A 72,089-nucleotide genomic window follows, 5' to 3' on the forward strand; every position below is an offset into this window, starting at 1 on the left:
AAGTCTAATTCTCTGTCTTTTTTACTCAATGGCTTTTTCTTACATACCTCACCAATTTGCCTTCTACCATTGAAACTCAGAAAGACCAAACTGAGAAAATGAGATACTCAATGAAAACTATGAAGAAGAAGAATAAACAGCTCAATGAGCTAGAAAAACCCAAACATTGTGCTCTCACTCCTTGCCCCAATCCTTGGCCGTTCACCCCTTTAATAGAGGAGTGAAACTTCCAGGGCTTGAAACCTTGCTTCAGCACCTGTTGGTCTTCTTCTCCCAAAATCAGAATCAACAGTAGCGTGACAAAGGAGAGAGATGGTAGAAGCAGTAACAAAATCAAACATGCAACCATACCTTAAATCTTCTCTTTCAACCTTTTCATCTTGCTTGTTGAATCTGAATCCTTTATTCTTGCTTTGGCTTCAAGTCAGATTCTTGAACGTTGATTCACAGCAGAACTCCATAGCCTCCATTTTCTTCATCTTACCAGAAATGTGTATGGAGAGAAAGGAAGTTTCAGCAAGTTACTTTGGGGTACCAAAAATGAAAAGATCTTTTTGATTTGCTTAAGATATGATTTTGCCTTAGCTTTTTATTTCTTCTTCTTTCTTCTTTGTAGCTAATCCCTTTTTCTTGTTTGATGTGAGTCTTAGACAGAACTTTCTTTTTTTTTTTCTTTCTTTTGCTTTAGAGAAATCACATGGGTGATGGAAAAAAAAAAGAGAGAAAAGAGAGAGTTTTAGTTCGATGGTAATGTGATGTGGTTCAGAAGCAAATGGAACTTGAAATACTTACTTAGTAACTAAGTTGAATGAATGGATTTGGATGTGGACCACCAATTTAGACTTGGCTATTCTTGGGCCTATTTTCTTTTCCCCCTTGTTTTGGTCATATTGCTTGCTTTTATTTCCGATGGAGATTAACCACTCATTCTTTGAATTGAACATATGATATGAGTGCTTTGTTTGAATCAATGTTGGACTTTATTAGTTTGTTGGGTCTGTTTTCATGCTTCTTGGGCCTGTGCTAATTTGTTTAACTTTCTGCACACTAAACAAACTAGTTACACATATAAATGACTTTTAACACAATAATAATATTTAGTCATCATCTATAAAATGCTGTTAGTTCTTCAAACTCAATAATTTCCCACTTGATGACAAATATTATGGAATTAATTAAAAGAAAATGAGAGGAGTTTTAGAAACTTTCTTTTGATGTTTTCTTTTTATTTGAATCTCCCCCCTTTTTTTAATCATTGTGCACCCCCTAAATGTTTGCATTCCTCAACCTAATATGAACAAGCTTTACATAAAAATAATGCCAAACATCCACAAATTATCAAATAGTTTTATATCTTAGTGATCCTATTGGATCACTAGCCAATATATACAAGGCAATTTCTCCATTCAAAAAATATCATTAAAATAGCTTTAAAACCAACATTTATCAGAGCTAAACCAACCATTTAATCAGAGCTACTTAGTTCACAAAATTCAGCTACCAATCAAAGATACCAATCAGAGTTATGATTAATAAGCAAGTGTAACCAATATTCAATATCAGAGCAATATGTCTAAACATAAATTCAAATATCTAACAAAAGCTATGATCAATAAATTTAAACAATATTCACAATCAGAACAATATTTATAAGCTACAAATAATAATTTGAATCACAATTTTAAAACAGAAATAGCAGCCTACCTCAAATATCAAGCATCATAATATCATATTTTTAAGATAATTGTTTCAATTCATTCACAACACTTACTCCTCTTTTTGTTATCAAGGAGGGTAACTTGCACAAAAAATAGTTCAACATGCAATCCATAAGTGCAAAACAGGTAATAGTGTTGTGTGAAAGTTAAGTTCCTATGACTATTACAGTCAACCAACAGTAAATAGTATTCAAACAGTAAAATTCAAAAATCAGAAATTGTATAATCAGATTCTTAGAAAAACGGCAGTATCAAACAGGGCTAAACATCAGATTCCTTATTCTTAGTTCCAAGAAGGTCTTCTTCTTGCTCGACATTACTTGTTCGTCATCCAAAGAGTCTATGTATTTGAGCAATACTTCAACTCGGCTTTGAGACTTTCTAAAGGAATTCTCATTTTGAATTGCTAGTTTTCGAGTTGATCATATGTTTAGTGAGATTTATAAACTCTTGTAAGATGCCCTTAACAATGTTATTCATTAGGTGCTTATGAGAGGAAGATGTTCCTGCAACAAATGGAGGAGGAATACTTTCTTTTTCTTCTTCTTCTAAAACCGTGTCCTTGACTGCCTTTGTGCCCTTTTTCTTAGATTGCTTTACTGCACCACCACCCTTGAGATATGAAATTCTGTCTTTTAAGATCTCATTGCTCAGATCAACAACAGAATACTCAAAGATGCAGGTTAAAAATATTTCATATGAAAGAGAGTCATTTTTGTCGCTTTTGATATAGTTAAACATATGGCGCATTATCAAGTAAGAAAAAGAAATTTCAGTTTTGTTGAGTATTGCATAGAGGACCAAGGTATCACTGAGGGTGACTGAAAGAGCTGAGGATTGATGGTTTAGAAGTTATAGTAAACTCTCGTTGTAAGTATAGTTACTAAACCAAGCAATCAACCTTTCTTAGAAAAGTTTTGGTTGTCACAAGTAACAAACCCCTTAAATAAATTGATAACCGAAGTATTCAAACCTCGAGTCGTCTTCTCAAGGAACTGCAGGGAAGTATGTTCTCATTATTGGTTATGGAGATTGTAGATTTGGGGTTTCAAGAATGAGGAACGAATATAACAAATAATTTAAATGGCAATTAAAATAAATAAATACTGTAAAGCAAACTTTTGGCAAGGTATGAGAAACTGGAAGTCCAGACTTAGTTATCCTTATCAAAAACAATGAAAGTTAAATCTTAATTCCACTTAGTTAACCTTTACTAAAGTAAAGGAAAGTCAAGGGGTTAATTAGTTTGATCTTCGAATCCTATTTATTTCCTAAGAAAAGGTTGGAATTATTGAAGTTCAGTTCAATTAGCAAAGATAACAGTTATCAATTATATTGAGCTAAGATAACTCCTGAGTTACTGATTTCTTAACCAAGACCAAAAGGGGAAAAGTAAATCTATTGGAATAAAGATGTCTTCAGATCGAAAGCAATGGTGACATAAATAAAAGAAAGCAATATTAAACTGAAATACCTCAAATAGCATTAATTCAAAAGAGTAATCTGTAACATGGAAGAATTCATAAATCAAATTGCAAGAGTAAATAAATAAAAAGGAATGTTGAACCTGATAAACAGAGATAATCCTGAAAGTGAATAAAATCCTAAATCTAAATCCTAATCCTAAAGAGAGAGGAGAGAACCTCTCTCCAAACTAGATCTAATTCATGAGAAGTAACTAAATTGGCGAGCTCTCTTTGAATGGATGCATTCCCATACTTTATAACCTCTGGTCTATGCCTTCTGGACTTGGATTTGGGCCAAAAAGGGCTTCAGAAATCGCTGGGAGCATTTTCTGTAATTTCTGGTGTGTGGCCTCTGTCACGCGTCCGCGTGGGTCATGCGGTCGCGTCATTCGGAGCTTTTCAGGTCACGCGGTCGCGTCAGTCATGCGGCCGCGTCGCCGTTGATTCGCGCTTGGCATGCGTCCGCGTCGCCCATGCGATCGCGTGGATGCCAGTTTCTTTAGAAACTCCATTTTGTGCTTTCCTTCCATTTTTTGTATGTTTTCTTTTTCATCCTTTAAGTCATTCCTGCCTTAGAAGATCTGAAACTACTCAACACACTAATCACGGCATCGAATGGAAATAAAGGTAATTAAAATAATTAATTTTAAAGCATAGGAAACATGTTTTTCACATACATCACATAATAAGGAAGGGAAAGTAAAACCATGCAATTAATATGAATAAGTGGGTGAAGGATTGAATAAATCACTCAAATTAAGCACAAAATATATCATAAAATATGGGTTTATCAACCTCTCCACACTTAAACAATAGCATGTCCTCATGCTAAATCTAAAGTAAAAAGTAAGGTTAAAGTGGTGAAATGTCATGCAATGCAATCTAATCTAAATGCAACTACCTAGATGAATGATGCATCATGTAATTCTAATTTTTTTATTCACTTGTATATAAAGCTTGCATGTAGTTAAATTAATTCACATTCTTAAGGAGTCATGTATATATATAGCCAAACCTTAGATAGTGATAAAGTGCCTTTACAATTGAGATGGGAGAGAAAAATATTTTAAAAACTTGCAAGACAATTAACAATTTAAACAGAGATAAATGTTAATGAGCTATTGAACCCTCACTGGATTTTGTGTTTACTCTCTAATCACTCAGTGTTTATTGGATTAATCACTCTATTCTTCTTTTTATTCTTACTTTCTATAACTTTGTTCTTCATCTAACCAATCAACAATTATAGAATATAGTCATACCAAAAATCATGAGGTCTTTAATTAAGGTTGTAATGGGGCCAAGGTAAAGGTAAGGGTATATGTATAAGGCTAAGTGAGCTAATAAGTGAATCCTTAATTAGACTAAGATCTCACCTAACATACATATGTTGTAAAGCAAAGCTGCTTTACCTATTTTCCCATATTTTCTCACTTTTGATGTTACATGCTCATATCTCAATATTTATTTTTATCCCATGTGCATTGCTTTATTTGCATTTGGGGAATCCTTTATTCATAACATTTTTTTTAATGCACATGGTAATTTAATTATTTTGATTTTACATGAGCATGCTTCCCAAAACTTTTTATTTTGAGCTATTGTAATTCTTTTCTACCCTTTTATTTTTATCATCCATGTTCCCAATAGGTTTTTCCATATTTAAACTATACATAATTTTCTATCTTAAGCTAACCAAGGATTCATCTTAGGATTTTATTTTATTTTTCTGCTTAAGGCTAGTAATGTGGCTAATAGAATAAAAGGGGATTTAAAGGCTCAAGGGGGCTAACAAGGGTGATGTGAAGGGTATGCTATTTTGGGATAAGTGAGCTAAAATCAAATAATGGCATCAATCACTCTCTTGGTATGTATCTACATTCTATAATCGGACATATAGATTAAAATAAAGTAAAGAACACCAGAATATAAAAGAAGGGCGGAACACACAGGAATAAAAATTATGGTTAGAATGTAACCATACAATTAAGCTCAAAACTCACAGGCTATGTGTTCTCTAGCTCAAAAATCATTTATCACTTATGTATGTCATGCAGGTTTAGTTAAAAATTTCCATTATTCTCAATGTAAAACTTATATTGAATGGCTTTAAAGTTCTAGTGTTTCTCCTTAATGAAATGTTGTTAACTAACATGTAATGCTATATATACAAGGTGTGGGTTGTTTTGATTCTGTTAAAGTCTCTAGTTTACTTCCTTTTTCTTTTCAATCTATTCTGAGTTATCTTATGCTAAAAAGGGTAAACTATACTAATCAATCCACAATTTCTATAACTAATAAGTTAGAATTACAACTAAACTAAGTGGCTAAAATATGAACTAAAAATGCAAAATGCAGAAATAGAGTAAAAATACATGAAAGCAGCAATGTATAAGTACTCAGAAAATAAAAATAAAAATAAGGAAAAAAATACAGAAAAATATAAAAAAAAAAAGAGTCTGTAGTGGTTCACCAAAATAATACGCCAGAGATGGCGACCTCCCCACACTTAAAATGTAGCATCGTCCCCGATGCTCACTCAAGCAGGGTGTGAAGGAGTGTCATCACTGGAAGGGTGGGTAGCTAGGGTCTCTGAGGTGGTGATCTGAGGGTCTGACTGCTGTGCAGGAGGTGCTGACTGAAGAGGGATTTCAGGGTCTACAGCCTGAATCTGGGGTGGAGCCTTCTGATGGTGTGCTGCCTGCTGGGTGCCTGCCTTCTCTGCCTCCTGCTGTGGGTGGGTCTCTACCTCGGGCGCATTCGCCTCCTACTCGGATGGTGTGTCAGGCTCGGAGGGGATGTCGCCAGATCGTATCATCAGTTTCAGGTGCTCATAGCGTCGCAAAGCCGTCGAAACAGGCAGTGCACTAGATGATAGATGGGCTCTGGGGCAGGTGGAGGTGCAGTGTAAGACCCAGAACTTTTGAAAAGTCTTATTATGATCAAGTCTCAAATCATATAGTTATTTATAGCCTTAATTTCGGAAATCATTTTATTAAAGATAATTAAGGCAAGTTTTGATTTATTGAATTTGAGACGAGTTATGATTTTTATCCAATTTTATAATTATTGGGTTATTTTCTATATTCAGATTATGAATTTGGCAGTTATGAAATAAGAGGGGTTTTACATGATTTGGATTAAATAATTAATATTTTAAATATTAATACTGCTATTTTGGAAAATAGAGGAATTAATTATATTATTTCTAATTTTTAGATTTGGACCTTTTATCGAAAATAATTTGTGAAAATGATGAACAAATGGTATTTTATATATATAATTAGTGTTGGATTTACATTGGGTTTCAATTACTATATTTTTCCTAATTTCATTTGAATTTACCAAATTGCCCCTAACCATAAGTTTCAAAAATGAAACCCTTACCCTGAAAAACCTAACCCGACCCGGTTTCCCCACAACTGCAGTAGCCCCTCCCTTCTAACAGCAGCGGCAACACACGCAGTTTCCTTTGATTTTTCTGAAAGAAAGAAACAAAGAAAGGAGAGATTTGAGAAGGGGAGGGGGAGATCTGGAAGAAAGAAGGCAGGGGAGGCCTTGTCACCGTCGATCCACTACCTTGGAGCTCGCCGTCGAGCTGCTTTGCGGCGCCGTTCATGGAGTCACTAGTTCGCATCACCACCGATCATCGTCGAGCCACCGTCAGGAGCCGAACAGCGAAGGAGAAGGACGCAAGGCAGGGGCCGACGAGACAGAGGAAGGGCGCGCGTGTAGGAGCTCAGCCGCGGGAGAGGAGAGGCGCGTCCGAACCTTCACCGCCGTTGGAGTCGTGCAGAGAGAGACGCGAAGAGGGAGAGCAGTCGCAAATCCAGATGCGTCCTCACCACCGCGGGAGGAATCGTCGCCGTCGCCCTGGGGTGTAGTCCGCCGCTGTCGCCAGTGGAGGTCCTTGCTGTGGAACGGAGGTGAGAGAGAGAAGCAAGATGAATTTCCTCCGCTTCTGGTGCTCTGGTCCGCCGCTGCCGCCGCCAGAACCCTTGGGCGCCGCCGTCGTTCTTGTTGCCATTAAAGGAAGGTAGCTGCCGCTGCCATTCAGATCCGCTACGGTCTCTGTCGGAAGCCACCATGGGAGCCGTGGAATGAGGGGTTTCTGCCACCTTTGAAACTCCATTGCTGTTGTTGTCATGGCTGCCACGCCGTTGGCTGCCGGGATCGGTATTGTGGCCGCCAGAAACCGTCTTTTCTTGGTAAGCGTTTGGTTTTCGAAACCCCTTAAAGTTAGTGCCCTGTTATACTTCGTTAGAGATTCTGAGATGTTGGTTACACAGGGTTGAGTTCCGATAAATGTACGTCGAAACTAAGGTTGTTGTTGAGCCGCCGGAGCTTTTTGCTGCTACGGGGCTGTTGTCGGGTCGGTTCGGAATCGCAACTGTCCCTTTGTGTTATTTTGGTAAGTAAGTATATTTCGAAGAGCCTCGCGTTAGTATTTTGTTGTGTATGGTTAATGAATATGAGTTTTAATAACATGGGGTCGAGTCCTGATTAGTGTATGTTGCGATTAGTGTTGCTATGGTTATTGCGAACGTGGCTGGGAGCTGAGGTCTTGGTTGCCGTCAGTTCGAGTTGAGGCGGAAAGGACTCTGTGAGGCGTTTGAGTTATGGAATTGCGTTTTGAGGTAGGGGCGCTTTCCAAAAACTATGTTTTGTGTATTGGAATTATTACATATGGATACTGGTGTGAGATATTGTGTATTTGGTGATTGTATCGGCCTTATGTATAATTTGATTGTATCGAATGATTATGAATGTTTGTTTGGCTGAATTGTTGTGCGGCTTTGTGAAATGTAATGTTTTGAAGCTGATTCTTTAAATATTTGAAATCTGAGTTTAATCCGTTGAGGATTGGTTTGAATTGAGTCAATTGTTTTGATGATGTGAAAGATAGAATACTCTTTGAAATTCAGCCTGGTTTGCTTTCACTGATTTGGTTTTGATAAATGATTTGTCGCTGAACCGATTCTTTAAAGCTTTGGAAATGAGTTAAATTGATTGATATTGAGTTGATTTCTGAAATAGTTTCCTTGAGATATGCCACTGAGGCGACTGTTGGATTTAGCTTGCTTTTGAATTGATTTCTGGTTTTGGGCTGTTAAAAAGGAATGAGAATCGGTTTAGTTGGGACCCGAACCGGGTGGCAAAAGTCCAAGTTTTAGGGGAGGTGCTGCCGAAATTTCTACAAAATCCTACTCTTGTTTGTAAAGTTATTTAAAAAGGGTTGGATTTGAGAAATTGTATTAATTGATTTATTAAGAGAATATTTATGTTTTCAAGCTTAATCTATTTAATGAACTTTATGCGTTGAATTTAGCTTATTTAGAAACGAACTATTTGTACAGTTTGAATCACTGAAGGAAAGAATGATGCTCTAATATTGATTTCAATATAAAAAGGAGCTTTTAGTGATTTTAAAGGAATTTAGACTTTTGATTGAGTAATCAAGTTTGAGGCATTTTGGAAGAGTTGGAAAAATGGGTTCCAAAAAGAAATCTGAAAGCGGTATGATTCAAATGAACCGGTTCCGTTTCAAATGAGTTGATTTTTAGACCGGGTTGAAACTTGTGATTTTGTATGGTTCGGTTTCATAATAAATTCAATTTTATTTACTTGAACCGAGAATCTATGATTTTAAGAGTTTCAATGAATTTTAAGGAATTGATGTAAGTTGACCTTCCCCTAAAGACTTTGGACTCTGGCAAGAAACTTTTGTTATAAAATCCCATTGTTGGATGGGTGATTTTGAATGTTCCCAAAAAGAATCTTTAACTTTCCATGGTTTTGGAAGTTTTGGAAAGAGAATGCCGAGAGTGGCTTTGCTTTAAAAAGGAAACTCACTTTGAGTAAATTTGGCTTTTGAGCCTAAGATGATTTGAAAATGAGATCTTCAAAGTCAAGGCTAAAAAGAGTTGAAACTCTATTTCAAGTGAAATGATTTGGGAAAAAGTGATTTATGGCTTAAATGCCGATTTTATGAATTTATGATGTTGAATGTGGAAGTGCTGTTTTGTTGTGAGCCGGAATGGCTATGTATGATTATAAATATTGGTTGGTTCTGGATTGAACCGTGAGCCGGAATGGCTGTGTATGATATGAATATTGGCTGGTTCTGGACTGAACCGTGAGCCGGATGGCTGAGATGGATGTTGATCCATGGATGAGATTGAATGCATGTTTATGCTGAATCATTGATAAATGTGAATGTTGCACTTCCACTATCTGAGATACGAGTTTCCCTGGGTAGTAGCAGTGGCTAGCCACCACGTGCTCCAGGTTGAGACTTGATACTCTGTTGACCCTATGTCGTAAGTGTGGCCGGGCACTGTGAAAGTTTCGGATGAGCTCGCCCCCGTAAATATTCACCAGTGAAGGTGATGGATATGGATCATGATTATGATCAAGTTTATGATGAGTATAACTCGAGTTGGGGATGCGCGACAGAGGGACAGTCCAATGGTTAGCTACCAGGACTTGTCGGGTTGGCTCTATAACCGACAGATGATATCATCAGCCATTAGGGACAGGCATGCATCATATGCATCTATGTGACATTGTTTGGGTGTGCATATCATACTTGGTTTGCCTATGTGATTAATTGCTAATTGTTCTACTTGCAATAACTATTTGTTTGTGCTTGCATCTTCCTTTTTGTGTTTGCTACTGGGACTTTGTTGGATTGTGGTGATTGGTTGATGGTTGGATTGTTTGGGCCTAGGGCCGTGGTTGGAATGATATGAACCGATGGTTGATTTTGGTTTCGTGTTTCTGGTTTGGAATAAAATATGAAAAGCTATTTTGGTACAGTATAGATAAACCTTTTTGAAAGGCTTTGATGTTTTGAGAATAGAATGGTTCCTCTTTCAGAAAAGATTTCCGACTTTTATTACCGTTGTTTTTGAAAAGAGGCATAAGACGGTTATAAATTACTGGCACGGTTTATCTTCATGTATCCTATTACAGTAATTCCCAAAAACCCTCTACTGAGAACCCTTTCGAGGATGATGTTCTCACCCCCCTACATTTTTCCCCTTTCAGGATATGGGCGCAGAAGTTATGAAGAGCTTATTTAATTGTTGTTGTGATGCTCTGTATTGTTTTAGTTATGGTTTATTGTACCCTCGCCTTTATCTTGATATATATTCTGTAAGAGGGATAGGAATTGTATTGGTTAATGTTTGTAATATTATTTATATATATTTATGTATATATATGGATGTACTCTTTTTGAGTTGTTGTAAGTTGAATGGTATTTATGGATGTACGTTATCGAACGAAAGTATTTTTGGGAGCGGTGTTGTGGTTTAAAGTTTTAAACAGGCTCATATTTTAGTATTAAATAGTATAAGTGTCGTCGTAATGTCCGACCTATCAGAGTCGCGCAGCCGGAAGCGTGAGCTTTGGTAGTTAGGGTATTACATGCAGTGGTGGTGGCAGGTGTAGCTGTAGAGGAAGAGGGGCCGGCAGATGGTGTGGCAGTGTCACCAGGAGCAGTGAGGACTGGGGGTCTGTAGCTCAAGGCCAGAAAGTTCCTGCTGTGTGGGATGATCTTCTTGCATTCCGCAGCAGGTGGCCTCTCATTAGCATCCTCCCAAGGCACGTCAGCTCGACGGCCCAGCTGTGTAACCAAATAGGGAAAGGGAAGAGTGCCTCGGACTTGGACTCTAGCCATGTAGAACCGGATAAAGCGTGGCAGGTACAGGTCCTTACCCTCCATCACACACCATAGGAGGGTGATCATAGCGGCTGGTATCTCAGTCTCGTGAGTACTCGGCATAATGTAGTACTAGAATATCTAACAAAAATGCACGGTTGTGATCGTAGTTCTAATTTATGTTGATTATAAGGTCTCAAGTTTGGAAAACACAAGCAACCAAATACTCGAAGAAAACTATAGTCTGGAACATGATGAAAAAGAATTTCAAATAGAGATTTATATGAGGTGACATAAGAATGCATTCTGTTTATTAAGTACATAGTAGTAGAAAAAGCTTCACTCCAAAGACATAATAGTAAAGAAGCAGTAGCTAAGAGAGTTAGGCTAGTTTCCACAATGTGTCTATGCTTTCGTTCAGCAAGACTATTTTGTTGTGGGGTATATGGACATGATAATCTGTGTTCGATACCTTCCTCTCTTAGATACTGTGAAAAAGCATTGGATAAATATTCCTTACCATTGTCAGTTTGAAGAGCTTTTAAAAAATAACCAAGTTGCTTTTCCATGAAAGACTTGTATTGTTTAAAAACTGAAAACACTTTATTTTACTTGTTAAGAGATAAATGTTGGTATGTCTAGAAAAAACATCTACAAATAAAATATAGTACCTAAAGCCATGCAAAGATGAAATGGGGGCTGGACCCAAACATTCAAAACAACTAGAGATAGTGGCGAATTATAAATGCGATTAGACAAAGAATAAGGTAAAGAATGAGCCTTAGCCATGCAACAGAATTCACAATTAAGCTTACAATTTGAATTTTTATTCTCATGTGCAATAGGTAACTCACATTTAGTAATTATATTCTTTACAATTGGAAGAGTAGGATGGTTAAATCTCCTATGATAAGTATCTAAGGAAGCATGTTTAGCTAAAAAAACAGAAGGTGATGTCATATTCTTTTTGAAATTTTAACTTTCTCAAACTTATACATTCCATTTTCAGCCTTGCCTCAGAGAAGAACCTCCTTGGTAGCCTGTGCTTTTATCAAACAAAATTCAGGCCAAAAAGAGAAGTATACATGATTATCTTTAGCAAATCTAGATACACTGATTAGATTCTGAGTTATAGATGAAACTAGCAATAAACCGTATAATTTATAATATTTTCTTGTTGCACAACATTGTAAAAAGGACTGTCCAACTTTAGAGATATTCATACCTGATCTGTTGCCAAAATATACCTATTCTTGACCTTAGTAGTCTTGAGAGTATTGCAGATTTTGTGATTCATGTGTGTAGTGATGTGTTGCCCCTGTGTCACCATACCATGAAGAATTTGCTACAGATGCAGGAGTTGCAATCATTGCACGTGGATTATGAAATGATGGAGGGGGTGGCAATGCATTGTGCATGGAGGTGGAGGGGTTATTTTGTTGAACATAATTAAAATTTTGATCAAAACGAAAGAAGCAATAGCTGACTGCCTGGCTATATGACCCAACTTGCCACAAATTTGGCATTGTGGTCGATTTTGATTATTGAAGGAGTCTCTTCCACCTCTACCAAATCTCTTCCACATCCACGCCTTCCTCCAAGTCCACGTCCCAAAATTTTGTTGTTGTTGTCTCTGCTAGTTCTATAAGAGGGAGTTGTCTCTGGTGATTTATATGGTGAAGATGTTGTTTGAGAAACATGAACCAGCACCATTGTTGAATCAGGCTTCTTGAACTTTTCTACGATTTTTTTCTGCCATAAGTAATGCTTCAAGATCAGGAATTTCATAAGATGAATCTTTTGCTGAAATCAGTGTAATGAAGGAGTGATAATCTTCATTAAGGCCATCTAGTATAACATTTGTGTATTCTGAGTCTGAAATTAGTATCTTACAACAGCTAAAGTGTCAGACAGTTTCTTGATCTTGAGTAAGTAATCGGATGCAGAACTATCTTTCTTTACAGATCTCAATTTTAGCTGCAATTGTCGAACTCTAGCCTTGGTTTTTGATGCAAAGTATGTATGAATTCATGCCCAGACTTTATGAGCAGATTTATATCCTATATATCATCTGGTGCTTGAAAGATGCATCCATTGATGCAAAAAGCTAAGATGTGACATTATAATCATCAACGTGCCATTTTTTGTGTTGTTTTGATTCAATTCCATTATGCACATCTTCGGTGGAAGCATACCTGTGCGGGACCTTTTCTTTGTCAAGGTGATCTTCCATTTCTTGTCCACAGATGGTGAGCATGACCAAGTGACGTCATGTCAAGAAGTTGTCTTCTGAGAGTTTTTCTAAGAGAGTGACTATAAATGGTTTATTTTGATTTTGTGTTGTTGCATTCATAATTGGAGGTGTAGGATCTAATGATGGTGTAGGGTTATCCTCCAAAGATTCAACGTCATCAGCCATGAACCGATTGGGCTTTTGATACCATATGAGACTTGTTGAAGAAAGTGAGTAAAAAGGCTTGTGGTGAGAAACCGAGAAGCAAAAAAACAAAGGCAAAATAGAAAAAAGAGAAAAAGATGAGAAAGAATTTGATGTAACTTAAAAAACGTGTTATTAAAAGAAATTTTTTTTCTACATAATTATACATTGAACCTTACTATTTTATAACCAAGGATAACTAACTCCAAGCTAGGGGTGGCAATAGATAGGGTAGGATAGGGTTTGGAGTCAACTTTAACCCTACCCGCGGGTTGAGATTTTTATATAAACTCAACCCTACCCTACCCGTGGGTTGAAAATATCTCAATCCTAATCCTACCCACTCTTAACCCGCGGGTACCCAACCTTACCCGCGTGTTACAAAAAAAGATGCAACATTATTATATAATTTGATGATAATTTAAAATAGAACTGCCTTTTATGTAAAAAAAAAATATTAAATTATCAATTAATGATATTTTTTAATGACTAAGAATCTTTTGCATTTAGTGAGAGGTCTTTGGTTCAACATCCACTTAAAACATATTTTTATATAAGTATATAACATATACATATATAGGGTGCGGGTTGGTCGAGTAGGGTTGAGACACAACCCGCACCCGACCCATACCCGTACCCTACCCTACCCGCTGCGAATCGAGTTGGCAATCCTATCCGACCGAGTGAAATCAAATTGGGTATCCGCAGATAAGATACATGTTGCCACCCCTACTCCTAGCTAATTCTAAATGTTGCTATTTTATAGCAAAAAATAACTAATTTTAGCAAATATATCTCACATACGCTCTTCTTTAACTAGTACCCATAAGAAAAATAACAAATAGTCTTATTAATAGGCAGGTTATCAATGACATATAATTAAAAATTAATTTTAATTGATTTATATTTACCAACGGCCTAACCATCGTTATGTTATATGAATTGATAATATTTTACACGTCGAATAGTGTGAAAATGATGCTAATGTATAATTCTATAGATATCGCCGTCTGTAGTAGTGTTTTTAAATTAATTCTATAAATATTTTATTCTTTTTAAAATCACATTCAAATATTCATTTAGAATATAATTAAATAATTTTAAACATAAAGAGATATTTTATTCTTTTAATTAATACTAATCTTAAAATACTATTTTTAAAAATATTAAAAAATTCTTTAACCCTTTTTCAAAAATTAATTAAAAAAATATTTTAGTCTTGTGTGATGATTAATTTGAAGTGAATTTTAATATTAAAGAACATATTATGTATTTTTAAAATAAAAATAAAAAATATATATTTTGATATGAATTATATAATTCACATGTCAGTTTCTCATTAAGTCATATATTTATTATACCAATACATTTTTATTTTTGCCTACGGAAACACCTATTATATCTATCTTATGAAAACAGTAATTTACTTGAACAAAAATATATAATAAAGTTGCACGAAGATTCATCTACTTGAAACGTATGAAAAATGCTGCACCATTTATTAAATCCACAATCTCACTAGTTCTTCAACGAACAAAGAGTACAAGGACACTTTCCACAGTTACAAGCTGCAAACAAAAAATATGAAAACGATAAATCTCATAACTCTAGTCTTCATAAGCATAATAGTTTTATCCATACAGTCGTTTAATTGAGAAAGAATTGGAATAAATTAAGTCAAGAAACAAATCCAAAGTTTCGAAAATCAGATCAGTATAAAAGTTAAAAAATTTAAAAATTTAACCGAAATTCAGCTAGGGTAGTTGAATTGAAATAACAAAATAATATATATAGTAGTTAAAATATAAGAAGTTAATTTTAAAATTAGCTTTTGGTTTTATTGGATCAAACACAAACGATCTTTAATTTTTTTAACATGGAAAAAAATGGAGCCACTCCATTTACATAATCAACTTATTGTACAAAATTCAATAACAAGCAAAATGCATTCGCCTATAAAATAATACCTCATACTGTTTTATATATTAAGAGCTTGTTTAGAAATTATTTAATATAAAATAAAAAAAATAATTTATTTTTATTTAAAATTTAATTTCATAATTTAAAATTATTATAATATATTAATAGAATAGAATTTAAGTTTAAAAAATGTGTGAATAGATTTAAAAATCAGATTTTTTATTTAATTTACAAATAAAAAAATTAAAATTAAAATTCTCAAAAAAATTCAAATATTCATTTTTAATTATTTCAAAAAAAAAAAAAACAACTCTTGAGAATTCTAATTTTTAGCATTTCAAACAAACTCTAAATAAATTTATTACTTACCTTAAACATAAACATATGAAAGGACTGCAACGAATCTTTGCTTGATAAATCTACCGAATTAACAGCATAATTCCAAACGTATAAAACCATGATGACATGTGTCAAAACCTAATAAATTAAAAATTACAACAAATTTAAGATATTAATAAATTGAATAAAAGAATTAGAGTAAAATGCCTTATTTTCTATAAAAATGGTCTAAACCCCAAAATAGTTTATTCGAAATAATATCACTATCATTGAAACTTTTGGAATAGATTAATATACATTGTGAATTTTCATTAGTTTTTCTATGTAAAAATTTGCGAAGAGAGAGGCGAACTATAAACTGAGGCACATTTTTTATTACTACACACTAATAATTAATTATAATAATCTATATATGCAAATATCACGTTATTACCGTAACAATTTTGCTCCATAAAACAGGAGATAATGCTCCCATTGTGATAGCAATTCCATAAGCCATTTGAATAAGTGATATACATAGCCAGAATACCTAGAAAAAGATAAATAATGAATACATCTGGTAAGGAAAATGTTTGGTAACAAAAAAATATTAGCAAAAAACAGCCATAACTTTTCTTATTTAGCTTTTATTAATTGTCGCGACAATTAATGAATGCTAAATAAAAAAAGTTTCGGCTGTTTTTTTTGTCTACCTAGCATTGCCCGATATATAATATGCCAAAACCTCATATTTAGAAAATACAGGAAAGAAAAATAATTACCTGCTTAACACCCAACCGTATTGCCAAAGTTTTTAAGCCTGCTGCCTTATCTCCTTCAACATCCCCTAAATCCTATTTCTCACCAAAGTGTTAAATCTTGTGTATAAATACATCTAATAAAAAAGTATTAAAGTTAATGTTTTTTAAGATTATTGTTACATATACAAATATTTTTTATAATGATTAAGTCCAAGTCTAACCAAGTTAACTTAGTTATTGACTAACTAAATAAAAATTACTCACACAAAATATATGTGAATCGAACACTTTTTTTTTCTTTTTTTTTCAGTTTTTTTTATTTTGACTTTTTTTTTTTGAGATATAAAAGAAGAAAGAAGAGAGGAAAAAGAGGAGGAAGAATAAGAAAAAAGAATTTTTGTATTATTATTTATAAAGTTATGTATTTTTTTTTAAATTTATGTTTTTATTTTTAAATATAAAAAGTAGAAAAATTTTATAAACAAATAAAAAATCAAATAAATATATAAAATTAGACACAAAAATTTGTGAAGTTGAATACAAAATAACTACATAGACAAAATATAAGAGAAGAAACAAAAATATTAAACAAAAAATTGCAAAATTCTATAAAAAAAAAAATGAAAAACGCATACGTTATTGTGAAGCAAAACACAAAATAATTATATGGACAAAAAAAAAGAAAGAAGAATGAAGAGGAGAAAAAAGAGCAGCAAGAGAAAAAAAAAATGCAGAATTTATGTGCTAGTTTTTGTTTTATTTTTTATAAAAATTATAAACTTTTATAAAAAATAAAACAACAACACAAAAAATTTTAATTGTGAGATAAAGAATTTTTACTATAAAAATATTAAATTTTTTTTCTACTGTTGCAATTTTTTCTTCTTTATTGTTCTTGTTTTTTTCTCTTTGTTTTTCATTTATTTTATTTTTTCTTTTCTTATTTTTGATTTTTTTGAGAAAGAGAAAAAAAGAGAAACATATCAATAAAAGAAGAGGAGAAAAGAAGAACAGAAGAAGATGCAGAAAAAAAATAAAGAGAAGGGAGAAGAAGAAAACGCAGACAAAAAAAAAGAGAAAAGAAAGGTAGACGAAAGGTGCGTACAAAAAAGAAAAAAAAAAAAAGTAGTAGAAGAACAAGAATGTATATGTAGAGTGTAGACATACGTATAATCTGACTTTGTTGGAGTATAAAAATGCTTATCGGTCTTACTGTGTAGTATTTCTATTGTAAAAAATTTTACCTTTGATATAGATATTACTGTGTAGAGACAACCTATGACGAAACAACCAACAAGCATAGATCTTGAAAAGGTAGCTGCCTTTTTGAGCACAAAGGTCTGGTCATCGCACGTATTTGAAACAAAAAATTGCATTAGACTTCATGAAATTTGCATTAATCAAAACTAAATAAAAGTAGTCTTTTAGAACCCATATTAAAAGTCACTAAAGTTTATGTCATGAACTTTATTAAGACAGCCTAGAATTTTGGTTAACGATGTTGTCTATTTAATAATTATACATTCCAATATTTAATATGTGATAACAACTTCGATGTATGAATTCATATTTTAAGAAGCAATTGAATAATGTATTAAAGATTTTATTTTTATGTATTATTAATTAGTATAATTACATAAAATATCGAATAATATTATTACACCAATAAAAATAACAAAATATTATTTGCACACTAAATATTAACTACTAAATTAATCACTATATATTTGTGTATAAATAATTTAAATATATATGTAGTTTAATTCATTTTTAATGCGTATTTTATATTTTAACGTGTATTTTATAATAGTGGTTGATTTTAGTAGTTAAGTTTAATGTATATCTTATAAAAATAATTATTGTTTAAACATGCATACTACTTAATTTATTTAAACACATTAACTCAACTGCATAATAGTATAAATTTTTTTACATTATTGGATCAAAATTGAACTAATTTATTAATGTATTTGTAAACACATCCATTTTTTTTTTTTTTGGTCTTGAAATTTGTTTTGTTTATATTTCATAGATACGAACCCTTGTATGTTTTTTGTCTTGGAACCTCTGTTTTTTTATGTCCGGAGGAACGTTTTTCTGTTATTTCATTTTAGCTGGATTTGAGGATGCAGTTTGAGGCCCAAATGATAGACAATAGATAGATATTATCATATTACTATCAAATCCAACTTGCGTTATGGCTAAACTATCAAATGATACTTGAAAATTCATATTATTTACAAAAATAACTTCGAAAATATAAATAATAAATAAAATTTTAAATAATTAAAAATATGATAAAAATATCATTGTTTTTCTAAGTTTCAAATAAATTTTATATTTAGCAAATTATTCGGCCATGTTTGATTTGAATTTTTATAGAAATATTTGAATAATTGTTTAATGTCTATATAAAAAATCAAAATATATCTCTAAACTTTTTTATTATTTTAAAAAATAAACTTTTTGTCATTGAGAAAAAAAAATTAGTTGCAATAAAATCACAAATTTTAAGATGAAAATTCTCATTTGTTTAATGATATTTGTAAAAAAATTGAAACAAAATTTACTTTCTAAAATATTTTTGATAATATATATATTTATTTGTTATTTTTTTAAATTTTTTTAAAAACTTATGTGTTATTTGTATTTTTTGAAATTATTTTTTATAATGATATAAACTTACGAATATCATTTTAATAGTTTATGCTTGAGTAATAAATAAACTTGTGGCAGCAGACTTCTCCTAAGCTTATTAATTAGTGTTTTGCTATCAATTATTTTGGTAATTTTTTTTGTATATCTATTAAGTAAATATTATTTTTTCTTATTTACCAAAATTCTTTTTTGCATAACATTGATTGTTATTTTTATGTATATAAAGGCTAATACGTGACCATACAAAATAATATATCTCAAAAAAATTTTAGTTTAGTGGGACAATACCTTCATGTGTAGAAAAGGTCCTATATGAAAGGATGCCAACGGAGACATTGCATTCGATAGTACTGCGAGAAATGTAGATCTCTTCCATCTTAATAAAGGCAACTGAAAAGTATATATAGATATAAAAAAGTTACAATTTACAAACATAAATCAACACACAAAATGTCGGTGTAGACCATTATAGTCAACGGAGGGAGGGAGGGAGGGGAAGAGAGAGACAGAGAAAGAACAACTTTTTTTTTTTTTTTTGGGTGTGTTGACAGAGAACAACTTAACATACATATATAAGATTCTTTTTAGAAAAAGAAATATATAAAATTATGATAAAAAAATATATATTATAATATCATATGAAAGAAATTTGTCATTGACTCTAGTAGAATTCATGGTAATAACTTAAGAATAAACTAGATATTAAAATATTATTTGTGTTACGTGATAGTTTTTTTATGTAAATCAAGGTATATATTACTTATTTATAAAAATAGTTAAATAATAAATACTTAATATTTCTATCATTAAAAAAATATCAATTAATATTCATTTAATTAATAGACAAATATTTTAGTATATATTCTCTAACACAATTCGAAAAAAATTAACATTAATTCTCAATTATGGGTTGGATATAACTTCGACTTAAACATGAAAGGAGATCATTAGATCAATAACATAATGAAAAAGCATATTTTCAAGGGCATCAAAATAATTTGACCTAGCTTAGTTGCATCTAAATGCCTCAAATGGGTATTTCTGGTGTTTCTATCTATTGTCAAGGAAATTTCCTTAATCAGGATCACACCATGGCCCATGTTAAAAATTATTATCTTTAATTTTATTTTTGTTTTAATCCATTTTGGATTTGACCACTGAGGAAGCTTGAGAAAATTTTTTTTTGGGAGGCCAAAGATTTTCTTGTAACATAAAATATATCATGATAACAAAATTAAATTAAAATTTGGTTAAAAATTTTTTTTATTCAATAAATATATTAAAAATTCAATTTTTAATTTCCTTAGAAATCTTTATAAGCATAATATTTATTAATTAAATTCATTAAATTATAGAATATCTATCTCAATATTATTTTAAAAAGAATTTATATTAATAAATTGGGACAACAAGCTAAGTATTTTAAAAATTGATTTTTTAATTTTTTTTAAAAGAGGAATGTTAGGGGCCAGCAATTTTAGTGTTTTGTAACCATCAATTGACCATCAATAGTGTTTTTAATAGTGTGAGATTACATCTAATGATAAAAGATCACTCACTTTTGTTTTGGGATAATGCTAGGTAGACAAAAAAAACAGCCAGAACTTGCCTTATTTAACATTAATTAATTATCGCAACAATTAATGAATGCTAAATAAGGTAAATTATGGCTGTTTTTGGCCGATTTTCTTTGGTTACCAAATATTTCCGTTGTTTTGATAGTTAAATATTGGACAAAAAAATACATAAGTTACTGACCCTAAACTTCTCCTTTATTAAATACTTGGGAGTCATAGTCCTTCCTCCTTAATCCGTTACTTATATTTATAAGCAGAACATAAAATTTAAAGAAACTCACATTAATTGAATATGCAGCCATTAGGCCTGCAGCAACAATAATACTCCAAATTAATGGCTTTGATCCTACCATCCATGCAAGTCCAAGACTCTGCACAAAAGCATTAAGAATAAGCCTTTTCTCCCTAATAATATCTTTTTGAAAGATTATTTTATTCAATCTTTGAATATTTTTTAATGTACTAACAACGAATATATATATGATTTATGATAAATAACAAGAAGTTGTTGAAAGTGATGATCTATATTTAAGATACCGTAAGCAGAGACGATGCCACAAGTATAACTCCAAATGTGAAGGAATATTCTCCGGTTGCTAAAGGAAGATCTGGTTTATTAATCTACACAAAATTTATAACAAAGGTAAAAATAAATAAATAATAAAAAAACAAAATATGCAACTTAACAAGCAATAAGGTTAAAATAATACTTTATTTATGACTATACGTTCGGGGGTACTCAAAAATACTGAATTTATCTAAAGTGAACCAAAATAGAACCAAGCCATTTTAAAGAAATAGGTTTTTTAAAGTAAAAAACTGAATTGAAACCACGTTTTTTCATAAAAACAAAATTATAAAAACCAGTGTTGTGATTTGATTTTGGTTTCAAATAAAACAAAACTGATTTTATAAAATAGTGTCTTTTTCTTTTTGAAAAATCGTGAATCGTTCTACAGTTTGATCATACTAATCGCATCAGTCAATTCAATTGTTTGAATCGATTTTGGCCTAATATCTCGGTCGACTGCGTCGGACAATTAGATCAACCAAGACGATTGAATAACTTACGCTGATTGTTTCGATTGGTCGATCACTCATGAGTTAAATCAGTTATTTATATATAAACCCACTAAAACTAATTTTTATGTGTTGAAAACTATTTTTATATATATAAATCACTTTAAACTGGTTTTTAAATTTAAAACTGATTTTATTTATATAAATTATTGTGAATTAGTGCACCATATATATATACTATAAACGGATTTAAAATCAATTTACTATATATATGAAAAAGTAATTTAATATAATTTTTAAATTATTTAAAATAGTTTGGTGCAGATGAGTTTATAAACATCACTACAAACACCTCTACTATATGTTAACCAAGACAATTAATGAATGTAACTTTATATGTATATATATTGAACAAATGCTTATTAGAGATGATAAAAAAAAAAAAAAAAAAAACACACAACTAATTAGCTCAAAATGTGTACGCAAAAGTAGTATATTTGTGTTCACCTAGTCTATTCAAGCAATGAAAATTGAACTTATGGTTGACTTTTAGTAATAAGTACATACCTTGTCTATTTCAACGTCAGATACTTGATTCACTCCCATGATAAATTGAAACGTGAAGAAGAAAGGTACCATATACTGAAACATGAGGGAAAATTTGACATTATTAAACTATTTAAAAAAAAAATACAGAAACCACCTTTTGGTCAGTTAATATTAGTTAACAAAAATTATTATTTTAGTTTTATTTTTAAAAAGTTTAAAATTTAGAATTAGAATTTAAAATTTTTTAAAGTTAAGGATTTAAAATTGGAGTTTATTATTTAGAATAAAAAATATAATTTTAAAAAGTTGACTGATATTTTACTGAAAAAATTTGACTTTCTAATTAAACTTTTTCAGAAAAGTAAAACTACACATTATAAAATAGAAAAAAAAAAACCAATTTTTAGGCAGGATATGGAAAACAAATAGGGATTAGGAATTACTTCAAAGTTCAAACAAAATATCATACAAGACCAAATGTTGTTACAGATGTTGATAGAAGGATGTGATGCAAATAAAATCTCTTTAAACATTAAGAATAAAAATAAAATATTAGGAACAAAATAAAAAACAATGGTAAACACTTGCAACAAGACCAAACGTCATCTCAAAGCTTAACACATAATAATACATTTTCTACCACGGAGAAATAGATACATAATGCCTAGAAATCATTGTGATTTTTAAATTATACAAAGGGTAAGTAATTTGAAATAAATCAATTTATACAAGACTAACAAATAAATTAATTTTAAAATAATTAATTTGAAGTTTCTAATAATCCTAAAAGCAAGAAATACAAACATACTTGAAATTTGTTACTACCATATAAATTCAAATTTATGTTATTTATTGGGCAGAATATTCATCTCTCTTAACTTTAAATATGTTTTGAAATTTTTATAAACCTATTATTTTTATATTAATAACAGAAAATTAGCACTTTTCTATAATAAAAAGATGCATGTAATGTACTATTAAATTTATTTCTTTTGTTCTTTCTCTACTCATTGAATAATATCTATTATGAAATTAGTTAAAATACAATTATAATTATAAAATTCATATTAAATAAATTGTCTAAGTTGTTAATTAGAGCCCACCTGCAAGATTCCTTTTACAAGTAATATTGGAGATATCTCTGAAAAATTATCCACAGCAAGAAATGATGAAGAAAGTCCTGCTGGTATCTGTTCAAAACAAATAAAATTGACAATTGATAATAATGACAAATTTTTATTTAGGGTGTGTTTGATTGAAAGGTAAAAGTAAAATAAATAATTCAATATATATAAATATTACACAATGCTACCTCAACCAGACACACCATTAAATATTAATAATATAGAAAAGAATAAAATGAAATGATTTAGTTCTTAATGTTTAACTCAAGTTTTAACTTTGCCCTTAATATTTGAAACGTTTTATTTTTATTCTCAAATATTTTATTTTTTTTATTTTAATTTTTTGGTTGAAAATAAAATTTTTTTACTAAAAATATTATTTTTTATTATAATTTTTTTAAATAACAATAAAAATATAATTATATGTAATAATTATAGTGACTATTGTAGTAATTTGAGAACAAAAATGACAGAATAATAATAAAAAAAAGATAACAATAGAAAAAAAATTTTGAAATAAAATATTTAGAATAAAATAGAACGTTTTAAATATCAGAAATAAAATTAAAATTTAAATTAAATGTTAAACATTAAAACAATATAAATTAAGAATGAGACTAACCATCATGCCAAAGAATGCATAAAATCTGCTAAACTTGAGAAAAACAAGCAGTGCCCTTTTAATAGACTCTAGAGAGTCGTTTTGTGATTTTTCATGAGCTTGTGGTTCAGATTCATGTGATTGTGCAGAAGATGTTGCATTTATTAAGGATCTTTTGTCAATTTTATGATGAGTTGTAGATCCTCCTTCAGTGCCTTTATAATGGAGCTTTGAAATGTTGTGCTGCAAACATGTCTTCATACTCTGCTCTTTTGTGACATTCCTGTTACTCTGCCATAAAGCTCTTGTTTCATAAGAACCTGGCAAGTCAAATTAATTTTCGTATTAGCACTGGCCTTAAGAATTGAGACCCTAATTAACTATTCATCTACTGAGACAATTAATAATAGATAGTTGTTTCAACTGTAGTGCACTAGTCACATATATATGACATCTTGTGCAACTTCCATTGTAATAATGATATTATCATTTTAACTTTCTATGACAAAACAATTGTTAAAAGGTTAAAATTGTAAGCATATTTTTATCCCATATCATATTGCAAGCAGTGACCTACTTACATTAATAGCCGGATTTTGTTTTAATAAAAAATAAAATTCCATGTTTACACTTAGGTTTGGATAAGAGGTGGGGGTGTTGGTGGTGCAGTTAGGTAGCAGTGACACTCATGAAGGAGACACAGAGAGAGAATGATGACTAACGATAATGATAATGATATGTATATATGCTAAGAGTAAAATTGGAAAAACCAGTTAATCAAACAAAAAATTAAGAATAGAGATAGAATTAAAATAATTATTTTTTTTAAATATTAAAAAAAGTCAATTTTATTCTAATTTTTAAAATATATATCAATATAAATATAAGATTTAATTTATTTATTTAAAAAATTCCATTAATTATTTAAAGATGCATATCTGATATTTGAAAGTTACGCAAGACTATAAGTTGAAAAATCAAAATTCATACTAATTTGACTAATTTTACATTCATTTTAGTTATATTAGTCTTTAAAAGATAAAATACAAGTTAAATTGGTCTTTCCATTAGTTAGATGATGACGTATCACGTTAAGTACCACGTGTCACTAAATGATTGGTTGACGTGTCAGGTCAGTGTTACCTAGCATGCCACGTGTCACTTGACATGTAAGAAAGATATTTATAATCAAAATAGTCCATGAAAATCCAAACGTAAATCATTTTTATCCCTAAAATTTTAAAAATTAATCAAATTAGTTCTTATATAATTTTTTTATTTTTTTCATAATATTAAATTTAAAATATTTTTTTATAATACTAATTTTAATATTATTTTTAAACCTTAATAAACAAAATTCTCTTTACATAAAATAATAAAAATAATTAAATTATTATAAAATTATTTTGTCATTTGTATTTTAAAATTTTACATTTTTAAATTGTAAGTTTTTTCTACAGTGAAATTTTTTATTTAAATGAGATTATCAAATTATTGTTGATTATATATTTAAAAATTTAATATTTTAAATTTCACTAAATAATATTTTAAATTTCACTAAATAATATAATTTCACTAAAAATAATTTAATTTTTTGTCACCCGCTAGCACGATATTGTCCGCTTTGGCACACAAGGTCTCACGATTTTGCCTTTACGATAGGGATGATAGCCGAAGCCCCCACACTCACTCGTCAAAACGCGTCATGCTAGGGAGAGGTATCCACACCCTTATAAGACATGTTTTGTTCCCCTCCCCAACAATATCGTGCTAGCGGGTGGTTTGGGCTGTTACAGATGGTATTAGAGCCGAAGCCCGGATCGATATGCCAGTGAGGGCGCTGGGCTTCCTTAGTGGGTGGATTATAAGGTCCCACATCGGTTGGGGAGGGGAACGAAGCATGCCTTATAAGGGTGTGGATACCTCTCCCTAGCATGACGCGTTTTAACGAGTGAGTGTGGGGGGTTTCGGCTATCATCCCTATCGTAAAGGCAAAATCGTGAAACCTTGTGTGCCAAAGCGGACAATATCGTGCTAGCGGGTGACAAAAAATTAAAGATTTCCATTTCACTACTATATACCTCAGAATGGCTTACAGGAAATACAAAATATGTTTTAAACATATTGAGTTTTATTATATAAATTGGTTTTTAAATTATTGAATTCTATCATATAAATTAAACAATAATATAAATTAAAATTTTTAAAAATTTAAATTTTAAAATAACTACTATATTATTTAATGAAATTTAAAATATTAAATTTTTAAATATATAATTAACAATAATTTGATAAACTCATTTAAATAAAAAAATTTTACTATAAAAAAATTTACAATTTAAAAATATAAAATTTTAAATTACAAATAAAAAAATAATTTTATAATAATTTTATTATTTTATGTAAAGAAAATTTTATTTATTAAAGTCTAAAAATAATATTAAAATTAGTACTATCAAAAAATATTTTAAATTTAATATTATGAAAAAATAAAAAAATTATATAAGGACTAATTTGATTAATTTTTAAAATTTTAGGAATGAAAATGACTTAGATTTGGACTTTCAGAAACTATTATGATTATAAAATATATTTCTTACATGTCAAGCGACACGTGGCGTGCCAGGTGTCACTGACCTGACACGTCAACCAATTATCTGGTGATATGTGACACTTAACGTGACACGTAATCATCTAACTGACGAAAGGATCAATTTGAATTATGTTTTATCTTTTAAGGACTAATATGACTAAAAAAATCATTTGAGAACTAATTTAAAAAATTAGTAATCTTTCAGGATGAATTTGACTATTAACTCAATAACTAATATATGGATAGATACACATGTATGTCTGGATGATCTTTTTTAGAGTCTAATTTTTATTTTATTAAAATATTTAATGTTAGGTTTATATTAAAATTAATTATAAATATTTTATTAACTAGTATCAGTAATACACAGAATAGGAAGAGAGAGAGCCATACTTGCATAGTAATATGTGGCGAATTTCTTACTCTTCCAGCAACTTCCACCTGACAATTTCACTATTGTTAACAAGCAAATACGAAGAGAGAAAAATTTACTAATAGTTATAATTTCAAGATTGCATCAATAATAAAAATTCCGCAGCCATGATTTGTTATTTATCTGAAACTCTTTCTTTCCTTCATTTATAATTTGAGATTGTAGTTTTATTTGAGTAAATATCCCACTCGTCCCTGACAATTACTTCAAAAAGACAACGAAGTATTCAAGAAAAAAAACATCTAATTCAATTTTTGATCTTTTTTTTTGGAAATTGATTAGTTCTTATACCAAAAAAATAATATTAACTTTTTTTTTTGACACAGGAACTTCGTTGTCTTTTCGAAATAATTGTCAGGACTATTTTGAATTTTTCTCGTTTTATTTTGTCTGTTTCAATTATTACTATATTTTATTGAGTAATACTGAGAAATTAAAATAATAATTTAATTAAAATATTATATTTAATTTAATATAATTTTATATATGTAATATTTATAGTTATATATTTATTATGTATTTATTATAACAATAATTAATAAATACAAAAAAAAAAACAAAAAAAGATAAATTATGATTATTTTTTACACTAAAATATTAAAACTAAGTTTTCAATTTTTCATGTCTCCAATGTTATTTTTTTATTTTCATCATTAGTAAAATCCCTGAATATTTATGAAATTAAAATGCAGATTTGATGGGTTATGTAAATTAAAAAAAAAGAAATATTAAGAGGCCAATAAATATTTTTTTTTTATCAATATTAGCTAACATTTTGAATCAATGCCGTAATTTTATACTATTAAAATTTAAAATTTATAATTTAGAATTAAATCTTTAATGTTTATCATTAGTCAAATATTAGTAAAGATAATAAATTTTATTAGTGATATAACTTTATTTGATATACAAAAAAAGGGTCCATTATTGGTCGCGTCATATATAAGTGTTGCTCTACGTGAAACTTAGTTGAAAACTTGAAATCTTATCAAATTGGTAGAAGCCTTTTAACAATTTTTGTTTTTCATAATCAAAATCCAAAGCTAAAATGATTGGTTACGGACTAAGGTAATTATTATCATCTCCCAAACATTCTTGGATGCATGATGTATTATATTGCTTTGTGACCATTCTTGTGTACAAAAGAAGACAATTCACTCATTAAATGGAAAATAATAGCATTATTATCATAATTAATTCAAAAGAGAAGAAGTAGAAGAAGGAAGAAGATGTGTACCAACAGTGTTGATGGAAGAAGTTGATCTGGGAATTGAGACCAAATGCCCGAAAGCCATTAGAAATGAAATCAGCTAATTAGTGTTATTTGAAATTGAAGTTGCAATTAGAGCATCAAATCATTAAGTAATAACTAATTTTCTAACAAGTTGCTATCCACCGGAGTTTTATTTCTAAAAGTTTTCTTTCTTCCAACGGCGTATATACTATATATATGCTTGTACTAAATTATTGTTTTTTTTCTTCAACTTTTACTAACTCAACGACGACTATAGCACGCAGCTATACTAGTGTTTTTTTTTTTTTAAAAAAAAGAGAAAACACAAAGAACCACGCTTTTTTTTAACAAACCTAAATAATATGATAAAAAAACAAGTTAATTTTAATTTTAAAAATTAAATTTTGAATTAATTAAATATAATTTTTATTAGTGAACCTGAAATACAATTCGTTGTTCACGTTCGTATCTCTCGTTGTCATCTAGTAAGATTATTTTTTAAATACTAATTATACATTAAAATAAGTTATAATTATTTAATTTATTTTTAATACATGTTTTGAATTTTAATATGTATTTTATATTAATGATTGATATAATTTTTTTTCTCTTTTCTAAATTTAGTAGTCTTCGACAATAAATTTTTCTTTTTTTTTTTTCGGTCACCAACACTTGTCTTACAAGAAATCCTATTTTGTCCATGGGGATGTTGAATTTCCTTTCTCATTATTTCCTGTTCTCTAGCAAAATTTAATCTTTGTTCTTTATTTGAGCATTTGTATTGTACCATTTAAAAAATAATTTCGCTACGTTACCAACAGCATTTTTGTCAACTTTTGCCAACTCTTATTTATAACTGTGTTTAATGAAAGTGTCTTTGTGGATGTGTCTAATAAAAATATTTTTTTAATTGCTGTGTTTAATAGAAGTGTCTTTATAAATATATTTTCTGGATGTGTCTCTTTATATATGTGTTTAAAATATAATAATTAATTATTGTTAACAATAAGTTAGCAGATAATATATTGGTATCCTATACTTTTCCTTTAAAAAAATAGATATATAAATGATTAGTCTCATTTTTTAAATTGTAATGCAAGATTCATAGTCTGAATTCTAATGCATGAACTACGTACTTATGCGAGAATTGACTCAATGCGGTTTACTAAATATTATCCATAAATAATTAATAAATTTATCCCTGGATTGACTTATTATTTACATTTTTTTTTTATCGAAGATATGGAGACTCGAACCAGCAACCTCTTAATTGAGTATGGGGAAACTATGCCATTTGAGCTATTGCTTTTTGGCGACTTATTATTTACATTAAAAATTAAGAAGCACACTTATTTATTATTGTATATATCTTTTCACTACACCACATCCGGCAGATAGCAGCGGTTATGTATAGGATTAGCAGCGGTTTTTAACCGCTGCCAAATGGATAGCAGCGGTTGATAAATCCGCTGAAAGATAGTGTGCGGCTAAACCCTTAGCAGCGGTTATTAGTAACCGCTGGAACAACCGCTACTAAATGGTATTTTGCAGCGAAATTATTTTGCAGCGGTTTCATCCGCTGCTAAATCGTCAAAATATGATTTAAGGGAGATTGAAGCGGTTGTCAACCGCTGCAAAATACCATACGTTTACTAATCCTGTTATGAATATAGCAGCGGAATTAAAACCGCTGCCAAATGTTGAGTAACACTTTTTTTTAAAAAAAATACCAGAATTTATAATAGAAAATGACAACTCTTTTATTTTTTATATGTTCATCCACTTAACTGCATTAATTTATTCAAATAACCAACAATCAATCCAAAAACAACACACGAAACAAAACATAATTAATAAATGCAAAGGTGAATCATTATAACGATAATTTGCATCCATTATTGTAAACTACAAATAAAGTCAACAAAATAAAAAACTACAAATAAATATCTCAAAAGTCATTACGAAAGTAAATAATAAAAGAGTATAAAGATTCCAACACTGATAAGTCAAATCATTAGTGTCCACACATCATCTTGCATGGGATGAGGTTGGTGCACTTCTCAAAGAATCCAAATCCGCAGCTATTTCAGGTGGCAAATGACCTCCTTGTTGCTGGATTACGTATGTCAACAAATCTCCCATTGTCTGTATTTTTGCCTTCCCTTCAGCTGCCTCTGTCTCCATTATCTGTCTCTTTGCCTTTTCCTCTGCTGCCTCTGCCTCCATTCTCTGTCTCTTTGTCTTTTCCTCTGCTGCTGCTGCCTTGAGTTCTGCTGCCTCCGCCTTGAGTTCTGCTGCTTCTGCCTTGAGTTTCACAATCTCCATTTGATACTCCTCAATCTGTACACCGTAGTCCGACTGCTCTGGAATATTACGAAAACACCGACTCGGACATGTACCAATACCAAGTCCACGAACTCTTCCTGGGTGCTCCTTTCCAAGCACTTGTGCAAGGGAATCATTCTGTGAAAATTCCTTGCTAGAGGGGTCTTGGCTCTCAACAAATTCAATTGCTTCCTGCAAACATGTGAGGTCCGGACTTACACTAATCTAAATTCAATAATAGTAATTGCAAAAGGAAATTTGAAAAAGTAATGAACATGATTTACCCCAACCAAACGCGCTTCTTCATTCATATACTTTCCATTCTTTTTTTTATGACTCATGGTCCATCCCTCTCCTCTCCCAATAGGCCTTCCCAGTCGTTGCTCCTATAACAATCATCAACACACATTTGTATTAAACACAACACTGTATTACCAGAAACACGTCAATATTGTTGAACTGAAATTAAATTAATTACTTCTTCGTGTCTCTTTCTTGCCATCGTTTTAGAACCTCCGGTATGTGTGTATTGTTGCTTTGAACGATTAACGGCATTTTTTCTACACTTCTCCTGCACAAAAAACGAAAAAAAATAAATGTTATTGGAATAAATTACTACACTATTAATGATTCTATAAATCAGCCTTGAGCGTACAACTTCAGGAAACAAAAAAAAATGATAAAGTGATGACCTTTTGGGTAGTAGTTTTTCCACTATCACAATAAATTCAGCATATTTAAAATCGCATACATTGAAATTTCAACTACATATTTGTTACCTGCGTGTCATCGTCCAATCGATATTGAAGAAACTTTTTCCAATGATTTGCCTCTATTCCTACTGGCTTACGCTTGATATTTTCCTCAAAAGTTAGTTCTTCGTCATAAACCTTATGGAACAAATGATTTCTTGAATTCCTCCAGCAGTTTCCTATTCTTTGTAAAATTTCCCGCTTTATCCACCCTCTTTTATCGTCCTCATAGTGGAAGACTCGCTACAAGTAGTTCAAATCAAAAGACAACATATAATAATTAACCACCTCAAAAAGACTTATGTATTACCAAAATACATACTTTATTACATCAACAATTCTCTACAACAAAACTCACAGAATTCAACTACAAGAAACCCAACATGCACTATCCTTCTCTATTTTACCAGACTAAAACAAATAAAATAGAAAACCAATTGTGTATTCACCTACTAACGGAGAGTTGCTGCATAAAAAAATAGCATCCCCATAGAAAGGAAACAATGAAATAATCTCTCAAGAAAAAATTAAAACCACATAATCGTTCAAAATTTCAAAGTTAGAATGGTAACATAATCAACTTGTGCGGATGTGTTCCAATTTTAATTTTGAAAGGCATTTTCATCTAACCGAAAATCATAAATAATAGCTAGTCACTCTCTAATTAATAGCAATAGGAGCAGCTTTAACATTCTCATGAGGTTTATAAGTTTCTTCATTATTGTTGTTATTATTATTACTACAATTATTAGTTACATTGCTATACACGAAGGATCAGATTAATTGGGGATTAAGCTGTATAATTATATAGTGCAATTTAAACTATACAAAAAATTCCTTAGAAATTTATCGAATATTCTACAAAAATTCGTATGGTCGATATCATGTGTGTGCGTCTTAACCTTTCCTTCTATTGTTCATTTAATATGTAAAAAAACAGCAATTTACACCGAGCATTGGTAGCGCCTTACTTTATCAAACAAAAGAGTAAACATTACCTTAACCTGGTCATACGCATGCTCCTTGGAAGCCTTACTCATTGTCTTCCAACTCTTTGCACAAATTGGTAATTGTTGAAAATCAGACCCCAATGTCCCCAAGAACCCGCTCAATAAGCCCGCTGCCTGACCAACTTATTGCAACTCTCTGTTATGGTGTAGAACAATCTTCTTTCCAGGAGGAAGTGCTAATGCCTCCTTAACAGTCAGCTCCATAGAAGAGATCACACCATTTTCTAACAGCAATGAACAAAATACAAATGTTAGTTTACTAAGAGAATATAATGCACGGAGAAGAATCATTACATTTACTAAGAAGCAAGCATCAGAAGAATACCTATGACATCAACAACCCAATAATTAGTGTCCTTTTTTTTGCGGTTTACATTGACTTGATGTTCAACTTCATGTGCGGCAAACATGTTGTCTAGATGGTCATCGAATGACTCGATCTCATCCGCCTCCGGGTTATAGTCTTCATCTTCTGAATGGTCATCTACACCTTCATGTGAATCCGGTGGATGCTTTCTATTTGTCGCAGGAGCTCGAGTGTCCCCAACGTCACTTGACGAAGCCATCCGTGTTTCATTGCGAGGTGGTCGAAAGGGTACAGCATTAACACGGGATTGTCGAGCACCGTTGCCGGAACGCGGAGGTGGAGGGGCTCTTGCACGTCGTTGTGCACTCGAAGTTTCTTCCCCCGTATCATGCGTTCCATCCGTTTGCTAAAAACAAAGTAGTTAGAACATCAATTCATTTCATTCGATTTTCCCACAAATTCTATTGAAGAAGTGTATACACTAAAAGGCAAATGAACATTCTAAAAAACTGGTGCGTTAAATAACTCACTGGAGTAGCGTGGGTTTGACTATTAGGGCCAGCTACAACTCCGGTTGCATTACTAATGGTGTACCGAGGTTTCCTTGGCATTTGATTATTCCTTAACACAACAAAAGGTCATTAGAGAACCAGCAATAGAACGACAATGGAAAACCAAATAGTGCACAATGACTATACCAATTATATCAATCAAGTTTCAGACAACATTTAAGACATTATATAGCAATTTTGTTGCTGAATAATAACAAATAAATGAAATTAAATAATCATTACAAGTCTGTTATCAACTTTCAAAGGTGCTAATAAAGTAGACAAACTCTGTGGTGTTAAAAATGAAATGGCAACAACTTTTCATCCCCAACAAACAAATGTCTAAGTAAGATGAGAAATTAATGTAACCTTAGCAAATCGAGCATTAGAGAAGTTGTTAAATAGAAACATTTGAGGTGTAAATATCTATTGTATTAAGTTTTCCCTAAACCAGTCATTGCCCAGTGTTGAGGCCGTAATCCAAAGATTGGGGGTAAGACTCATTAAAAATTGATACTTATTCAACCTATTTATAGCAACAACTTTTTCAGGTATCTCTAATTAATTTTGTAAATGTTGCAAACGTCTGAATGGTACGTAACAGGTCTATCTTGCATGTAAAGAAGCATATCATCAATAACCAAAGGGAGAAAAATTCAGTTTCATAACATTTAGGTATGGGTCACCATGGTTTGGATTTTCAAAACTCCAAACAAGATCCACTTTAGAACCAATTTTATGGTTCATCATACCAAACTGGAACCGGATTAAAAAGAGACACCGGTTTAAAACGGGTTTGAAGAAACAAAAACCTGTTTCATGTCGGGTTTAATATTTAAATCTGGTGTCATTTATTAACCTGATGTTAATTCCAGTTTTTTAATATCCAAATTAAAAATCCGATTTTAAATCTGGTTTTAAAATATCCAAATTTAAAATATGGTTTTATTTTTAACATCCAATTTTAAAACCAGAATTTAAAAAAAAAAAACTCCATTTTTAATCAAAGTCTGATTTATTTATCCCTCCTGTCCAAACCAAAGGAACAACCAGAACCAACAAAAGCACAACAAAGCTTCTACTTAGCTTATAATTTTCATGTGGACAGAATTTAAAAAAAAATAGATCAACATAAACAAAAAGGGACAGCAACATTTCAGATATCGAGGTAAACAAAAAGCATCAAAAGACGTAAACAAAAAAATGACCAGAACCGAAACACAAGGAACAATAGAATCTTCGAGTCAATGGATGAATGAATAACAACAAAATCATATCTTGTTCCTACAGGTAAAAACACAATCACAGTCAACGCAGATTAATGGTTGGAGAAAGAACTAAGTTTCAAAATCAGTTAATCAAAATGCAGCTCAACCTCAGAAATCCCAGCAGCAATATGTGAACAATATATCAGATAAGCGAACAAACTGCAATTCAAACTCAAGAATAGCATGATAGTATGATGAACATAAATGTAAACAGCAATGTTTACACACAATCCAATTGAATCGGTAAGCATATGGCAGCAAAATCAGTCACGTTATAGTGGATAAAAAGGATCACACAATCTCAATAATTACAGCAACAGCCATAAGTCCATTTTCAATATATAGGTCCAAAATATGAACTTCTCATGTAACCTATTCAGTAGAGATAGAAAAGTACTGTTCCATTTATAATAAGATTTTTTTTTTTGTGTCTCATTTATTGAGTTCAAACAATACAAAATAAAATTGAAAAGGGTTCCAATTCTGGGTTAGACTGAGGAAGAGTGTGTATGTTTTGTAAGACGGAAAAAAAAAGTTAGAGAGAGACAAATAGATAAAAGACATTAATAGATAAAAATAAATAAATAAATAAATAAATGGGGAAGGAGAAATTGGGCCACAAAAGTATTTGCCTCAAGTTAATTCGAAGATGAATGAAGAACTTTGAGAAGTTGGGCCCAAGTGTGTTCGCTCCAAAATCAAATAATTAACCAAATCAATAAAACTTAGTAAAATTAAACAGGAAAATGGACCAGAATCTGGAAGAATAGAACTAGAACAGGGCAAAAAGAAAAGAGACGGGGTGCTACAGCGGCGGTGGATGGAGGACGCTGATACAGGCAGCAGGCGCTGGTGTGCTTGAACTGTGTCGGACCTCCGTGGAAAGAAGAGAATCAAGGGCTCCTGCCTGTAGTGCTTGTGCTATAACTGCTTGGACTGCTTGTGCTCGAACTCCGTGAAAAGAATATAAAATAATTTTTGAAGGCACAATTTGGAGAATAAAAAATGATAACAACGTGACCCAGTGCTTATCTTTGTTGTTTCGAACTAAATGTTGCAGTAACAACAGAAAAACATTACGAAAAAGAGCTAATGCAAAAGACGAAAATCTGTTACATAGGAAAAATTCATCATCAAACTATTCATAAATTGCAGAAAGATATAAACAATATAAATTAATCACATAAGAGTGAAAAAGGAACAATGATGGACAAATTTATTCACCTTAAGTGACTGGGCAGAAATTATACAACCAAAAATCACGGTTTCAGAAGCACTTCAACCCTTTGGTTAAATTTAAGAGCCTTCTTCTCAATGATTAGAAGGACATGATTAATGTGCAGAGGAATAAAAGAAGAGTTCGTGCAAAATCAATCTGAAATAAGAAGTATAAACTGGTTCGGGGTGAAAGAGGCGCATAGTAGGTTATGAAGAGGGGAGACACTGCTATAATATTGGGTAGTTTTTGAAATCCTAACAACTTCATCTCAATCAGATTCATAGGCTTTTACCTAACTAGCTTTTTTTTATTTCAAATTTTGCTAAAACGTTGGGTGGTTTTATTGAAATCCTAACAACTTCATCTCAATCAGATTTTTAGGCTTTTACTTAACTAGCTTATTTAATTTCAAATTTTGCTAAAACGTTGGGTGATATTTTGAAATCCTAACAACTTCATCTCAATCAGATTTATAGGCTTTTACTTAACTAGCTTATTTGAATTCAAATTTAAATTTGTTTGTTATCTGAGTTGAGTAGCCCATTTCTCCTACTACTTAATTTAACCTTTTTATTTAATTAATTTAGCCTTCTATTTAATTATTTGTAACTGAAAAAAGGCTTCTGTTCAAAAATAGCCTGTAAATCCGGAGCATATAGGCAAATTCATTTTTTCTATTACTTATCTTCAAAATAGACTTGATAATATCTTATATTTTAAATGAGTTTGGTCGACTATATAATAACAGATTTCACTTAAGTATAATTGTAAACTCATTATCTCCACTCTACTTCTTTTTAAATTTTGGGTGCCAACAACAGTCGTCTGAGGGTTTCTTCAATTTCCAACTACACGTTCATCCAGGTACCACCATTTTCATTTTTAAACACTAGTCTCCTTTCCAGTTGTTAATATCAAGGTTTCGTTGTACTGGAAGGATCACATGTTGCGTCATAACCTTGATGTGATGCACATAGAGAAAAACATTTGTGACAATGTGGTCTTCACTATTTTAAACAATAGCGTCAAATCAAAAGATAATCTTAAAGCTCGCAAAGATTTACAAAGCATGGGCATAAGGCCTGAATTGTGGCCGGACGAAGGTGGTAAATATCATTCAGCAATCTTCACAATGTCGAATCCACAGAAGGATGTATTTCTGAAGACTCTACAGAACGTGGTCTTTCCAGATGGTTACTCGAGCAATATTGCTCGTTGTGTTGACATCCGGCAGCGCAAGTTGTATTGGTTGAAGAGTCACGACTGCCACATTCTAATGGAACAATTACTTCCAATATTGGTGAAGAATGCATTGCCAAGTCCGGTATCGAATGTGATTGCGAATCTGTCCTCATTTTTCCGAGAACTCTGTGGAAAAGCTATAAATCCTATGCAGCTTGGTGCCCTTCAGAATCATATTGTGCAAACTCTGTGTCAGATGGAAATGATATTTCCTCCATCCTTCTTCACTGTCATGGTTCACCTTACGGTGCACCTCGTTGATGAACTAAAACTTGGTGGCCCGGTACATTATCGGTGGATGTATCCAATAGAAAGGTTAGCGTGCTAATAAACTCATTTAAGAATCCTTTTTCCAATTTTCTTACGTGTATACTAAACGTTATGTCGGATTCATGTAAAAGGTACTTGGGACGATTGAAGCAATACGTGCGTAACAGGGCACAAGCTGAAGGCTCAATTGCGGAGGGCTATTTATCCGAGGAGATTTTGACATTCTGCTCCAGATATTTGGATAATACTGAGACTAGAATCAACCGTCCAACGCGAGTTAACGATCGACCTGTTGAGATAACAAACAATGCAGGATGTACTATGTTTCCTGAAATTGGAAAAGCTTCGGGGGCTGTATCACATTTTGCACTAACCCCAATGGAAAGAGATCAGGCACATCGTCATGTGCTAGTCAATTGCGAGGCCGTCGCTCCATTTATTGAGTAAGTATGCACATGTAATCATTAAGCACGAATATAACCAATTTCAAACACTCAGTCGTTGGAATAATTTCTTGTTATGTCATAAAGTAAATTTAGGTCAAAAACCAAGCGAAAGTTACGGGATCAAACAAGGTCGCACTCTAAGATAGACCGTGTTGTGCATGCAGAATTTCCAAGCCGATTCAAGCGTGAGGTTCGCTGAAATTTAAGCTGACCAACTTATTTCTGTCCTAGAATTATTTCTTGTAAATTTCAATTTTTAATACGAACAAACTCTAATTTATAGTGCTAGGTTCCAATGGATAGTACCGTATATTCGAAAGAAATGAAGTTGCTGGCATGTGGTCCCATGCTTCAGGCAAGACGGTTTGGGTCATACAACGTCAATGGGTACAAGTTTAGAACTATCACAAAGGAAGATGGGCTGAAAACACAAAATAGTAGAGTTTATGTCTCATCCAATACAAGAAGTTATGCGAGCATGCGTGACAACAGAGTGGCTGTTGGTAGTGTTCCATATTATGGAAAAATTGTGGACATCATCGAACTGAACTACAGCTGCCATTTCACAGTGGTTTTGTTCAAATGTATTTGGGCTGATACAACTACGAGCAGAGGAATCAAAGAAGACCATCTAGGCCTTATCAGCGTTAATTTCGCTCGTCCAATTCACACTGGTGATCGAGAAGAGGATGAACCGTACATATTGGCATCAGAAGCTCAGCTCGTGTACTATGTACGTGATGAAGTAGATCAAGAATGGAGTGTAGTGGTTCATGTAAAACTACGAGACTTGTATGACATGGGAGGAGAGAATGAGGATGTTGAAGCTGCTTTTTCTCCTCAGCCCGGGTTGAACATGTCAGCATCAGGTGACATCAGTGATTTACAGTTGACAAGAGATGATGATATAGAAGACCCAGTAGCAGATGGTTCTGATAACATAGATTATGTGCCATAGTGAAAATAAGGCAAAACATGTGCATCATTTTCATAGTATATGTGTGTGTTAGATAAGTTTAACAGTGTTTATGATGTGCGCAATTTGCTGGTTACATTACTATCTGTGTTTTCGTATTTGAATTAAGTTCTCATTTCAAGTTGATTTTCATGAATGCCACCAGTTCCTCATCATCATTGTTATTGTTCTTAACATCCAATAAAGAAAATTATGACATCGAGTAAATTATCTTGAATTACAATATTGTTATCATTGACAAGTATAGTTAATATAAAAAGGTGTTGTAACAGGAGAAATGAAAACAGAGGATTTCTCATCATGCTGTGCAGGCACAACGTTCGCTAACAAAATGGCTATGGCCTCTCCATTCTCTTCATTGGAACATGCAATTACGGCTGCCAGAGACATATGGTCCCGTAAGTTGAATGTTAGGTCTTGGTTGGAGGCTTTATCAGGTCGATCTTGTTCTAATGAATACTTGGAAACGGCGAACGAAGCAACTGTGCAGGTATGTTCATTAGTCGTACTCTTAAACACTTGCATTCAACATTATTTGAAAAATAATAATTTTAAGTTGCTATATACTTATGACATTTAACCAGTGATAGTTGTTCCATTGATGCTAAAATTTGTAGGAACTTCATGAATGGGGATCAAGGTACGAGGAGAAATTTGGCTATGTTTTTGTGACATTTGTAGTTGGTAGGACATCTGAAGACATACTTGCTGAATTAACGGTTGGTAATAAATTTCTAGCACAGTAAGTGAATTACAGAGACACGATATGTTTTATAAAATAGACCATCAACTATACATTTTATTATGGTGCAGATGCGCTTTAATAACTCGCATGGTGTTGAGTTGGAGATTGCTTCAAAAGAGGAATTCAAGTATATAGAACGTGCTATTAGAGAGCTTCTTTCCAAGAAATCTGTCCAAACTACTGAAGAAGGAGACGGTAATATTTAATTTTGCATTTGTTAATTTTGAAAGTCCTCTTCTCATATTTCCGAAAATTTCTTTCCTTAATAACTAGAATGACTTGGAAGTTATCATTATCTTTTAACTAGTGCTATATGTTGTTGGTTGCATGTTCATATATTCAGTGTCAGCGGAATATTCAGGCGAAATAGTTGCTGACACTCTAGATGGAGCAGGCACTGATTCAGAAGATGATCTAGATGCTATCTCCTCCGGTGGATATGACATCTCCGGGGATGTTGAGCTCAATAGGGTTCCAGAAGAAGACAATGAAACTTTAAACACCCAACATAGAGAAGATGCAGTACATGCTGCAAAAAGGGGTTTCGATCTGAACAAGATGCCATGGTTTGGAGATGACTTATCAGATCCGTTATCACGTCACTGCAGTGCTTTTTTGACAGAGTATTTCTGGCCAGGTCAATACGATGTTGATGAGAAATTTTGACTCAAAACTTGTTTGTCTACATTAGTAATTCTGATTTTTTTTCCATTGAACTTTGTCTTGACTTAGTGAATTTGGACGTTTACTTGATTTTTATGTTACCAGTTATGGTTAAATACAAACTCAAAATGGCTGATACTACAAGAGAAAACATGATTCGTAAATTCGGTTTTAGTTATTCATGTATAATTTTTTTAATTAATGAATTATTTTTTATGTAACACAAGATTGAAAATCTATTTAATGCATTAATTAAGTTGCAGTATTTGAACCTTATCTTTTCATTAAAAAAAATAACGAGGATAAGAACAGTTATAAGATGGCAATAATGTTTATACAAAAAAAATTCAAGTATTAAAAAATATTGCAGCGGTTGGAAAAAAACCGCTGCAAAACGAGTATCAATGTTTTCAACAACTGGACATTTAGTAGGGGTTACAAAAAACCGCTGCAAAATGAGATTATTAAGCAGCGTTCCCTAAAATCGCCACAAGAACCGCTGCAAAACGGGTGCATCTTGCAGCGGTTACTGTAAAACCGCTGCAAAATAAACTCATTTGGTAGCGTCCTCTAAAACTGCTACAAGAACCGCTGCCAAAATCTATTTAGCAGCGATTTTATAAAACCGCGGCTAAATAACCGCCGCTGATAAATTTATCAATTGATTAAATACCGACTTTTTTTTGAGGCCATTGGTAACTACATAAGTAAACAGAAAATAAACATTAAGTTCAATAATAATTATTTGGCAAAATAATAAATTTCTTTTGAATTAATTGTCTATATAAATAATAAATATTGTTACGAAGAATATGGTTACTATTATTATATATATGTATTCCATATAATTTAAAATCTTCTTTTGGACCGATCAATATCTACATAAATTATATATCACTATAATCTTAATATTTTAAAATAAATTAATTTTCACAAAACCAAATATTTAAGATATGTAATTGGGTATATTAGTTTCAACGGTTATAATTTTCTTATATAACAAGAACTAAAGATGCTCATATGATATAAAAAGAACAATAATATTACATCAGGAGTAATGATGTTAGGTAGCCAAAATATTATAGACAATAAAAAAATATAATCAATAATATTTATACTTATAAAAGAGTGTGAATTATTTTTTGGACTTAATTGATACAATTATTTTTTTCTATAACTATCTTCTTTATTTAATTACACTAAAAATCAATTATAAATTTAGTGTGAATTAAATTTTTAAAAAAATTCTCTTTCATTATTGTTACATTTATAATTCTATAATTTTTTTTCAAATAAAAATTTTAAATTTTGATATTTTTAATCCTAAAATAATCTTAAATCACCTCAATACATTTTATAAAAAATAAAAATATTTTATATTTAATTAGTCTCTATTTATTAAAAATCTCCAAAATTATTAGTTTTTAACTTACAAAATAAAATAATATATAATAAATTAATACCAATTCATTAATTATAGATATTATGTGTTTAAAATTATAGATATTATACATATAAAATTATAGATATTAAATTAAAAATTTTAACAACTTCTACTATACAACTCCTATTTTATATATAGACTATTAAAAAATAAAAATAAAAAATAAAATATAAACAAAAATTAAGAAATAAATTTTTAAAAATAATTATTAACTTATTATATTAAAATCAATAAATAAATATACATATAAATATTAAATAAAAAATATCAAAATAATTAAATTATGACTCATTAGTGCACATATGAGATAATAATTTAAAAATACTATAAGACACAAAATTTGAAATTTGATAATATTAATTGTAAAAATTTATTAATTATAGACATCATATCATATGTATGAAATTATGAATGTTATGAGTATAAAATTATGGATGTTATTAATATGAAATTATGAATATTATTTGTATAAACTTATGAATGTTATGAGTAAATTAGTTAATTGAATAAATTAATTTCACTACTAGAAAACTAGTTATTACAGACGGATATTTCTGACGGATTTTATCCCACAGAAATACAGACGAAATTTCAGAGGAATTTTTTGTCGAAAAACAAAAAAATTGAATTAGCATAATTACAGACGGAAAAGAGAATCCATCGATAATTCTGTCGAAAAATTAAATTTTTTTCGTGAGAAATGGTTACAGACGGAAAATCTGTCTGTAATTAAATGGACAGAAGCGCTGCATTTTATTAATGTGTTGTTTTTTAGGCCTGGTGTGTGGGGAAATGAAGGTGGTCAAGTGTAGCAAAATTATTTCCTCATCAAACTATTCATTTCATATGGTTAATGGAATTATTCAAGATCAGATCGAAAGAAAGCTTATATAAATAGCATATGAAACAACTAGCTCAAGTTCCTGAAAGGTCCTTCTTTCTCAATCTCAATGCCTAATTTGCTTCTTTTTTCTTTCCTCCTATTTTGATTTTTGAGTTTTCTGCTAACTATGTAGTGAGGAAGAGGCTAAGAAGACATACTCTGTTTCCACTACTTGGCGCCCTCATTTCCGAAGAGCTTTTTTACAAAGTTAAAGGTAGGTTTTACCGCTACGTTTTTTCTGATTCCTCTTCCCATCAGTTCTTATTTTTCATTAATGTCGATGCTTATTAGATTTGTTTTCATTGCTTGCATGTGTTAAATTCTGATTTGTAAAGCATTTTTGATATCACAATTGCTTTGTATTTAAAAAACTCCTCAACACTCTTATTTCTTGATGAACCAACAAGTGGACTTGACACTGCTGCCTCTTACTATGTCATAAAAAGAATTAAATCCCTTGATCATAAAGATTCCATTGAAAGGATAGTTATTGCATCAATCCATCAGCCTAGTGCTGAAGTTTTTCAATTCTTTGATAATCTCTGTTTGCTCTCTGCTAGCAAAATAGTTTACTTTGGACCTTCTTCTACTGCAATTCAGGTTAATATACAACTAAGAACCAACTAACTAACTAGTTTATATTTTCAATCATTTCTATAATACTATCATAAGAACATCATCTTGTATGTAGTTTTTCACTTCCAATGATTTTCCTTGTCCTGCTCTTCAAAACCCCTCAGATCATATGCTAAAGACTATAAACAAGGACTTCGATAAGGTAATAAGCTTTCCAATGCCACTTTTCTTTTTTTTAATAATTCAGTTGTTCTAAATGAGAAACTTGTTGTGCAAGGATAGTTTTTTAACTCTATGCAAAAGGATTCAAAATGAAAAAGATTTAAAAATAGTTTCCATAAGAAGTGATCATGGAAAAGAGTTTGAAAACCAATATTTTGAATTATTTTGTGATGAATTTGGTATTTCACATAATTTCTCATGTTCTAGAACACCTCAACAAAACAGGATTGTTGAGAGGAGAAATAGAAGCCTTCAAGAAATGGCTAGGGTAATGCTTTATGAAAATGAAATTCCAAAATTCCTTTGAGCTGAAGCAGTAAACACTGCTTGTTCTATTTTAAACCGAACCATCATTCAAAAAGTTTTAAAGAAAATACCTTATGAGCTTTGGAAAGGAATACCACCTAACCTTAAGTATTTTCAAGTTTTTGGATGTAAACGCTTTGTTTTAAATACCAAAGATAATCTTGAAAAATTTGATCCAAAATCTTATGAAGGTATTTTTGTTGGTTATTCAACCACTAGTAAAGCTTATAGGGTTTACCTCAAAGAACATAAAATCATAGAAGAATCTACACATGTTACCTTTTGTGATTCTAACACCATTTCAAGTGTTATTGAGGAGAATGATGTAGGAATTTAAACTGAAATAAGCTCTAAAAAGATCCAAAGTGAAGACAAATCAGAACCCACATTGAAAAATTTTGTTCCTAATTTTACAGAACAAAATGCAGAAGACAATTCTATTTTGTCTCCTAGTGAAGCAGAGAATTCTGGAAATCTCAACAATGCAGAATCAAATCATACCTAACTTGAGATCACTTCACAAAATCCCAGAGAATGGAAGTTCTTGAAGAACTATTCACATGAGTTCATTATTGGAGATCCATCTCAAGGAGTTACCACAAGATCCTCAAGTATAAGAAGGATTGAACTTAATGATTTTGCTCTTATCTCTCAAGTGGAACCTCAAAACGTGAAGGAAGCACTCAATGATCCTTCATGGGTCAAGGTAATGGAGGAAGAATTTGTCCAATTTAAAAAGAAAGAGGTTTAGACTTTGGTGCCTAATCCGAATGGTAAGAAGGTAACAGATACTAAATGGATCTTTCAAAATAAATTGGTCGAGGATGGTAATGTTGTTAGAAACAAAGCTAGACTTGTAGCTCAAGGGTATGACCAAGACGAGGGTATTGACTTTGATGAGTCATTTGCTCCGGTTACTAGAATGGAAGCAATAAGATTATTGCTTGCATATGCAGCCCATAAAGGGTTTAAACTTTTCTAAATGGATGTTAAATATGTCTTTTTATTCATACATTCTATATGTATGGATAAAAAAAGGGTTTAAAAGTCCTCTTTATTTTAAAAAAAAAATTGTAAAAAAAAGACCTTTTCCTTATGTACTATAATTTTATTCTGTATAATATAAATTTAAGAAAAAAGACTAAACCTTTTCTTTCGAGTCTTTTTCTACCATATGTAGAGATTTCTAAATTTTCATATGGTCCGCCGGGGATTTCTTTCAAATTAAGTCTGTTGAATAATTTTTATAGATTCCACCATTTCACTAATTCGAACTAAATAAAGAGCTAATGAATCTCCTTCTTTTTGCCATTGAACGTCCCAATCAAAATTCTCATAACACTCATAATTTTCAGCTTTACACAGATCTCATTATATTCTAGAAGTTCGAAGTATCGGTCCTGATAAACCCCAATTAATTACTTCCTTTCCACTAACAATGCATATTCCCTCAGCCCGTTCTAAAAAATGGGATTTCGTGTAATACGTTTTTGATATTCATCAACCCTTGTTAAAAAATAATTGCAGAAATCCAAACATTTATCTATCCAACCATGAGGTATGTTCGCAAGGGCCAACTTGATCCTCTTCCCCAGGATCCCAGATGAGGAAATCCTAGGGGAGCCGCTGACTCCAACAACCATCCATGTACGATCCCTACTAGATCTGACCAACTACCCATCCTACTTCCTCTACGTTCTTGATCGCCCATCTTTGTCTCAGTATTTGGTCAATATCCTCCCACACCACCATTGTGTAGTTATTTATCGGATATAGAATAAAATAGATCCACTTCTTTTTGTTGCTACCAAATAGAATTATTCCATTTTTTTCTAAAAATCTAGAAGAAATATAAATCCTTTACCAGGTATAATTGACTGCAAAAGGGGGTTTTATAGTATATTTTTTAGTATCTTTTTTTGGTGTAATCCCGAATGATCCATATAAACGAATTATTTGAGAATTCATTTCATTTGGGGGGGGGGGTATCTTTCAAATGTACAGCGATTTATTGATAGAGAAGTATATGTAGTTCCACCCCCCAGTTTTGAAAATAAAAATTTCTCAAACCATATTTTTAAACTCTCTAAAGCTCTTTATAGTTTGAGACAAGCTCTAAGAGCTTGGTATGAAAGACTTAGCCCTTTCCTATTAAAAAATGGTTTTCAAAAGAGTACTACGGATACAACTCTTTTCATTAAAAAATCTAATGATCATTTCATACTTGTTCAAGTTTATGTGGATGACATTGTGTTTGGATCAGCTAATGAAGCTTTGTGTGCTAAATTTGGAAAATTAATGACTAGTGAGTTTGTTATTAGTATGATGGGAGAACTTGCATTCTTCCTAGGACTCCAAATCAAACAAACTACTAATGGAATTTTTGTGCACCAAGATAAATATGCCAAGGAGTTAGTAAAGAAATTTTCTTTAGAAAACTCCAAACTAATGAGTACACCTATGCATCCAAATTCCAAACTTGAAAAGGATGAGATGGAAAAAGATGTAGATGAAACAAGGTATAGAGTAATGATAGGATCTCTCATGTATCTAACTTCCTCTAGACTGGACATTATCCATAGTGTTGGAGTGTGTTCTAGATTTCAATCTTATCCAAAAGAAGCACATCTTTCTGCTGTAAAAAGGATCATTAGATACATTAATGGTACTGCTGAGTTTGATCTTTGGTATTCCAAATCTGATAAGTTTTGTGTAGTTAGTTATTGTGATGTAGATTTTGTCAGAGACCGTATTAATAGGAGAAGCACTTCAGATATTTGATGCTTTCTTGGATAGTCCTTGAATGTGTGGTCTAGCAAGAAACAAGCTATAGTTGCTCTATCCACAACAGAGGTCGAATATATAGCAACTTCTTCTTGTTGTTCTCAATTAATTTGGCTTAAAATACAACTTGAAGATTACAAATTATAAGTTAATAGTATCCCTTTATTTTGTGATAACTTGAGTGCAATTAACATTTTTAAAAACCTATTTTACATTCAAGAACTAAGCACATTGAAGTGAGATTTCACTCCATAAGAGAACATGTGCAAAAGGATACAATTGAGATACAATTTGTGAAATTTGAAGATCAAATGACTGATATCTTTACAAAATCTCTGTTTGAAGATAGATTTTATAAATTGAGAACTGCATTAAGGATTGTTGATGCTGTATTTTTGAACTAAATGTGATAAATTTGCTTTATGGTTGTTTTTGTCTCTCAGGTCGACAGGAGATAAAACTGGATAGATGATGATTGTCTCTAGGTTCCATGAAGTTCAGACTGAGTATTGGTTAAATAAATTAATCTGAGACAAGACTAAGTCTTTGGTGATCCATTGTGTTTCCTTAAAACTACTATTGAGCCTAAGAGAAAGAAATTCTATTTTATAAAGTGGGTCTCCTTGTTTGTTTTGATAATTCACATCAAAAGAGTATTTGTTTTTACGATTTTCACTCGAGTCAAATCAATTTCAGTTTTTCAAAATTTTTTACCTTGTTTTTTTAAACTGATTGCATTTGTTTTAAAATTCAAATATTTTCAAAATGCCCTTTCATTTATTTCATTTTGTATTTTCGAAGGAACTCGTGCATTTAAAGCAGTTATTATTTGATAACTTATCATCTTCTCTACTACTTTCGCATTCTCTTTCTTCTCTACATTCATTATTTTATTAACCATGAGAAAGAAGGTTGCCGCGAGAAGAGGAACATGGACTATTCGACCTCTACAAAATCCAACACAAAAGGAACAAGCCCACACTCACATTCACATACATTCACACTCATCCTCTCACTCCTCCCAAATACTTGAACCAATGATAAGGACAAAAACCACCTCTTAAAGCTTTGGCGCCGCAGAAAGCAGGAACTTCTAGGACAACTGCGACGAAAGGGAAGAAATCCATGACGGATGAAGAACCACCAAATTCTCCTCCTCCTCATTCATCCTCTTGTCCTCAAGGACGTTTGGCTCTTTCTAGTCGCCCTTCCAAAGGTAACAAAAGACTTTTCCTTAACTCAGTGAAGGAACCTACTAATCCTGATCCAGTAGGCTTCAAATCTCATTTTGGTAACCACCCTCACTCTCATTATGATTCTCTCCGATATTCTTCAAGTATGAATTTTGAATTCCATAGAGAAATTATTTTCAAAAGACCTCTGTGTTCATCTTATGTTGCTAACCTAAAAGCATTGGCCGAAAAAGGAATTGATTTCATTGAAAGTTTTATTTACTTGGATTAGAAAAAATTCTTTGATATTAGAAAGCCTGTTTATCCTGATTTATTCAGAGAATTTTATGCAAACATGTACTATAATGAGGAATCTGTTCACTCATATGTTAAAGACCACCAAATTTATTTAAATAAAGAATTCATTAGTGAAACCCTTCATTATTATGATATCGGTGTTAATGCTTACATTTCTGAAAAATGAGATAATAATCTGGGCATCTCACACAAGGATGTGTTGGCTAACATATGTGAAAATATATCCCTCATGGATGGTGTTACACCCAATCATAGAGCCTTAGGTCCAGCCAAATTCCAGCTTCATCGTCTCATCACTCACATACTCATGTCCCAAAGTGGTTCATTTCAAAAAGTCACCCTCTGTGATACCTTAGTCTTCTATGCAATACTCAACAAACTAAAATCCCATTTGCTTATTTGATGATGCGCCATATGTATGACTGTATCAAAAACGATAAAAATGTTTCTCTTTCATATGGTATATTTTTAACTTTTATCTTTGAGTATTTTGGTATTGTTCTAAGTAATGAGACCTAAGAAGATATAATTTTATATCTCAAGAGTGGTGGTATAGTAAAACATTCAAAGAAAAAAGGGCACAAAGGTAGCTAAGGACACGGTTTTAGAAGAAGAAGAGGAAGAAAGTATTCCTCCTCCATCTGCTGTAGGGACATCATCCTCTCACAAGTACTTAATGAATAGTATTGTCAAGGATGTCTTACAAGAATTTGTAAATCTCACTAAATAGATTATCAACTCGAGCCAACAAGCTAGGAAACTTGCAATTCAAAATGAGAATTCCTTTAGGAAGTATCAAAGCCGAATTGAAGTGCTTCTCAAATACATAGATTCTTTGGAAGATGATCAAGCATTATCCGAGCAAGAAGAAGACCTTCTTAGAACCGAGGATGAGGGATCTGATGTCTAGTTCCTGTTTGATGTTGCTATTTCTTAGAATCTAATTTCTGTATTTTTAGTTTTTAAATTTATTGCTTGAATGCTGTTTACCATTGAATGACTGTAATAGTCATAGAAACTTAATATTGACACTAACACAATTACCTATTTTGCACTTATGGTTTACATATTACGCTATTTTTTGTGCAAGTTTACCCTCCTTGATAACAAAAAGGGGACTAAATGTTGTGTGTAACAATGAATTGAAATTTATTATAATGCTTAAAGCAGGCTGCAGCTTCTGTTTTTAAAATTATTATTTGCAGCTCTAATTATGCATATTGCTCTAATTATGCATACTGCTCTGATGGTGAATATTGATTACACTTGTTTATTGATCATAGCTCTGTTTGGTATCTAATTTTTTGGATTATGTATATTTGATTAATGTTTGATTTAAAGCTGGTTGATGATCTTTAATGGATACATAGCCTTGTAAATATTGGCTAGTAATCAAACAGGTTTTTAGATATAAAACTGTTTGGATAATTATTATATGTTTGGCATTATTTCTATGTAAAGTTTGGGAGAGCCTAGTGATTAAAAGAAAAGGGGAGTTGCAAATCAAAGGAAACATCAAAGAAAAATTCCTAAAACTTTTTTCAATTCTTTTCATAATATTTGCCATAAATAAGGAGATTGTTGAGTTTGAAGAACTAATAACATATTAAAGATGATGACTAAACTTTATTAGTTGGATTAAAATCCAATTATGTGCTTGATTATTTTGTTAAGTGTGCAGAAAATTAAGTTAATCAAAACAGGTCCAAGAAGCATCAATTTAAGCCCATCATTGGTTCAGCTTGAACAAAACATTCATACCATCACTCTTAATCTAAATATTGAGTGGCTGACCTACATGGAAGAAGAGCAAGAAAACTGACCCAAGAACATAAACAAGCCCAAATCGGTAGTCCACATCCAAGTCCAATCATTCAACTTAGTTGCTAACTAAATAATTCAATTTCATTTCATCTAAACTAAACCGCACCAACAAAATCAATCTCTCTCTTCTCTTTGTCCAACCCCACGTGATTTCTCAGAAGAAAAAGTAAGGAAAAGGGAAAGCTTTGAGCTAGGGCAAAATCAAAGAACAAAAAGCAAGTTTCCAAATTCAAGCAAAGAAGGGTAAGTCAAAGAGGCTAGGGTAAAAGACAAGATCACATCCGAAGGGCAAATCACAAAAAGGAGTTTCTAGATTTTTGCTTCATTGAAACTCGATGAAGAAATTCTTTCTTTGTAAGCACAGAAGTAGAAAGTTGAAAATATTGAGGATCATAGAGCTCTGCTGTGAATCAACGTTCAAGAATTTGACTTGGAGCCAAAGCAAGTATGAAGGGTTCAAATTCAACAAGCAACATAAAAAAGGTTGAAAGAGAAGATAGAAGGTATGGATGCATGTATGGTTAAGTAATTGCTTCTACCCTATCTCTCTACTGTCACGTTGCTGCTGCTTCTGATTTTTGGGAGAAAAAGTCAAATATATGTTGAATCAAGTTTCAAGCTTTGGAAGCTTCACTCCTCTATTAAAGGGGTGAACGGCCAAGGATTGGAGAAAGGAGAAAAAACACAAAGTTTGGATTCCCATAACTCACTGAACTATCCATTCTTCTCCTTCATAGTTCTCATTGAATATCTTATTTTCTCAGTCTAGTCTTTCTTTGTTTTCAATGGTAAAAGGCATAACAGTGAGGTTTGTAAGAAAAAGCCATTGAGTGAAAAAAGAAAAGAGAGTTAGACTTAGAGAAAAGCCTATGTTTATTCCAGAAATTTTTTGTAAGTTTTTCTGTTTTGTTGTCATGATCTTGAAGGAATTTTCTTGTAACTTAAGTTAGCACTTTGCTGCTGAAAGTTAGGGTGAGTTCATAGTCAAGTCTGGTTTAGATTAGAAACTGGATTTGTCCCAAATAGGATTGTTTAGAGTCCTAGGAAGAATTGGCGAATGTAATTCTGTTGAAAGATAGTGAAATTCCGTCATAGTTGTGATGGAGACTGGATGTAGACTATATTACACTGAGTAGATGAACCAGGATATAACTCTGTGTCACTTCTTCTTTTTCTTCTCTGTTTCTAGTTCTGCACGTTAGGAGATAAAATTGAATTATCTCTTGATTATTCTATCCCTCTAAATTTCTCTGAATCATACCTTACATATAATTCTATTTTAGCTCATTCTCCAACAAAAGACAAAATATAATTCTATTTTAGCTCCTTCTCCAACAAAAGACAAAATAAAATAATTTTCTATCTTTGACTCGAAGCAGCATTCTAAAAATCAAAAGTTTTATCCAATTCTAAAATTAATCAAGCAAAATAAAAAAATATTAAGATTTAACTCTCTTTCTCTTGATTACTGATATCCATCAGAAGTAAATCTTGATGGCTTAGATGTTTGCCTCTAGGTGTTGAGATTAGAATCGGGAATTAGGATACCTAGGGTTTCGTTTCATTATGTAATTGTGATTTAATTTAGAACTCTACTAGAAACTTGAGTTCTCACCCGTTATTATATATTCTATTTTTTTAGATGCAAATCATGGTGTGTCCTGTTATTAATGTAAGAATGATGCAAAGGATAAGTGATACAAAAAATGTTTTGGATAGTCAAAATTTAAATGTTTTTATATTCTATCCTGTGTACTAGTCTATGACTCTATGTGGCTCCCTTTGTGGGCTAAGAATTAGGAAGTTTCCTATTTATATGTATTTATTTTTTACTTGACTTGTGTAATTAACTAATGGGATTTCTCGTGACTTTGGGATAATTAGAAACATGTGTGATGTATTCCTCATGCGAAAAGTTTTTCAGGTTCACATTAATATAAATACTATTGGTATATACATATATTTTATTTCCACATATGTCTCATTTGACTTACCCACTATGGTCTAGCAGAGTGTTTTTAGTGAGGTCCAAACTAATAAGTAATTTTAATTTATTTTTTATTATTCAAATTAATACTGGGATTACTTTATATAAATCAAACTATAACATAACTTTTATACATTACCACAATACAGACTAAGAAAATAAAATTTTCTTAAAGTATTTGATACTTGAAAAATGGAACCATTAAATTATGAGCTCGGGATAATAATAATATAGAAAATTTGAAAGGTTTGTTTATTTCATGGATATGCATGATAGTCTGTGTGCCCGGCATTGAATTGATGAAATTTCAATTAAATTAATAGTTGTAGTAAACAATGACTTGTATATATTTATCTAATAAATGGACAAATGTGCTGACATTAAATTTTTCCAAGATTAAAGAATATGTATTTATTAATTTTCTTTTTATGAATTAAAATGTTGAATGCATAGTAACAATTATTTAAGAATCAAAGTCTAAGCATCTTTTATTTTAATAAATATAGCGTTGAACTAAAGACTATTATAATAAAAATATGTACTATTCTAAACCGTAATTATCAATGAAAAATGTGCAGCTAATAAACCCATTGAATTCATCAAAGTTCAAACTTGCCTTAGGGTTTAGTCCGAGCCGTTGAATTTAGAAAAGTCACCACTCACATAAACATCACAAAAATAATTTTTTCTAAAGACGTCTACGTGGCAGAATCTAAACTATACATTCTAACACCACACTTTTCACTACAAAACACTTAAAACCGTAGCTTTTTATAAGAAAAAAGTGTTACCTAATGAAAAAAAGTAAATAAGAAGATTTAAGAGAAAAAATTATTAAACTATCAAAATTAATAGATCAAAAACTAATGATTTTAACTAATGTTAATTGTAATGACACCGAATTCCTAAAATCAATACAAAATGATTTTTCTCAAAATCTTTATTTTACTATAAGTTTTATTGAAGGACTTCAAAAACCTGAAAAACTTATATTTCACACGGAATTTCTAAAAAATGCTACCATGGAAATGATTCCCCACATCTTTATCATACTTTTAACCCACAATTAAATTCTATAGTAGATATGCTTGAAGAAATTTTAGTATCCATAAAATTTCAAAGAAATAAGGAAAAAGAGGAACCTAATATAAACGAAATCAAACAGATATTAAATAAATAGTTTCAGAAAGAGAATCCCAAAGAAAAAAATTTTCAAAATATAATCAACATAGCAGAATTAAAGGTAAAACCACCATTGAAATTATGAATATTGAAGAAAAATTAGAAGAAGTTACAATGCTTTTTAAACAATTAAAAATGGCTCAGGAAAATAATATTATGGAATAGGGATTTCAAATAGAAGAAGAATTAGTAAATTCTGAAAATATAGAAAATAAAGAACACATCCTAGATTATTCAAGTGACGAAGAACCAGCAATTCCAATACAAGTAAAAAACGTAGCTGGAACATCTAAGGATAGTCAATCTCAATTTAAATGGGAAACATGTTTTGATAATTATGCTTTTAAAAAAGGGTTTATAAATAAAGATTCAAAATATACAAAAATACCATCAAAATACGTTCCTAAAACCTAGGAAATGGAAGGAGAAAGAATGCTCGATTTAGACTATAAAAAGAATGAAAAAGAAATTTTCGAAAATTGGTTGAATTCCTTCTTATTAAAAGCCTTTACTAATCCAAAACTTAGTGAATTATCTGGAAGAGATATTTGGAATTATATAGGGTTTCATACTAAAGGAACTATAAGAGATTATATGACATCAATAGAAAACCAAATAATAGAAGAATTATCAACAAAAACAACAGCTTATGATAAGATATTACATATAATGATGATTCTATATAAAGAATTTTTTGGAAAAAATATTATAGATCATAGACAAGAAGTCTATAATAAAGAATATCAAGAAGCAAAAAACTATTTAGCTAATATTCAGATATATGATTTATGTAATGTGGAGTCTTATATAGGTGAATATAGAATACATTATTATAAATTAAAAGAAGAAGATAAAAATCATTATCTTAGTATGTATATAACAAAACTTCCATATCCTGCTAATGAATTTATAATGGGAAGATTTATAAGAGAAATAAATAGGGGAACAATTGAAAATAATTTTGGTGGAGCGACCTCTGCAATAAGAGAGGAAATAAAAGAACGTTGTATGCAAGAAGCGACTCAAAAAAGATTTGCAAATATAATTAGAATTTGCTGTCAGGATAATGAAGAAATACCCAAAAAATATGGTCTTAATAAAAATTTTTAAAGAAAAAGAAAATATCAATTTAGAAAAAGAAAATACTATCCAAATTGGAGAAAAAAGAGGTATTTTAGAAAAAGAAATAACAATAAAAACAAAAGAAAAAAAAGTGACTATTGCCCAAATAAAAAAGAAAATTGTAAGTGTTGGTATTGCCAAGAAGAAGGACACTATGCAAATGAATGTCCAAAAAAGAAGGATAAAAAGGATCTTACCAAACAAATAGAAATTGCTAAGTCTTGTTTCATGGAACCATTAGAAGAATCTGATGATAACCTAGACTATATTTTTGAATATGTCTCAGAAACAGACTCAGAGTGTAACACCCTACCATACAGAGTCTTATGCTTAAGTCATAATTCAGAGATGGCAAGGTATTACGACCTCTAAAACAAAAATTTAGTACGTATAGTATTATGAATGATTGATTATAACTAGGAGCCTTTGAAGAAAAATGGGTAAACAAAAATCGTAACTCGAAAACGCAACACTCCGAATGATAATGTAACGAGCAAAGGATAAGCTAGCGCAAGATCATATATATAAAGAGTGTCAAAAACGGGAATATCAAGACTCAAAACCCGGTTGCGAAGATAACCGGTCCGAGCATAGCAATATATACATATGATAAAATAAGAATACCCCAAAGGAAACCCAAAGGGACACAAATACAGAAAACCTATTCTCCAAAAATCCCCTCTAGAAGGAGTCGTCACAGTTTGTATTATTTAATGGAGATAAAAGTATCTAAACAAGATATATAACCCAAAACAGAGTCCCGAGAACAAAGGATCTTCGCTAATCCAGAAGTCTCCAGCATACCTCAACGAGAAGCCTCGCGTCCTGCATCTGAAAACCACAAAATCCGCATGGGTGAGAACCAGAGGTCCCCAGCACGGTAACAGCTTCCACATATATAATACATAATAATAGAGGAAAGCCGAAGGCAATCCTAGAACTTCCTCCAGATAATATCAAAGCTTATAAACAAGCTAAACCGTAAGTGGCAACTGACTATAGATTCTTCAGTCTAACTAATACTTCCCTTTCCAATTCCTTCAGACCTCCCAACCACCAGCAGGAGTATAATATAGCAAACACAGTTATATCAGACAAGAGATTTACAAATAGGAACAGATAAGGCATTTAGGCAATTAGCAAGTAATATGCAGTCAAATAGGCAATCTCAAACAATTCATGTAGTATGCTTATGATGCATGCCTGTCCCTAGTGGCTGATGATATCATCTGTCGGTTATAGAGCCAACCCGACAAGTCCTGGTAGCTAACCATTGGACTGTCCCTCTGTCGTGCATCCCCAACTCGAGTTATACTCATCATAAACTTGATCATAATCATGATCCATATCCATCACCCTCACTGGTGAATATTTATCCATCACCATCACTGGTGAATATTTATGGGGGCGAGCTCATCCGGGCCTTTCACAGTGCCCGGCCACACTTACGACATAGGGTCAAAAGAGCTTCGAGTCTCAACCTGGAGCACATGGTGGCTAGCCATTGCTACTACCCAGGGAAACCCTCATCTCCAATGGTGGAAGTGCAAACCTTCACAATTCAATCAACATCATATATGAATTTATACTTGGCCATAAACATGGCTCCGCCGTAACACGGCAATAATCTAGCCATCCGGCTCACGGTTAAATCCATAACCAGCCAATTCATTAACAATTACGGCCCTTCGGCCCATGGCACAACAAGCACTTCCACCGCCATTCTCCGCATCTCACATAATCATCTTTGATCCTCAATGATCATTCATTTTTCCCTTGCTTCACTCGCAAGTTACCACATTCACTAGCCCTTTTTCTCATGCTAGGCATATCATAATGATTTAAGACATAAGTGGTGAGATCGGAGGCTTAGAAGTATGAAATTTGGCTTTTAAAACTCAAAAATCAACTTTGGGATGAAAACAGGTCCACGCGTACGCGCACGCGTGGATGGCGCTTTCTCGAAGAACGGCGCGTACGCACCAAGTGCGCCTATGCGCGAGGGGTCATTCTGCTAAAAATTTTCTAAGTTAAAAGCTGCAGAATTTACAGATTCAAACCCCAATCTTCCGACGGACATAACTTCCTCATTTTAAATCGTTTTTCACTCGTTCTTCGAACGGCATGGACATCCCGGATCCAATTTCATTTCTAAACAGATTTGGCACAAATCAGAGATCCGTAGTCCAAGTTATGTCCCGTCAAAGTATGCCCAAAAACCATGTTTTCATACAAAACCACAAGGTGCCATTTTCAAAACAAGCCACTTTCAACTCTTTTCAAAATCAATCAAACATGCCAATTTCAATCCTTCTCTTTGAAATCATTCAAAATGTACCAAAATCAACAACAAGCCATCCTCAACTCACACATTGACACTTTACCAAGGTTTCCAAAACCACATCCAACCATTTTAACACTTCTCAATCAAATGGCTAAAGGACAAACACAATATCATGTCATACATCCTTCCTCATCCCAATTTCCAATAATACCATTTCCAATTAACCATCATTATACATAATCAACATCATACTCACCATCAACATGGTACCACCCATCAATTCAACCTCAATCATCCATCAAGCATATATCACAACATGCATTTCTCATATTTCACACAATCAAGGCATCAATATTCATAATCACATATATGAACACATCATATATTTCAACCATTCAACAACACCAACAATTCAATGCCTATCTTAGGGCCTCTAGCCTAAGTATTTCCTACCACATTACATATTAGATACGGGAAACTAAAACCATACCTTAGCCGATTTCCCAATCTCAACCGGAGCACTTCCAAACCACTTGTCCACAAGCTCTCAAGGTATCAACACCTCCAAGAACAGATTTTATCACACAAAACCCTCTTCCAAGCTTTCCAAAATCACCAATTAAGCTCCAATATTCACATATACACAACCTAAGCCACAATCATCATACCCATACACAACATCTCAATGCCCAAACCTCATAGAACAACAAATTTCACTAGGGTTAAGAATCTTACCACACCCAAGGTCCAAAGAGACAAGATTAACCTTCTCCTTCAAGAGAGTTGGGTCCTATAACATCAAAGAACCCAAAATCTCAACATTTTTACTCATGAAACTCGAAATCAAGGGCTGGAATTTCGAACAGTAAAACGTGGCTTACCTCAAGATTAATTGTATGGGTTTTGTAGAGCTCTCCGCGGTGAACGCGTGGCCGCAAACGGAGCGGCAATCGGAGCTCTAGATCAAAAGTTATGGTGGTTTGAAGATCAAGTGAGAGATAGAACTTGAGAGAGTGTTCTTCCCTCCATGGCCTCCATTTCAGCGTGTTTAGTGTCTCAAATGAGGAGAGAGAGTGCTGAAAACTAGGGTTTTGGTTTAGTTTAGTTGGGCCAAGGGCCCACTTTGGGTCCGGTTGGCCCGGTTTGGCCCGTTCGGTCCAATCTTGGTCCGATTTCTATAAAATTGGTACCGAAATTCTCGTCTCAATTTCCTCTATCATATTAAGCCATAAAAATAACATTTTTGGCTTTCTAGAATAAATTCTCATTTATGGGTTAATTAGCCGTTAATTAACCGGATCTTACATTCTACCCACCTAATTGGGAATTTTGCCCACAAAATTCAAATTCAAATTCAATTACCTGAGAATAAGTGCGGATAATCCATTCGCATCTCCGACTCAAGTTCCCAAGTGTGTTCCTCAACATCGCCTCGACTCCAAGCCACTTTGACTAATGAAACCTCTTTTCCACGCAGTCGTTTGATACTAGTATCATCAATTCTGACTGGAGCCACTGGAAGCGTCAAATCTTCCCTTAACTGAACCGATTCGGGTTCTAACACATGGCTAGCATCAGGAGTGTACTTCCGAAGCTGTGACACGTGAAACACATCGTGCAGGTTCGAAAGATGAGGTGGTAGAGCCACCCGATACGCCACCGGCCCAATCCTCTCCAGGATCTGAAATGGACCAATGTATCGAGGATTCAACTTCTTTGCTTTAATCGCTCTACCTACTCCTGTGGTCGGAGTAACTTTCAGGAAAACATGATCTCCTGCCTCAAATTCTAAGGGCTTCCGCCTTTGATCGGCGTAACTCTTTTGACGACTCTGCGCCGTAAGCATCCTATCTCGGATTTTCTTGACTTGTTCAGTGGTCTCAGCTATCATTTCCGGCCCCAACAAGCCTTTCTCTCCAGCTTCATACCAACATAGTGGAGATTGACATTTTCTCCCATACAAAGCCTCATACGGAGCCATTCCGATGCTCGCATGGTAACTATTATTGTATGCAAACTCTACTAACGGCATATACCGATCCCAACTCGCCGGTTGGTCCAAAACACAAGCTCTCAACATATCCTCTAGTGTTTGGATCGTCCTCTCGGATTGACCATCTGTTTGAGGATGGTACGCTGTACTCAAGCTTAATCGAGTTCCAAAAGCTTTCTGAAATGCACCCCAGAACCTCGAAGTGAAACGAGGATCTCTATCAGAGATTATAGTAGCAGGTACACCATGGAGTCTCACAATCTCCTTTATGTATAACCGAGCTAGATCCTCAAGGGTGTAAGTCATTCGAATGGGCAAAAAGTGAGCTGACTTTGTCAGTCGATCCACAATCACCCAGATAGCATCAAAACCAGTCCTAGTCCTTGGCAATCCCGACACAAAGTCCATTGCAATACTTTCCCACTTCCATTGCGGAACCTCTAAGGGTTGCAACATCCCGGAAGGTCTTTGATGTTCAATCTTTACCTTTTGACAAGTTAAGCACTTTGAAACATATTCCGCCACATCATTCTTCATACCCGGCCACCAAAACATCGCCTTTAAATCATGGTACATCTTAGTACTCCCCGGGTGAATGGAGAATCCGCTTTTGTGTGCCTCCTTTAAGATATCTTGCCTCAAAGTGCCAACATCCGGCACAATGATCCTACCCTTGAATCTCCATAACCCATCTTTTTCTTCCGACACTTTCCACTGTTTTCCTTGCTCGATAGCCGGTAACACCTTCCATAACGCTTCATCATTTTCATGAGCCTTTAGGAGTTCGGACTTAAAGTCACTCGAGATTTCTAATCGGCTCAAACACAAGGTTCCAGATACTTCTCGAGCACCAATTTTTAGACTCTCGAATCCCTTGAGCAACTTCTCCTCTTGAAGCATCATCCAAGACGCATATAACGACTTTCGACTTAACGCATCCGCCACTATATTCGCCTTTCCAGGATGGTAATTTAACTCAAAGTCATAGTCTTTCAACAATTTCATCCACCTCCTTTGCCTCATATTAAGCTCTTTCTGATCAAAGAGGTATTTCAAGCTCTTGTGATTGGAGAAGACTTGGAACTTAACCCCATAGAGATAATGCCTCCACACCTTCAAGGCAAACACAACCGCAGCGAGTTCCAAATCGTGCGTAGGATAACTAACTTCGTGAGGTCTCAACTGTCGTGAGGCATACGCCACCACATTATGATGCTGCATCAGCACGCACCCTAGGCCCTTTAACGATGCATCACAGTACACCTCAAAAGGCTCGTTCGGCTCAGGTAACACTAACACAGGTGCAGTGGTCAACTTTTTCTTCAATGTCTGAAAGCTCTCCTCGCACTCAGGAGTCCAAACAAACGGAGTGTCTTTGTGAGTTAACTTTGTCAACGGCAAAGCTAATTGCGAAAAGCCTTTGATGAACCTTCGGTAATAGCCAGCTAAACCCATAAAACTCCTTATCTCAGTTACTGTGGTTGGTTGCTTCCAATCCATCACAGCTTCTACCTTGGTTGGATCTACGGCTATTCCCTTCTTACTCACCACGTGACCCAAAAACTTCACCTCACTCTTCCAGAACTCACACTTAGACAGTTTCGCATAGAGTTTCTTCTCCTTTAAAATCTGCAACACGGTCCGCAAGTGTTCCGCATGCTCTTCTTCAGTCTTGGAGTAAATTAGTATATCGTCAATGAAGACAACCACGAATTTATCCAGAAACGGACGGAACACTCTATTCATGTAATCCATGAATACTGCAGGAGCGTTCGTCAACCCAAAGGACATTACAGTGTACTCGTAATGACCATAACGAGTCCTGAAAGCGGTCTTAGGGATATCCTCACCCCTCACCCTTATCTGGTGATAACCGGATCGCAAATCGATCTTGGAGAAAACCCCAGCTCCTTGTAACTGATCCATGAGATCATCAATTCTCGGCAATGGGTACTTATTCTTTATGGTGACCTTGTTCAGCTGCCTGTAATCCACACAGAGTCGCATACTTCCATCTTTCTTCTTTACCAGTAACACTGGAGCACCCCACGGGGAAACACTTGGTCGGATAAAGTTCTTACCCAACAATTCCTCTAACTGAGACTTTAGCTCGGCCATCTCTAACGGTGACACCCTATAAGGAGCACTTGAGATTGGTCCCGCCCCAGGCACCAACTCAATAGCAAACTCGACCTCTCGGTTAGGTGGAAATTCCTCAATATCATCGGGAAACACTTTCGGAAACTCACACACTACCGGAATCTGATCCAACTTTTGATCATCACCCGAAACACCAGCGGTTAACAACAGGATACCCTGACATTCGATTCCAGAACAGTTCACCATCATCGAATTCAAGTAATAATTATTCACCACGACCGGCCCTTCTGTATCTTCCGGCATAAAGTACACCGACTTTGTAGAACAATCAAGTAGGACATGGTTCTCAGATAACCAGTCCAATCCCAAGATAAGATCAAGACCGATCATCGGTAAGCAGATTAAATTATGGACAAAATCACGCTGCTTGAACCTGAACGAAACTTTCGGGCATCCTAGCCTAGTTACCATGGCTTCATGGGTAGCATTATGTACCTTTAGGTCATAACCTAAGGTTACGATCTTCAATCCTAACTCATGGGCTTTCTCAAATGCAATGAATGAATGCGATGCTCCCGAATCAAATAAAGCATTTAAAGTTTGACCAGCCATTTCACAGTTACCTCGAATGAGTGTCTCAGATCCCTCTGCACCCACAGTTGAGGTGGTGAACACCCGACCAGTCTGTTGTGCTTTCCCAGCACCTTGCTTTTGCTTCTCTGGACAACTTGCGGCTTTATGCCCCGCCTTTCCACAATTGTAGCACAAACCCCATCCGGCCTTGCATGGTACTCCCGGATGGTGACTCCCACACCTAGTACAAGCTTGATCATTCTGAGGCTGCTTCCCAAACCTTTTTCCTTGGGAGTAGTTGTTGTTGGGCCTCCTAAAAGAACCTTTCCTCTTGAAAGACGGACCTCTAGGTGCAAAGCTCTTGCCTCGGTTCTGTGGAAACGATCCTTTGTGACTTCCTTTCTCAGCGGCTGCCCTCTTCACACACTCTTCAGCAACCCTACACTTGTTCACCAACTCGGAGAAAGTTCTAATCTCCATTGGTCCCACTGAACTGAAAATATCACTCCGGAGTCCTCCTTCGTACTTAACACACTTCCATTCCTCATATTCCACCGGAGTCCCTTGACAAATACGAGAGAATCTGAACAGCTCCTCAAACTTGTCAGTATACTCAGATACAGACATAGTACCCTGCTTCAGCTGCAACAATTCAAGCTCCTTGGCCGTCCTAGCAGAAGTCGGAAAGTACTTCTTATAGAATTCCTCTTGGAAGATGTCCCAGGTGATATAATCATCACCCTGCTGTAGGAGGCGTCGGATTCCTTGCCACCAATGCGATGCTTCGCCAATGAGCAAATAGGTAGCGAACTCCACACGCTGCCCTTCAGGTACCACCTGCGCTTGCAGTGCTCGTTCCATGGCTTGAAACCATGTATCGGCTTCAGTCGGACTAGTGGTTCCCTTGAACTTAGGGGGATTAACCTTCAAAAAGTTTGCCAGTGTCATCGGGCCCTGAACTCTACCTCCGTCATTACCATGGTTGTTCATCTGTTGACCAAGAGTCTCAGCAGTGGCTTGCATAGCAGCAGCCATGTTCTCCAATGCAGTCATAAAGTTCACCGGGTTATTAGGGTTAGTCTCCGGCGCACGAGCATTCGTATGTCCTCTCCCACGGCCTCTACCGCGTCCACGAGGCGCCATCTGGTTCCTATACACACCAAACAATCGATATTAAGTTGATCAGTCTCAATATCGGAAGTTTAGTGCTTCAAAGTCCCAAATGCATGCTCATGAACGTTTATGCCAACTATATCAAGTAGATATACTAACAGCACATAACACACATACAGAGAATGCACAGAAGCATAGTCAGTCCATTCCTCAGGCTCTACAGGAACGAACTGCTCTGATACCATACTGTAACACCCTACCATACAGAGTCTTATGCTTAAGTCATAATTCAGAGATGGCAAGGTATTACGACCTCTAAAACAAAAATTTAGTACGTATAGTATTATGAATGATTGATTATAACTAGGAGCCTTTGAAGAAAAATGGGTAAACAAAAACCGTAACTCGAAAACGCAACACTCCGAATGATAACGTAACGAGCAAAGGATAAGCTAGCGCAAGATCATATATATAAAGAGTGTCAAAAACGGGAATATCAAGACTCAAAACCCGGTTGCGAAGATAACCGGTCCGAGCATAGCAATATATACATATGATAAAATAAGAATACCCCAAAGGAAACCCAAAGGGACACAAATACAGAAAACCTATTCTCCAAAAATCCCCTCTAGAAGGAGTCGTCACAGTTTGTATTATTTAATGGAGATAAAAGTATCTAAACAAGATATATAACCCAAAACAGAGTCCCGAGAACAAAGGATCTTCGCTAATCCAGAAGTCTCCAGCATGCCTCAACGAGAAGCCTCGCGTCCTGCATCTGAAAACCACAAAATCCGCATGGGTGAGAACCAGAGGTCCCCAGCACGGTAACAGCTTCCACATATATAATACATAATAATAGAGGAAAGCCGAAGGCAATCCTAGAACTTCCTCCAGATAATATCAAAGCTTATAAACAAGCTAAACCGTAAGTGGCAACTGACTATAGATTCTTCAGTCTAACTAATACTTCCCTTTCTAATTCCTTCAGACCTCCCAACCACCAGCAGGAGTATAATATAGCAAACACAGTTATATCAGACAAGAGATTTACAAATAGGAACAGATAAGGCATTTAGGCAATTAGCAAGTAATATGCAGTCAAATAGGCAATCTCAAACAATTCATGTAGTATGCTTATGATGCATGCCTGTCCCTAGTGGCTGATGATATCATCTGTCGGTTATAGAGCCAACCCGACAAGTCCTGGTAGCTAACCATTGGACTGTCCCTCTGTCGTGCATCCCCAACTCGAGTTATACTCATCATAAACTTGATCATAATCATGATCCATATCCATCACCCTCACTGGTGAATATTTATCCATCACCATCACTGGTGAATATTTATGGGGGCGAGCTCATCCGGGCCTTTCACAGTGCCCGGCCACACTTACGACATAGGGTCAAAAGAGCTTCGAGTCTCAACCTGGAGCACATGGTGGCTAGCCATTGCTACTACCCAGGGAAACCCTCATCTCCAATGGTGGAAGTGCAAACCTTCACAATTCAATCAACATCATATATGCATTTATACTTGGCCATAAACATGGCTCCGCCGTAACACGGCAATAATCTAGCCATCCGGCTCACGGTTAAATCCATAACCAGCCAATTCATTAACAATTACGGCCCTTCGGCCCATGGCACAACAAGCACTTCCACCGCCATTCTCCGCATCTCACATAATCATCTTTGATCCTCAATGATCATTCATTTTTCCCTTGCTTCACTCGCAAGTTACCACATTCACTAGCCCTTTTTCTCATGCTAGGCATATCATAATGATTTAAGACATAAGTGGTGAGATCGGAGGCTTAGAAGTATGAAATTTGGCTTTTAAAACTCAAAAATCAACTTTGGGATGAAAACAGGTCCACGCGTACGCGCACTCCACGCGCACGCGTGGATGGCGCTTTCTCGAAGAACGGCGCGTACGCACCAAGTGCGCCTATGCGCGAGGGGTCATTCTGCTAAAAATTTTCTAAGTTAAAAGCTGCAGAATTTACAGATTCAAACCCCAATCTTCCGACGGACATAACTTCCTCATTTTAAATCGTTTTTCACTCGTTCTTCGAACAGCATGGACATCCCGGATCCAATTTCATTTCTAAATAGATTTGGCACAAATCAGAGATCCGTAGTCCAAGTTATGTCCCGTCAAAGTATGCCCAAAAACCATGTTTTCATACAAAACCACAAGGTGCCATTTTCAAAACAAGCCACTTTCAACTCTTTTCAAAATCAATCAAACATGCCAATTTAAATCCTTCTCTTTGAAATCATTCAAAATGTACCAAAATCAACAACAAGCCATCCTCAACTCACACATTGACACTTTACCAAGGTTTCCAAAACCACATCCAACCATTTTAACACTTCTCAATCAAATGGCTAAAGGACAAACACAATATCATGTCATACATCCTTCCTCATCCCAATTTCCAATAATACCATTTCCAATTAACCATCATTATACATAATCAACATCATACTCACCATCAACATGGTACCACCCATCAATTCAACCTCAATCATCCATCAAGCATATATCACAACATGCATTTCTCATATTTCACAAAATCAAGGCATCAATATTCATAATCACATATATGAACACATCATATATTTCAACCATTCAACAACACCAACAATTCAATGCCTATCTTAGGGCCTCTAGCCTAAGTATTTCCTACCACATTACATATTAGATACGGGAAACTAAAACCATACCTTAGCCGATTTCCCAATCTCAACCGGAGCACTTCCAAACCACTTGTCCACAAGCTCTCAAGGTATCAACACCTCCAAGAACAGATTTTATCACACAAAACCCTCTTCCAAGCTTTCCAAAATCACCAATCAAGCTCCAATATTCACATATACACAACTTAAGCCACAATCATCATACCCATACACAACATCTCAATGCCCAAACCTCATAGAACAACAAATTTCACTAGGGTTAAGAATCTTACCACACCCAAGGTCCAAAGAGACAAGATTAACCTTCTCCTTCAAGAGAGTTGGGTCCTATAACATCAAAGAACCCAAAATCTCAACATTTTTACTCATGAAACTCGAAATCAAGGGCTGGAATTTCGAACAGTAAAACGTGGCTTACCTCAAGATTAATTGTATGGGTTTTGTAGAGCTCTCCGCGGTGAACGCGTGGCCGCAAACGGAGCGGCAATCGGAGCTCTAGATCAAAAGTTATGGTGGTTTGAAGATCAAGTGAGAGATAGAACTTGAGAGAGTGTTCTTCCCTCCATGGCCTCCATTTCAGCGTGTTTAGTGTCTCAAATGAGGAGAGAGAGTGCTGAAAACTAGGGTTTTGGTTTAGTTTAGTTGGGCCAAGGGCCCACTTTGGGTCCGGTTGGCCCGGTTTGGCCCGTTCGGTCCAATCTTGGTCCGATTTCTATAAAATTGGTACCGAAATTCTCGTCTCAATTTTCTCTATCATATTAAGCCATAAAAATAACATTTTTGGCTTTCTAGAATAAATTCTCATTTATGGGTTAATTAGCCGTTAATTAACCGGATCTTACACAGAGACTGAGTAATAATGCCACATTTATTACTATAAAAATAATAGAAAAATTTATAAATGCTTTCATAGATACTGGAGCAACACAATATTTTGCTAGTACAAATATAAAACTTGACTGGAAAAAATTAAAGAAACCATTAAGAGTTAGAATAGCTGACAAATCAATACATAAAATTGACCAAAAAGCAGAGATGGCTGAAATTTTTATTCAAAATTATAGGTTCATTGTTCCATCTATATATATGTTAGATTCTGGAATGGATTTTATCATAGGAAATAACTTTTTAAAGCTATATCATCCATTCATTCAAGAATTAACATATATAGTTTTAAAAGCTCCACACGATTCTTCAATAAATCAAAAATCAAAACGTATAAAAATACCAACTACTACTATAGATAAGATCTTAAAATTTAAAATATTTTCTATATTAGAGACATGTTATTTAAATTTATACTTCCAGATAAATATTCCAAAAAATAATCTTGAAATAAAGATAGAAGAATTTTTGGATGAAATTTGTGCTGAAAATCCTTTAGATATTAAAAATACAAATAACGAATTAGTAAGCATTAAATTAAAAGACCCTACAAAAGAGATAAATGTTCCAAATAAAATTTCTTATTCCGCAAGAGATAGAGAAGAGTTCTCATTAGAATGTAGAGATCTTTTGGAAAAAAAGAATTATAAGATGAAGTAAAAGTCCTCATGCGGCTCTAGCCTTTTATGTCGAAAACAATAATGAAATTAAAAGGGAAAAACGAAGAATGGTTATTAACTATAAGAAGATGAATGAAGCAACTATTGGTGATGCTCATAAACTTCCAAGAAAAGATTATATTTTAGAAAAAATCAAAGGAGCAACTTGGTTTTCATCTCTTGATTCAAAATCAGGATATTGACAACTTCGTTTAGACGAAGAAACGAAGAAATTAACTGCTTTTACTTGCCCAACAAAAGAATCAACAAGTATTTTGCTCTATGAATGGAATGTATTACCATTCGGATTAAAACAAGCCCCAGGTATTTATCAAAGATTTATGGAAGAAAATCTAAAAGAATTAAATGAATTTGTTCTAGTGTACATTGATGATATACTAATTTTTACAAAACAAGATAAAGAAGATCATCTTCAAAAATTATTAATAGTTTTAGAAAGATGTAAAGAAAAAGGATTAGTTCTTAGCAAAAAGAAAGCAAGAATAGCAAAACAAAAAATAGAGTTTCTTGGATTAATTCTATCCACTCAAGGAAAGCTAAAACTTTAACCAAATGTTCTAGAAAAGGTAAATTTATTTCCTAATAAAATAGAAGATAGAAAACAATTACAAAGATTTTTAGGATGTATAAATTATATTTCTGATCAAGGATTTTTAAAGAATATAACAGAATACACTAAAAGCTTATTTCCAAAAATAAGTACTAAAAAAGAATGGAAATGGAATGAAAAAGATAGTATGCAAATTCAAAGAGTTAAAGAATTATGTGAAAAACTTCCAGAACTTTATATTCCAGAAGAAAACGACTACTTAATAGTAGAAACAGATGCTTCAGACATAACCTGGTCAGGATGTCTAAAAGCTAAGAAAGCTATAAAAAGTTTGGAACAAGAAAAAGAATCACTAGATTCTAAATATTCCCCAAAGGAATTACTTTGCAGGTATATTTCAGGGACTTTTACTCCAATAGAACAGAGATATACCACTCATGAAAAGGAAACTCTAGCAGCAATTAAATCTCTTAAGAAATAGAAAATTGATTTACTACCCAGAGAATTTACATTAAGGACAGATTCAAGTTACCTAACAGGTTTCATACGATATAATTTAAAAGTTGATTATAATCATGGACGATTGGTAAGATGGCAATTATTTTTGTTACAATATCCAATAAAAATTGAATATATTAAGGGTGACAAAAATGTTATTGTAGATACATTAACAAGAGAATGGAGTTCGTCTACAACGCATTAGATCAAGAAATTCAAAAATATGAGCAAAAACTCCAAAAATGCAAGCATTGTCAGCAAATAAGGACACAGATCCAATCTCTCAAGAAGGCCATTGAAACAATGAAATCAACACAACAAGCAAAACCATCAGAGTTTAGCCAGCTAAGCATGGTGGACAAATCAGGTGAAGAAAGAATTTCAGAAAATAAAATAATTGCTGAAATTATTAAAAAATCCACCCAAGATAAAAAATATTATGTAATTTATAATGGCCCTATGAAAGGAGTATATGATGCCTGGGAAAAAGCGGCACCATTCACACATCAATCAAGGATAATTCATAAAGGAGGGTTTTTAACACTGGAAGAGGCAAAGGAATCCTTCAGGGAATATGAAGCTCTCCATCCAGAGCAAACCCTAAAAAGAGCAGATAAAGCTCCAATTCAAACCCAGAGAACAGGGATAATTAGAAACATTCCTACAAGGGCTGAAATCAAGGAAAAGAAAAGGGTCTGTAGATCAAATCTCAGAGAAACTCGTAACATAGTCCTGAATTGGACTGAAGAAAAAAGGGCAATTTTGGGATATTATCCTATTGCCAAAGAACAGCTAACAAAGCTGGTTATATTTCCAGATGCTTCCCCATCTGACACCTATCAGTTTTTTCAGTATGGATTAATTGATACAATTTTAATTTTTAATGATCTAAAAATTATTAGTGAGTTTCCTGCAGGATTCGTTGATGCAGTAAAGAGATTTAAAAATATGATTGACAATGTAAATCCAAGGGATATATCCCTAAAATTTACAAACAGTCAACCTATTTTTAATGAAGAAGAAGAATGCTTGGTTCCAGCACACCAAGTAATATTCATGTCCGTCTTCCCAGAAAATTTTCAACCAATTGATCAGATTCAAGATTTAACAATTTACAGTCATGAAGGAAGGCTAGCCAGCACATTAGCAAGGGTCTTTGAAAGAACTCAAAAAATAACGAAGGAATCTCACACAAGGATTAATTATAAAAGTAGAAATACTCTGCTTGTGTCCAGTAAAAGAAATGAAATTGAAGAAAGAGAGATGAGACTCTTGGTGGAATTTGAATAAGCATTCTACAACTTATCTGGACTTTTAGAAAAGCTCCCTGAAGGGATAAAGAGGAATCTCTGCTATTTGATAAAAGACAGAGAGGACCACAAGTGCCAGCTATGTGCCTCAGAGATATCTGAAGAAAGCAATAATGAAACGGAATCAACCCACATGATAAAGGAAGAAGACAATGCATCTGAAGGTCACATGATAAAAGAGGAGGACAGTGCATCTGAAGCATCTCTCAACATTATTGCATAGTGACGTAAGCACTTAGGTCATAAAGCACCAACAATGTAGCTGGTGCAAGATAACAAACAATGACGTAAGCAATGACGTCATAAGAAGGGTAAGGATGGGAATTGTCCATCAAACCCAACTATTATAAATAGGTTGCTTAGGCAATTGTAGAAGGCATCAGACAATAGAAACCAGAAGGCTAAGAGTACTCATATGCTAGGAGAGCAAGGAGGAAGCTGCCGAGGCGATTCTATAGTTTGAGGAAGAATTTCCTTAGGGAAAAATAATTCTAAACTCCCCTCTGGAGTTAGTATCTACAATCTCCCCTCTGGAGATAAAAACACCCTATGTAAAATATACTAAATAAAGGAAGTTTTTCTCCAGAAAGGTACATCTTCATCCTAGTCTTTAAATTATGAATTATTTAGAAAGTTTAGAATTAACAGAAGAATCTGATTATTATAGATTAACTGCTTTATTAGATAATGAAAAACAGGCTATTCTAAAAACAGAATTAAATCTCAAATCTAATGAAAACTTTAATAAACAAAATCTTTTAAAAGAAGTTTTTAATAGAAAAAATATAATATACTATGGAAAAATTCAACTTGAAGCCCCTATAAAGATAAAATCCGCCAATGGAGAACTTGAAATAGCTTTGATAAATGATGAAGAATTGAGTAAACAGATTGAGAAAATTAAGGATCAACAAAAAAGATCTAAAATTGGATGGATTCATATTAGTACTATACAAGTCTTAATCAAATCTACATATATGAAAGGAATTAATTCACCAATAAGCTTAGCAATCTGTGACAAAAGAATTACTGATGACCCAATAGATCAAATAATCGGAATTGTTCATGGAAACTTGGCAAACGTAAATGTTAAATTCAATGCCCATCTTGGATATGCTATACCTTTATCAACTGAAAATCTTGGAAGATCTATAAGTTTGGCTTATAAATTTCACAGAAAGAATCTAATGGAACAAGATGATGAACCATTTTCAATTACATATGCAATAAATTATGCTTTAACAAATAGCCATCATAGTATAATATTTAAAAACAGAGAAAGAATTTATGTCGATGAATTATTTCAGAAAATTGTAAAAACAGAAATACCAAAATATAAAGCTATTGAAAACCCGGTTCTATTACTAAAAGAACTATCAGGAAAATTAGTTTCATCAAATTTTCAAATAAGAGAATCTAAAATTAATAGCCCTTTAAGTTTATCTAAGTTAAAGATTAAAGAAGAAAATTCTGAAATAAAAGAATTAGCAAAAAAGGTCGAAAAATTAAATGAAACCCTAAACACTAAACTATGACAATAAATAAAGAAGAAATATATGTAACTTATCAAGACAAGAAACAAGAGCTCTTTGAAAGAGAAAATCGTTTGAATTATTTACAGTTCTCTGAAATAAATCAAAGAGTATTTGAAGCTCTAAAGATAATCTATGACAAGTTGAAAAGAGAAGTTGAAGAGTTAGAAAAATTAATAGAATCTCTAGAAAATAGTGATGAATCGATGATAGAGTTCGCGGAAATTCTAAAATAAATAATGAAGCATAAAAAGATTGAAAAACCAGAAAATAAAATAAAAAGAAAAAGGGCGGAAAAATTAAAAAGTAAAATAAAAGAGTATAAAAGGGAATTAAATAATCTTTAGATCGAAATTGATGACCTTTTAATAAAAAGGATAGAAATAAGAATAAATATAAATAAGTTAGAATTAAACTTAAAAAATTTATAAATGCCTGAAAAACCATATTATGACTTTAAAGAATTAAAGCTGTTGAAAGAAAAAATGGAGAATGAAGTCGAAAAATTAAAAAGATATTTAGAAACAGTAGAAAGTGTAGAAATAAAAGAAGTTTTTGAGGATTTGAGAAATTATATTAAAGAACAAGACAAACAGATAAAAGATTTTATATACAATAATCAATGCAAAAAAGAATATTATAAACTAAAACAAGATTGAAAAATTATAAAAATGAAATCAGAATTATAAATATACATCAAGGACTAGTAATAAATAATCATATAACAAATACAAGAGAAATAGTAGAAATGGTCAATACTTTAGATTATGAATTTGCAAATTATTTTTATCAAAATCCTTTAAATAAAGCACCACTAATTGAATCTATACAAATTATAAATTTATTCGAAGTAAAATATGAAGAGTCAATAGAAATTTTGAAAAAGAAATTAAAAGAAAAGTCGACTATATAAAATTGGTATTAGAGCCAAGTTAACGATTAAGGGTAACACTTTCTCTTTAAGCAACACTTTTAGTGATACGCTTTTAAATCAATATCAACCACAAAATAAAAAAACATCTTTAAAAAAAATTAAAATTGGCAACTTTACCAGAGTGTCCCATTTAAAAAACTCAAAAGATAGAGGTTACGTACCATCAGTACTTCGTCACGTCTAATATTTAACCATTTTTGGGAAGACAATAATGTTAGATCTTCTATCATTTTTGTTGCATATAGATATCACCAAAATATTATTATTGTAGGCCCTGATATTTAATAGAGGGGACGGAATTAAATAATATATAATAGTCTGCTATACTTATTGGAGTCCACTGATCATGGTTTGAATTCAAAACAACACATTAAATTTAGTTAATTAAGACCTTTGGTATGCTTATCGTCGGGTAGCATATATCTTATTAAATTTATGGATCTTATATAATTAAATACATTAAATATAAAAAAATAAAAAAATAATTATATTATTAAAATATACTCTTAAAACACATAATTACTAAACGTTAATTTTTTTCATAACCTGAAATAAGTCGTCAAGACAGTGCAAGCATATAGAGAAATAAAGAGAAAGAATATACAGTGAAGGCATAAAAGTCCAGTTAATGAGCCTTAAAAGCACTCGCAGGAACTAAAGAAACTGTCGCGCCAAACTAAGCTCTACATTTAAAGCAGAGCAACGTTTCAAATTTTAAAAAATCAACAAAGGGTCACCTGTATGAGCTACCTCAAAGAAAATATCCAATAAAGACAAAGTTGCTCATGCTCGAGTACGACCTACAAAAAGACCGAAGCACGAGCAGGTGTACTGTTCATACCATGTCCCAAGCTATTACCTGGACCCAATATGGCGAAAGGGCCGACCTCCAGAGAAGGCTCTCCAAACCTCTAGCCGACCTCTTTTAAGAGGTCGGACACTATCCAGAAGAGATCTAGTCAAGGCTACCGCTTTTAGAAAGGCGGTGTCCAAGAAGATAAGATCTCAACAAGACTCCCAAAAGATATAAGATAAGATAAGATTATCACACTCAGGGAAACCACCGTTCTCTATTATAAATACATTGGAGCCCCCGGGTATAACTCGCGTTCTATTCTACTAAAAGGTCTGCCTAAAACCCTTGCTAACTTAAACATCGGAGTCTCTTGCAGGTACCAACCCCCAACCTCCTCACGAACTCAGAAGCGGCACCTCAACGCCAACAAGTCTGACACTGCCACTTGAAGGAATCCATACTCCACG

The 72,089-nt window shown here is 32.9% G+C and overlaps 5 protein-coding genes across 5 annotated transcripts; 1 reads left to right on the plus strand and 4 right to left on the minus strand.

Annotated features, from left to right (window-relative positions):
- Positions 1–14,595: 14,595 nt before the first annotated feature.
- Positions 14,596–28,267, minus strand: LOC107613081 (naringenin 8-dimethylallyltransferase 2, chloroplastic). The gene is made up of 13 exons (XM_016314930.3): positions 28,079–28,267; positions 26,802–26,849; positions 23,837–24,135; positions 23,194–23,280; positions 22,109–22,183; positions 21,059–21,142; positions 20,803–20,892; positions 19,233–19,334; positions 17,531–17,626; positions 16,308–16,379; positions 15,980–16,075; positions 15,577–15,684; positions 14,596–14,855 (listed from the first exon to the last, which is right to left on the minus strand). The coding sequence occupies exons 1-13, from the start codon at positions 28,134–28,136 to the stop codon at positions 14,814–14,816; spliced, it is 1,257 nt and encodes a 418-aa protein (XP_016170416.1). The 5' UTR covers positions 28,137–28,267; the 3' UTR covers positions 14,596–14,813.
- Positions 28,268–30,103: 1,836 nt separating this feature from the next.
- On the minus strand, positions 30,104–30,741 carry LOC148549756 (uncharacterized). The gene is made up of 2 exons (XM_088496091.1): positions 30,685–30,741; positions 30,104–30,592 (listed from the first exon to the last, which is right to left on the minus strand). Exons 1-2 carry the CDS (start codon positions 30,739–30,741, stop codon positions 30,104–30,106), a joined length of 546 nt encoding a protein of 181 aa, XP_088352217.1.
- An 18-nt stretch (positions 30,742–30,759) lies between these two features.
- On the minus strand, positions 30,760–32,192 carry LOC107611427 (uncharacterized; the record flags this gene model as incomplete). The annotated part of the gene is made up of 5 exons (XM_088495774.1): positions 32,151–32,192; positions 31,166–31,395; positions 31,017–31,020; positions 30,879–30,971; positions 30,760–30,786 (listed from the first exon to the last, which is right to left on the minus strand). Coding segments are annotated over exons 1-5 (396 nt in total), but the record flags the coding sequence as incomplete, so codon positions are not given.
- Positions 32,193–32,285: 93 nt separating this feature from the next.
- On the minus strand, positions 32,286–33,080 carry LOC148549757 (uncharacterized). The gene is made up of 3 exons (XM_088495775.1): positions 33,000–33,080; positions 32,488–32,875; positions 32,286–32,386 (listed from the first exon to the last, which is right to left on the minus strand). The coding sequence occupies exons 1-3, from the start codon at positions 33,078–33,080 to the stop codon at positions 32,286–32,288; spliced, it is 570 nt and encodes a 189-aa protein (XP_088351901.1).
- A 5,638-nt stretch (positions 33,081–38,718) lies between these two features.
- On the plus strand, positions 38,719–39,852 carry LOC148549758 (uric acid degradation bifunctional protein TTL-like). The gene is made up of 4 exons (XM_088495776.1): positions 38,719–38,931; positions 39,059–39,160; positions 39,255–39,381; positions 39,530–39,852. Exons 1-4 carry the CDS (start codon positions 38,719–38,721, stop codon positions 39,850–39,852), a joined length of 765 nt encoding a protein of 254 aa, XP_088351902.1.
- The last annotated feature ends 32,237 nt before the right edge of the window (positions 39,853–72,089 follow it).

Source organism: Arachis ipaensis, chromosome B8, assembly GCF_059453495.1.
Source record: "Arachis ipaensis isolate K30076 ecotype BB chromosome B8, ASM5945349v1, whole genome shotgun sequence".
NCBI classification, from domain to species: Eukaryota; Viridiplantae; Streptophyta; class Magnoliopsida; order Fabales; family Fabaceae; genus Arachis; species Arachis ipaensis.

Coding starts and splice junctions, on each gene's coding strand:
- LOC107613081 (XM_016314930.3), bottom strand. CDS start 28,136: ATGGCTTTCGGGCATTTGGTCTCAATTCCCAGATCAACTTCTTCCATC. Junction 22,184..23,193: donor TTGTAAAAGGAATCTTGCAG/GTGGGCTCTAAT, acceptor CTCATGTTTCAG/TATATGGTACCTTTCTTCTT. Junction 17,627..19,232: donor GACCTTTTCTACACATGAAG/GTATTGTCCCAC, acceptor TGCGATGACCAG/ACCTTTGTGCTCAAAAAGGC.
- LOC148549756 (XM_088496091.1), bottom strand. CDS start 30,741: ATGAGTCATAAAAAAAAGAATGGAAAGTATATGAATGAAGAAGCGCGT. Junction 30,593..30,684: donor AAGAAGCGCGTTTGGTTGGG/GTAAATCATGTT, acceptor ACATGTTTGCAG/GAAGCAATTGAATTTGTTGA.
- LOC148549757 (XM_088495775.1), bottom strand. CDS start 33,080: ATGCCAAGGAAACCTCGGTACACCATTAGTAATGCAACCGGAGTTGTA. Junction 32,876..32,999: donor GTCAAACCCACGCTACTCCA/GTGAGTTATTTA, acceptor CTTTGTTTTTAG/CAAACGGATGGAACGCATGA. Junction 32,387..32,487: donor TTGGGTTGTTGATGTCATAG/GTATTCTTCTGA, acceptor CATTGCTGTTAG/AAAATGGTGTGATCTCTTCT.
- LOC148549758 (XM_088495776.1), top strand. CDS start 38,719: ATGAAAACAGAGGATTTCTCATCATGCTGTGCAGGCACAACGTTCGCT. Junction 38,932..39,058: donor CGAACGAAGCAACTGTGCAG/GTATGTTCATTA, acceptor TAAAATTTGTAG/GAACTTCATGAATGGGGATC. Junction 39,382..39,529: donor AACTACTGAAGAAGGAGACG/GTAATATTTAAT, acceptor TCATATATTCAG/TGTCAGCGGAATATTCAGGC.